The sequence below is a fragment of the Malania oleifera genome, chromosome 3 (genome assembly GCF_029873635.1).
Source record: "Malania oleifera isolate guangnan ecotype guangnan chromosome 3, ASM2987363v1, whole genome shotgun sequence".
Taxonomy (NCBI): Eukaryota; Viridiplantae; Streptophyta; class Magnoliopsida; order Santalales; family Ximeniaceae; genus Malania; species Malania oleifera.
Window position 1 is genome coordinate 10,166,846 of NC_080419.1, and position 72,089 is coordinate 10,238,934.

A 72,089-nucleotide genomic window follows, 5' to 3' on the forward strand; every position below is an offset into this window, starting at 1 on the left:
TAAATTATTCATTATTCTACCTGGGTTCCTGAGAAAATACGAGCTAAAATCCTTAGCCTGTCTGCGATATTCCCACCAAACTCTGCATTTCACAAATTCCTAATTCCTCAGTTCAACTCCAAAATTATATTTATATTCACCTTTCTAAATCTATTCATTTCATAATTAAGATAACCAACCCATAAATACATAGATAACACCCTTACCTCAGTTTTAGGATGGTGCCCCAAAACCCCAAATCAAAATTATGCTCTGCCTATGATCTAGAGAATCTTCCTAGGAACCTTGTGGTGGTTCATGATCGTCGAAATGAGGCTTAATGGAGGCAAAATAGAAGGTGGAATCTTGGAGGGCCGTAAGGTTTGGGAGAGAAGAGAGAGAGTTTTCATCTTTTTATGTTTACAATTGTCTCTCGGCTTCCCTTTATACTCCTAGCTCTGCAACCAAAAATCATTGACGGTTTCCCACGCCTCTCAGAAAACCGTCACCGATTTTCTATTAATTGGCTCAAAAATTACCGCTTTACTTTTATCGTTCGATGAAAACCAAAATCGTCGTCGATTTTCTAACTCCTTTAGAAAACCGTCACCGGTTTTCTCCCCACTTTGCCAAAAATCTATTTTTTTCATTTTCTTTTTATTATTTCATTTCCTAGGTCTCCACATTCTCCCCTCCTTATAAAATTTAGTCCTCGAAATTTATTGTCTGTATTTTTCACCATCCTATAAGGAAAATTTACTACTTATTTTATTAATTACTCTCACTTGTGGCGGAGGAATACCATGGTTACATATACGGTTCTGGGAGATTACAAATATATACATAAAAGAAAATTCTCCCAAAACCAAAAACACGACCTATCCTATAACCTAAAATACCATTTATACATACATCATTCTGTTTTGTATAAAATAAAACCAAACTCTATCTACTTTACCTGAATTATCACTCCTAACTACTACTGATCCCCACCAAACCGCTGTGGGTACTTCTGTTGTATCTCCTCTTCTAACTTCCATGAGGCCTCCTCCACTGCATGAATCCTGCACAGGACTTTTACTAATAGAATTTTCTTGGTGTGCAACTCATGTTCTTTTCTATCTAAGATTTGCACTAGCATCTCCTCATATGCTAGTGTATCTCTAAGCTCTATCTCCTTGTAACTGATTATGTGGGAGGGATCTAAGACGTATTCCTCAACATGGAAACATGAAATACATCGCGTATTCTGGATAGAGCTAATGGTAAAGATAGCCTGTAGGCGATTGGACTCACTCTCTTAAATATTTCAAATGAGCCAATAAACCTAGGGCTCAGCTTCCCCTTCTTTTCAAACCTCATCACTCCTCTCAGTGGTGCTATTTTCAAAAATACCTGATCTCCCACATCAAACTCCAACTTTTGGTATCTGCGTAGCTTTTCTGCCGACTCTGAGCTACACTGATTCTATCTTTAATAAGTCGAACTTTATCATATGCCTGCTGAAATAATTCAGGTCCCAAAACTCGCCTATCACCCATTTCATCCCAGCATAACGGAGAACGAAACTTCCTACCATACAATGCCTCGTAAGGTGTTATCCTAATGCTGGCCTAATAGCTGTTATTATACGAAAACTCAACCAGTAGCATATACTGTGTCCAACTACCCCCGAAATCTAGCACACAAACTCGAAGCAAATCCTCAGATATCTAGATCATCCTCTCTGTCTGCCCATCGGTCTGAGGATGGAACGCCGTGCTGAATGATAATTGAGACCCCAGAGCCTCTTGTAAGCTCCTCCAAAACCGTGATGTGAAACATGGGTCACGGTTTGAAACTATGGATACTGGCACTCCATGGGGTCGAACTATTTCCTGAGTGTATATCTCCACCAGTCTGTTGATAGAGTAGCTGACTTTAATAGGTAAGAAGTGGATAGTCTTCGTTAGCCGATCTATAATCACCCAAATGACATTCTGTCCATGTAGCGCCGGCGGTAACCCTGTAACGAAGTCCATAGATATATGGTCCCACTTCCACTCGGGAATGTGGAGTGACTGTAACTATCCTGCCGATCTCTGGTGCTCAGAATTTACCTGTTGGCATTTCAAATATTGCTCCACAAACTTGCTATTTCCTTCTTCATTCCACTCCACCAAAAAGATTCTCGAAGATCTCGTTACATTTTAGTACTGCTAGGATGAACTATGTATAGGGATTTGTGTCTCCTCTAGGATAGCTCTCCTAATCTCAGCATTTGCAGGTACGCACAGCCTAGTATGAAACCTTAGTGCTCCATCATCTGAAATAGTAAACTCCTCTCCCTGTCCTTCTTGCACTTTATCCATCAACTTTATCATTTATGGGTCATTTCTCTGAGTAGTTTTAATCTTTTCTTACAAAGTAGGCTGTAGTACTAAACTGACAATAAATGTCTGGTGATCATCCTCTACTAACTCTACATTGAGCCTCTCTAAGTCCATTAGAATCGGATGCTGAATTTCCTCTGCTAACAATGCTGCACCCCCTGATTCCTGACTCAAAGCATCAACAATGACGTTTGCTTTCCCTGGGTGGTAGCTGATGGTGCAATAATTATCCTTAATAAGCTCTAGTCACCTTATCTGTCTCATATTCAATTCTTTATGGGTGAAGAAATATTTTAAACTTTTATGATCAGTGAAGATCTCACATCTTCCCTCTTAAAGATAGTGCCTCCATATCTTTAGAGCATACACCACTGTAGCTAACTCTAGATCGTGCACAGGGTAGTTCTTTTCATACTCTTTAAGTTGTCGAGATGCGTAGGCAATGACCCTTCTGTGCTGCATCAACACGCACCCGAGTCCCTTCTAGGATGCGTCACTGTATATCACATAACCATCTCTCCTGATGGAATAGATAACACAAGTGCAGTGACTAGCCATCGCTTCAACTCCTTAAAGCTCTGCTCACAATCATTTGTCCATTCAAACCTCAGATTCTTCCTCGTGAGTCATGTCAGTGGACCTGATAATCTAGAGAATCCGTCTATAAAACGCCGGTATTACCCTGCCAAACCTAGGAAGCTTTTAACCTCCTGAACATTCCCCGGTCTCGCCCAACTCACCACTGCTTCTATCTTGCTCGGATCAACTGATATACCATCCCTAGAGATCACATGCCCGAGGAAAGTGACTTGCCTTAACCAGAATTCACATTTCTTGAATTTAGCGAAAAATTTCTTTTTCCCTCAAGACTTACATTACTAGCCTCAGATGAACCTCTTGCTCCTCAAAACTCCTTGAGTAGACCAGTATATCATCAATAAATACCAAAACAAATTGGTCTAAGTACTGATGCAACACCCAATTCATTAAATCCATGAACACTGCTGGTGCATTAGTTAATCCGAACGGCATTACCAAGAATTCATAGTGCCTATATTTGGTTTGGAAAACTCTCTTCAAAATATCCTCTACTTTAACTTTCATTTGATGATATCCTGACTGAAGGTCAATCTTGGAATAGACTTGGGTCACTTGAAGCTAATAAAAAAATCGTCAATTCTAGGAAGATGATATTTATTATTGACTGTCAGTTTGTTTATCTATCTATAATCAATACACATTCTCATGGTCCCATCTTTCTTTTTCATGAACAAGGTTGGTGCTCCCCAATGCGACACATTAGGTCTGATAAACCCTTTATCCAACAACTCTTGCAACTGGTCTTTCAATTCTTTTTGTTCAACTGGGGCCATTTTATAGGGCGCTTTAGATATTGGTGTTGACCTTGGTAGTAAATTTACTGCAAATTCTATCTCTCGATCTGGTGGTAACCCGAGTAGTTCCTCTGGAAAAACATCTGGAAACTCTAACTACCGGAATATCAGCAAGCTTTAATTCTCCCTGTTAGCTTTGGTGTATTCCCAAGAGGGGGGGTGAATTGGGTATTTAAATATTACTTCTTAGGTTAAACTAGATCAGTAGTATTACATAACCAAGGGTCTGTCTATGCAATAATAAATCCTATCATTCACAAGAAAACATACATGTGCAGTAAATATAAATTGCAAAAATATAAACAGTGCACACACGATATATTATCCAAACCTATCGGGGTTCGGCCAATTCTACCTACGTCCCCGCCTCTAGCTCACAAGACCGAGGATTCCACTAATGCTCACTTAATGGGTGGAGCGGTACCGGTTATAACCAGGTCAATTAATGGGGCTAACCTCAACCAACACGCCTTACTAGGATGGCGCACCTAGCTTTCCTAACCGAGTCTAAGTCAGTCCGGGACTGTTCCGCGTGGTTAGTCTCCCTCTTCAGGCCCACGCATGGAACACAACAAATGTGAAATACGTACACGAAAATGTGCTTCTCAACTAAGCAGGTATGTACTACTATACGCACAAGTAACAATCAATCCACACCAAACATGTAAGAACTGTAAGCTTAGTGGTGTATATGTGCAATCTACATTCAATATAATGATTATACCCAGTCAAGCACAAGAGTGTTCAAACAAGCTAATCTTTGAAAGCAAAGTATATTAAATCTCAATATCAGATTAGTGTTTCAAAGATGCTAGCAATATTATCCAAATGAACTCAAAAATATTTTCTCAAATTGTATCAAACACAAGAGTTGTTTTAAAATATTTTGGCTTGTATATAAATATTTTGCACAACAAAATTAAAGCTATAGGAATCTTGCAATGACAATGCAAAGATCCTTAAGCTTGTTAGTTTATCCCAACACAAGATTTATGATGTTCAAATCTGTGGGATCCTAGCTAAACACTCCAAAATAATATCAAACAATCAATCAAACAAGTGAGAGTATTAGCACTATCTAATAAACACAAGAACAATCAATAAACTCTCACAATATCAAGATGTATCAAGGGAATGAATATTTGAGAGTATTTTGAGCAAAATGAGATTTTGAGATAGAGAAGATTTTTGCTAATGATTTTGGCTAATCTCATATTAATCTTCACAAATGGACCCATATTTATAGACAAAGTAAAAAATATAACTGTTTGGGACCTATTGGGTATTCTTAGAGAAGTCCAAAAACACTTGAGAGTTATTTATCCATTTTAACCCATATTAACCTCGGGTAAAATAAATTTAACCCGAGAAGGTTCAGGTAGCTAAGCCGAGGTTCGGTCGCCTGAACAGACTCATTTTAAAAATTAATTTAAAAAAATTCGGCAGCCCAAAAATTAGCTCGATAGCTCGAACCAAAGTCAGTAGCATTTGTTCGTAGGTTCGGGTGCTCGGTTCCAAGTTCGATTAACCGAACCAGCTAATTCGGTTGCCCGAGCCCATTTTGAATGTGATCGTTTGGGCGCCCGGGTAGTTGAAAAGGAACTTGACACAGGTTCGGGTGCCCGAGGGAGATACACTCAATATAGGTTCGGTCAACTGAGAGTTTGGTCAACTGTTGACTTTTCATTAGATAGGGCACCCAAGGAGTTTTGAACTTCTAGGGTTCGGTCGCCCGACCTTTCTCAATTTTTGTAATTAAGTTCAATATTTAATTCAATTATTTCTCCTAATAATATATGTGATATGGGGACAATTTTGTGCATTTGTGTAAGGACCTAAGGTCTTTTCAAGTATGCCCAAAAATCTGGCGTCGGTTGACCGAAGGGTGCCCTAAGGTCATTTGGTCCCTATGGTCAATCTACGACATGTCTGAGCTTATAAGTTCCTACATGCATGTAATGCAGATTATTACAAACCTTTTTCTCCTAATTACTATTACAGACCCGACTTGAATAATAATGTAATACAATAAAAATGATCTTCAGGGTCTTCATGCTTTACTTCATGTGCAATAAGTGTATTTGCTAATATAAACCTGCACATGAACTAAATAGCCATTAAATACATGAGTATTTGTGTAACGACCTGCTTACTTTACCATTTTTTTTCCATGATAATAAAACCCAATATAATAAATCTAGCAAATCATAATCAACCTGAACCCGTGGGTACTAAGAATACATCAAAATACAACACGGAAACCTAAGCAGCAGGAAGCATAAAATCATGTACATCTCATATTACCATTCAAAACAATACTAGAGTTACTACATCCATTGTAAAGTATATACAACCCAAAAGAGTTCTAAGGTCATCTTCCACAAAATCCATCTGACCCTATCAAAATACATACCCTTCAGAAAGGGTAGATCAACTGTAACTGCCTCTGCAAAGTTTTATCAGCTCTCCTATTTGGGGCTCTTGAAATGTTCATATAATTTGGGGTGAGACACCTCTCAGTGAGGGAAAATAAACTAATACCAGTGTGTGGTAACATGAATATTTCCGTGTTATACATAAACCATACATAAACATATTTAGTGAAACTGTCTGTATCATATTTGGGAAAAACATATATAATCATGATAAAGCATACTAGATTTCCATAAACATAATTCATCTCATATAATAGTAATACCAAAACAACCCTAGAAGTTTAGCTGGTCGGTGTCATGTCTTACACCCACATGACTGGGTTGTGTGGCCTAAAGACGGGACCTAACATTAGCTAGCCGACCACTGCAAAGTTAAAGTAAATGTCTGTAAGTACGATGGGTCTGCCAGACCTGGTCCATACATCAGGGGCGCCAACACTTCAATAAACCACATCGACTATCCATCCTCACACTGCCCTGTACGACAACGATAACACAATATCATGATGATCATGAACATATAACTACGGTACCGTGCACGTGTAGGCCTAAACAAAGCCAACCAGGTTCTAATAACATATAACATATTTCAAACAGTGTTACATGACTATTTCATAATAATAATTGCCAAGTTAATATCATCATATCATTTTGCATATATAACATGAAAATCATCGGCCAGTACGTTGACATTTCATATTTTATCATTCACGGCCCGTTCGCCATATTACATATCAAATAAGAGGCTTGGACCGTACACCGGCATATCATATAAATGTCTCAGCCCATACGTCGGCATATCATGTAAATGGCTCGGCCCGTACGCTGGCCTATCATGTGAGAACATCCTCAGCCCGTACGCCAGTATATCATATAAAACTCTTGGCCTGTATGCCAGTATTTCATATAAAACTTTGTATCATATAACATTTTCCCAGAAAACAGTATTCATGATAAATTCTACTCATGCCACACAAAATAGGTATTACACACATTTAGAACATATCTCATTTACAACAGTTTTTTTCCAAACATAATGCTAATATATATACTTATTTTCCTAAAATTAAATGTTGTAAAATTATACATATATTTTCATAAAACAACTAACTTAGTTTATCTCTTTACCTGATTCTTGAAAAGCCTCTAAAATAATCAGTCTTGCACCCGCAGGGTTCCCTGTTCAACACCTTGAAATCAATATCCCCCAGAACAGAAATTCAGTATTTCTTCGACTACTACATTTTCTACAACTGTAGGGAAGACCAAATACTGAATAAAAGTCTTACCCTGAATTTGGGATGGATTCCAACTTAGCCCTACCAACGATCGACTCCAGCAGAGTTGAAGAGAACTTTCCCAGGAGTGTCATGGTGACCTTGGATCATCGAACCGGCAAAAAATTGGCCCGAAATCCTAGAGAGAAGGAGGGAAAACCAGAGAGAGAGAGAGAGAGAGAGAGAGAGAGAGAGAAGGGTTTCTGTGTGAAAAATCAATTGAAAAATTGCGTTTAGGGCTATTTATACATCGGCCTTCGTCGACGAGCCACGTCACCTCGTCGACAAGGTCAAGAAGGTCGTTCATCAACAAACGTTTGTTCTCATCGACGAAATTCAGAGATGGGAAATTAGCTTATCGATATCTTCTCGTCGACTAGACATGTCCTCGTCGACGAGCCCCTCATATATGATCGTCGACGAATCCCCTGTCTTCGTCGATGTGGCCCTATTTAATTTTCCAATTTTAATTTTTTTCTCTCCTTCTCCCATTATTTAAATACCATAATTCCCCAGGTCACTATAATTTGTCATTATCAAAACAGGGATATGACCCATAGGGTCAACAATCTCCCCTTTTTTTATGATGACAAATACTTGCCTACTTCTCCCCCTTTTGGCAACAACAAAAATGGCCTAAATAAACATTTAAGTTTATAGACAAATAATCATCTAAATACGAGGTATGTTTGGGAAAAAGTTTTTAGAAAATTCGGCAGCATGCCGTTTGAAAACAAAACATTTTTCCCAAAAATACCTATATACAAGTGACCTAACTGAGTAATATATTGATAGTACATCCATAACTACTTACTCAAACAGTCCAGTATTCTCAACACATAAAATAGAGGTATAACTTTCACTCATTCAAGAAATATAATAGTCATACAATACAAAATGAATGACAAAGATAACCTTAGCAATTAAGCACACAAACAATATAACTAGTCATTTAAATGATTTAAATGACCTGAAAACAATGTTAGTCCATAAGCATACACAAACCATTTGCAATTGAAACATATTATAAGACCCGTGCAAGATTTGAGTTAAAGGCACACGACATATGATACCAAAAAGAAGGTTTGAGCATAAAAACAGTCTAACTAGTTCACATGCATTTTCATGTTTAGTTACTGAACCAGTTATGCGACTTTAAAACATATATGTATATATATAAATATATATCCCCCTTATGATGTTTGCTTAAAATACTGGGGGCATATGCTTGCTAAAAAAGAAACTTTAATTCAGAACAAGCAAACATAAATTTTCTGGTTTGTCAATGAAGCACATACTACAATATAATCAGAAAACCACAACTATAATGATCTAAAAAAAAAAAAAAAATTAACAATCACACGCAAGATCATATGGCAAATCAAGTGACTGTGGCAACAACAACATATTTCAAATTTATGATTTTTAATAAAGCATTTCATTCAAACATATGCCACACTTGATTCAATAACAGATCTAAGTTAAACATATATGTGAGCAAAACAAAATAGGAATTTGTGTTTAGATGCTCCCCTTATCAGTTTGAGTACGTGCTTAGATTCTTTAACTACTTATACTAACCAAAAATTAATTTCATTATGCTTAGTAGTATAAGTCATCAATCCAAATCATTAAAATCAACCATACTGAGTATTTGTCAATTGCATTTGTCGCTTGATTAGTATAGTTGTCCCTATAGATCATAGATGCAGCAGAGAGTATATATTGAGGCGTGCAATAATGCTCATGACCCAAGAACATTCCATATCAAATCATAAGCCTTTAAGCACTGGATATAATGCTTAGGATATTCTCAAGACCCTTGATATTCAGAAGACGAAAGTGATGCATATGGATCATTTATGCGCTTCCTATAGAGATGGATCTGAGCTTTTCTAAATGATTGATGATTATGTTAGGATGAAGTTTAATTATCTATTTGGTTTCACTCATCCTTTCAAAAATGTTTTAATATTAATTTTTTCAAAATCATCTTTAGCACAAGATTTTATTTTGAGAAAATTCCAGTCGAAATTTTGGCAGCATGTCGTCTGTAAATCAGACATTTCCCAAATTTTCATGCACCAAAACCTAATAGGTTCAAGCAATGAATTCAAAATAATTCAGTTTGAGCATACGAGAACCTATAATCCACTACCAGCATGCAATTCTCATCAACTGCATCCGCCATGCAGGAGGCTTTCAACACAAGAATGCTATCCAATGCATAGCTGCCGAATTATCACCCGAGGGTCTGAAAATCACTTCTTTATGATGACAATCAATGCTTGCGTAATTAGCTGCCAGCCAGTCCATACCCAAAATCACGTTGAACCCCTGTAGATCTAATACCATAAGATCAGCTGGTAACACTTTCTCCTAAATGCCCACTGGAAAGTTTTTAAGTACCTTCCTACACCTTACTGTAAATCTAGTCGGCGTGGCTACAGATAACTCAACATCTAGCAGCTATTCCTCAACCCCAAACAATTTAGCATATCCATATGACACAAAAGAATGGGTGGCACCTGTATAAAAAAAAACAACAACTTTATATGATAAAACAGTAAGGATACCTGTCATGACATTTGCGGCGGTCTCAGTGTCTCTTGGTGTCAAAGCATAAACCCTTGCCGAGGCTGCATTCCTCTGCTGACCGCCACCCCGGGGTGCTTGATTATGTCTCTGGATTTGCCTAGGGGCTCGTGCTCTGTTTAGTGGCCAATGAAACTCCCGTGCTATGTGTCCGAGTCTACCACAACTGTAACAAACATTACTCCCCAACCGACATGTTTTCGTATGTCTCCTCCTGCAAATAGGAAAAATAGGGTATGCCTGCTCACCCCGGTACCCATGACCTCCTCTCTCTTGTCTCTGAGCCCTGCCATATCTATCTCCTATCTAAGAGCCTCAGCTGGACCCTGTCTGGAAACCCAGAGACGTATGCCTCTTTTTATGACTCGAGGTTCCCGCATCCCTCAGGCTACTCTCCTCTGCAACTGTGGCCCTGTCCACTAACTCAGAAAACTCCCGCACTTTTAAGATTTTCACATGCCTGTAAATATCCTGCCTCAAACCCCTCTTGAACATTCTTGGCTTTTTCACCTCATTTGGGATGATGTAGGGGGTAAAGCGTGACAGCTCAACAAAGTTCGTCGTGTACTGTTGGACCGTGAGATTACCCTGGTTCAAATTCAAAAATTCTGTTACCTTAGCTTCTCTGACGGTGGTGGGAAAGTAATGATCAAAGAAAATTTCTTTAAATCTACACTAGGTCACAACTACTGGTACCCGTCTATGCTCCTCTAATAATCTAGTAGTCGTCCACCATCTTTTGGCTTCACCTATCAATTTATAGGTAGCATAGAGAATCCTCTGCTCGTCCGTATAGTGGAGCACTGTCAGAATTTTCTCGATCTCTTGTGTCCAGTTTTCAGCCACTGCAGGGTCAGCCCCTCTTGAGAACGCCGGAGGATTTATTTTAGTAAACTTCTCAATAGTACAACCTTGGTTTGTCGATGGGCCTCCTTGCTCCCTAGAAGTTCGTGCAATCTCAGTCATAACCTACTGAGCCACACTACGCAAGACTGCGTCTAAATCCCCACCACCTGCACCAGAAGGGCCTACCTCATCATCCCCACTGGCATGAGCGCTACTCCCTCCAGGGTTCATCCTGAAAAGGAAAATAAACATAATTTGAGGACCTAGTCTGTATAACATAACTAAAATATTTATCTTATTTAAATGTCATACTATTAATTAATCTATCGTTCTTATTCTCATTTTAAGATCCAGTTCAGTAATTGAGAAACACAACCCGACTATAATTTACTATGACTTTCCTGAAATCGTCACCACAGGAAAGACACGGAAACCACTACGAAAATCCTGCTTCCCAATCACGGAACAAAATCCTAAATACTCATCTTCATTCCACAACATTGACTCACCAAATTCTTGATCTATTCTTATACTTTGATATTGTTTTCCGCTGCACACTATAGTCTACAGAACCTAGCAACCTAGACTCTAATACCAAATTGTAACGACCCAAAATTTCTATCTATTATATTATTATTATTTTTTATTTATTAATTATCTATCATGCTATAAAACATAATCTCTAATACCCTGTAAATAAACATTTGTCATCATCATTACAGCCCAGAGTAGGCGCCGTGGTAACTTGTGCAATCTCTGTGTTCTACCTATGTAGCAAAAAACATAGCATCCATTGCATAACCCAAAATATACAATACCAGAGTTCTACGGACCCATCTATATATACATACACACATATACATCATCTCCAAAAATCCCAAAATAATGTGGGCTCTACTATCCACTCCAAGACTCACCCCAAAACTATGTCGACTCAGCCGCCTCCTCTACCTTTGAGTTGGCCTTGCCCACTTATGTGAGTTACCTGAAATATTTATAATGTTGGGGTGAGACACCTCTTAGTAATGAGAAATATATCATTACCAGTGTGTGGCATAAGAGTTAAAGCTCATTATAATATCTTTAACTAAACTGTACATGGAATATTATTTAAAAATTACTATATAGTAAATCACATTTATGACATTTTTAAAAGTACATGAGCCTGAGTTTTCTATTCAAAATATTGCTATCTATAATATGTAATCCTTGTTTACTGTGTGTACTATATATATACATAACTCTGAAACTTCCCTGGATGGTTATATGTCATGATTTAACCTCTCATGACAGGATTGTGCGACCCGTAGGCGGGACTAAATACTGGTTGGACCTCAAGTGCTAGCCCAATTGTATACATATCTGGATGCCTATAGCATGAAAGCCCCACTCCACTTGGTCCAGACGCCAGGGAGCTCTCAACTCTATCTGCGGGCACAATCGGCAATACCATATTCTACTAGAGACGTATGGGTGCACTCTGTATAGCAACGGTACCGTGCTCTATATACTGTTCTGTATACTACTCTGTCCTATCAGGGTCTGATACTATATAATAATATCTCTATATAACATCTATCTGTTTAACCATGATTCTATATCAACTGTATTAACCATGATTCTGTAACTTTCTATATAGTCATGACGCTGTAATAACTATATATCTATATATTCTGTAATTCTGTATGTCATGGCTCTATGCTCTGTATATCATGGTTCTATAAAATTCTGTATAATCATGGTTCTGTATAATTCTATATAATCATGATTCTACATAATTATGCATAATCATGATTATAAAAACACTATATAATCATGTTCTGTAACACACTGTGTAATCATGATTATGTAACATACTGTATAAACATGATTCTATAAAATACTATATATCATAATTCTATATAACCGTATAAACTGTAATTCTGTAAAGCACTGTATAGCCGTGGCTCTGTAAATAAAAGTTGTATAAGCTATATATCATAATTATGTAAAAACTATATAACCATTTTTCTGTAAATCCGCATAACGAATTTCTATAAAAACTATATAAACATGATTCTGAAACTCTGTATGAATTTTTTATAATAATTCAGTATTTCTCATGCCACACAACTAAATAAACACTCTATAAACATACTCTGTAAAACTGTATAATTTTCAAGTTCTAATATGTTCAGAAATCATATTCTAATACTCATGATCAAATACTATACTTTACTGTTAAAGTTTCTAATAAAGTTGACATAACATGTATTCCCCTTACTTGGCTATCCGGGTTCTATTTTATTATTTCCCTATCTCATGCCTATGGCATTCGTAATTCCAAACCCTGAAATTACACACATATGAATATATTCCTATCAATCAACTGAATATCCAAAACCACTATCGTATTCACGTTTTTCCAAATATGCATATTCATAATTTTTTAAACTATAAATTATTCATTATTCTACCTAGATTCTTGAGAAAATACCCGCTAAAATCCTTAGCCTGTTTGCGGTATTCCCACCAAACCCTGCATTTCACAAATTCCCAATTCCTCAGTTTAACTCCAAAACTATATTTATATTCACCTTTCTAAGTCTATTCATTACATAATTAAGATAACCAACCCATAAATACTTAGATAACACCCTTACCTCAGTTTTAGGATGGTGCCCCAAAATCTCAAATCGAAATTCCACTCTACTTATGATGTAGAGAATCTTCCCAAGAACCCTATGGTGGTTCATGATCGTCGAAATGAGGCTTAACGGAGCCGAAATCGAAGGTGGAAGCTTGGAGGGTCGTAGGGTATGATAGAGAAGAGAGAGAGTTTAAATTTATTTTATGTTTACAATTGTCTCTCAGCTTCCCTTTATATGCCCAGCTCTGCAACCAAAAACCGTCGATGATTTCCGATGCCTCTCAGAAAATCGTCGCTGACTTTCTATTAATTGGCCCAGAAATTACTGCTTTACCTTTACCGTTTCGCAGTCAAAATCAAAACCGTCGCCAGTTTTCTGACTCCTTTAGAAAACTATCACTGGTTTTCTCCCCACTTTGCCAAAAATTTATTTTTCTCATTTTCTTTTTATTATTTTATTTCTCGGGTACAACTGTCAACAATTTGCTAGTGCATGGCGGCGAGCTTTCTGGCAATAGGATTTTGTAGAGTTTAGTTTCAGAGGGTTCTGTTTTTGGCTATATGGTTGGTTTTATGAAATAATGAAGGGTTGAGGTGGTTCTAAGAAGGACAAAGACAGGAGGGTATTTTTTGATGACGGCTAAGTGTGATAGGGTTCAGGTTGGATCATGCTCTGATACCATGTTGAGATTTAGATTAAATGAATGACCTAACTTGAAGATATGTCTCTCGATCAATTTATAAAGCAAATTAAATATACTCTAATGGCCATAGTACCCTTACTAGCTCTTAATACTAACACACTTGATACTTACACACTTAATACTACTAAAAGACTAAAATAACCTTTAACAGTACAAATAAAATTTTCTTCCTTGAACTTTCTTTTCTTTCTTGGGTTGAACTAATTATGGCATGGGCACGACCATATCTCAACTAATAAAGAGGCTCATTGCAAAGCATAAAAAAAAAAAAAATTTGATGGTGGTTTTTATGGTTGTAGAAGACAACCGTACCCTACAAGGTGAAGGTGTACTATAGTACTCTTTTCTTTCCTTGGACATATGTGGCTTCTGGTCTTTTCTTTGTAACAATTAATCTCCCTTATGACTCTTTCTGGCTTCAAGTACTTCCATATACTTACCCCTTGGAAACTTGGACTGGGAAGTATGGCATTGGGTGATCATAGGGCACATGTTGAACTTAACCAGCACAACACACAGAAAATGGTTGTCTGAAGGAGTTGCAAGTAGCAGAGGAGGCCCAAAAAGCATAGGGATGAAGGTATCAGAATTGGATCGGTAGGGATGGGAGATTCATCTTGAGCCAATAACCAGTATAATGGTTTACTTGCACCAATCTCTCCAATTCTTCTCAGTGAAGGCTGAACCAGTTTGTTCTTTTGATTGAAACATACTTCATGTGCCGCCTGTTCTTAATAACAGTGCAATGGTGCTTGTAGATCACACGCCCGAGGAATGCACCAAATCAGTAATGTGGGAATAAGATAAGGAAAATGCTACAGAACATAAATTTGCTTCAAAGCACGTTATAATGTCGTTTTCCTTAAAACGTTATTTGCACCCAGATTGGTGTGAATTGAGTCAGCAAATACATTCCAAGATACAATGAAACCTAGATTATGATCTGATATAAGTTTGCGTTATACACAAACGAAAATTAATCACAAACACCCTTAGAGTAATTTGAACAAATTTTCTGGAATTCTTTCTCTGCAGATTATAGAATCAAGAATTGAAAAAATATAATTTGAGGAAGGTTTATGTAAGAAAGAGAAGGAGAGAATGATGAATTTTCTTGAATATTTCGTGGAGCTAACTTTGTCTTTATATAAGAAAAATCATGCCTTTTCCGATAGGTTGGGTTGCATCCGTTCAATGTTGTTTAACGCATCAATTCCTTGACCTTGAGGGGTCAGTCGCCGATGGTCTTTTAAAATCAACGTATTCTGAAAGTCAAAATAGGGTCAGTCGAATGTGCTCGATAGGGTCAGTCGCCTGTGTCTATTCTGTTTGAATATTTTCAAACATAGAAACGGGTTAGTCACTTGTTCCTATGTTTCGCACCGTCCTAGGGTGCACTAGAGTACACACTAGCACCTTCTCTTAACCAATTTTAAGAGATTATTCCACCTTTTCATTTATTAATGACCTTTCCTTATACGCTTTTTCCCATGTGGGACAAACCCACATAACTTTAAATGCTTTAGAAAATTCATCAAAGGAAGACTTTGATAACCCACCCATAAAATCGTATGTTTTAGAAAATATTTCAACATTCTCCCACCATTTTCAAAATATAGATGAAAAATAATTTATTCAGATAAGAGATAATTCATGCATAAATAAAGGTGTTTTTAGAACTTGAACCTTCACTTAGTGAATGCACATCAAAATTAATCAGGATTACATAGTAGACGAACTTTGAACTAGCAATCCTCTTTTGATTAACCAGATATATATCACACACAAATTATCATATCTTTGGGTGTTTCCAAAAGCCGACACGTGGATTGGCCTTGCGTCTATATCCTAGTTTGATGAGCGCTCTAAAGATAAATCCATTTCTTATAGGAAGCGGCACCATTTCTAACGCTCATATAGGTAGGTTTATCAAATGTACCCTTGTAATTAAAGTACTTCACATAACCTATTATAAACATATTAAGAGCTTAAGCTCAACCTTCACCTTTTCACATTACAGGTACAAAGCACTATTTTTCTTGGAATGGATTATGTGAAACATATACATTTTAGTGCTTTCAGTCACTACATATGATGTACTTTACTCATTGAACTCAAGAGCTTGAAATTTTCAAGTATTGAGTCGAGTTTCCATCATTGGTGACTATGGGTTATGGATTTAAGTCTCATCCCCTTTGATGTCTTCCAGACCATGTCTCTTGCAAGTCCTTTTGTTAATGGATCAGCCAAATTTTGGTTTGATCTCACAAAATCTATGGTAATTACACCATCAGTATTTAATTGCCTCACATAGCTATGTCTTAGGCCAATATGTTTGGATCTACCATTATATATATTACTACATGCCTGTGACAAAGTTGCATTGCTGTCACAATGCAAAGATATAGGTGGCATAGGCTTTGGCCACAATGGAATTTCTAATAGAAAATTCCAAAGTCATTCTGCCTCTTTGCTACAAGAAGCTAAAACCACAAACTCTGATGCCATAGTAGAAGTTGTTATAAGGCTTTGCTTCTTTGAACCCTAGAAGATAGCTCCTCCACCAAGGGTGAATATCCACCCACTAGTTGATATATGATCATTACGATCAGTGATCCATATGCATCTGTGAATCCTTCTAAAACAATAGGATATCCTTCATAATGTATGCCATAATCCATAGTATTTTTTAAATATTTTAATACTCTATATATAGCATGCCAATGAATAATCTAATATCATGCAATTTTGTAGTATTAATATGTCTTAAACGATTATGCCATAAAGAAAATGAATCAACCATATAAAAGAAACATTCACTTTATTGATATTAAGTTTAAACATACCCTCATACAAATAGCCTTGTCCCACAAAGACTCCACCCTTGGAGAGTACAAATTTGTCATATTCAAACACTAGCTTAAAGCCAAACTTATTAAATAGGCTTCCAGAAACTAGATTCTTCCTAATTTCTGGTACATGGTATACATCACTGAGAGTCAAACTTTTTCCAGAAGTAAATTCTAAAGTGACATCTCCTTTTCCGTTGACTACAACAGTGAACACATTTCCTATGTAGAGAACATTGTCATTTTCCACCTGTTCATACTTTGAGAATGAACTCTTGTCTTTGCAAACATGTCTTGTTGCACCTGAGTCAATCCACCATGCACAATTATCTTCAACAACATTGATTTCACATTCCTTGTCACAAACTTGTTAGAGTTTGTTTCATCTTGCTTTTTCTTGATGACATTCACTTTTGTAGTGTCCAGGTTTTCCACAATGGAAGCATGAACCTTTCTTTTTCCTATTTTGATTCTTGATAGAATTGTACTTCCTTTTCTGATCCCCTTTCTTAGGATGTTGAGACTGTTTAGAACTGCCTCCTTCTTTCATCATATGCACTTTGGAAGTATGCTATTCTGCACCTTTCAGGTTCTGCCTAAACACTTTCTCAACTTGGAAATGTTGGCACAATTGTTCAAGAGACATATCATCCTTCTTGTGCTTCAAAGATTTTATAACATCTTTCCAGGATGGAGGTAACTTATCAATAATAGATGAAACATAAACGCATTTATCCATTTTTATATTATGTTGATTAACTGTTTAAGGATATGCATAATTTCATGAAATTGCTCTACAATAGACCTATTATCAACCATGGTATAATTGAAAATTTTTCTAGCCAGAAATTTCTTACTAGTTGCATCATTTGTGAGATACTTAGCTTCAAGCGCATCCCACAACTCTTTTGTAGTAGCCATATTCTGATAGAGATCGAACAGATTGTCTAACATTGAATTACAAATATAGCCTTTGCAAATATAATCATCTTATTCCCATTTAAGCCTTGCACATCCTTCAGCCAAAGTTTCATTCTCGTTTACAGTAGGTTTGGGAGTGGTAAGAACATACACCACTTTGAGATCCGCAAGTAGAAAGTGCATTTTTTCTGTTAGTTCCAGCAAATTTTCGTAAGGTTGAAGAACCAGCCATAGCAAAATAACGTTTTAAGATTGTAGGAATAAGATAAGGAAAATGCCGCAGAACAGAAATTTGCTTCAAGGCATGTTATAATGTTATTTTCCTTAAAACGTTATTTGCCCCCACCAAATTGGTGTGTATTGAGTCAGCAAATATGTTTCCATGATACAATGAAACCCAGATTATGATTTGATATCAGTTTGTGTTATACACAAACGAAAACTTATCACAAACACCCTTAGAGTAATCTGAACAAATTTTCTGAAATTCTATCTTTGTAGATAATAGAATCCAGAATTGAAAAAGATATAATTTGAGGAAGGTTTATGTAAGAATGAGAATGAGAGAATGATGAATTTTCTTGTATATTTGGTGGAGCTAACTTTGTCTTTATATATACAAAATCATGCCTTTTCTAATAGGTCGCATCAGTTCTGAAAGGTTGCATCCGTTCAGCGTTGTTTAACGCATCAGTAGCCTAACCTCGAGGGGTCAGTTGCCCGTGCTCTTTTAAAATCAGCGTATTCTGAACGTCAGAATGGGGTTAGTCAACTGTGCCTAATAGGGTCAGTCACCTGTGCCTATTCTGTTTGAATATTTTCAAACACAGAAATGGGTAAGTCGACTGTACTCGATAGGGTTAGTCACTTGTTCCTATTCTATTTGAATATTTTCAAACACAAAAGTACCACAATCATTTTCTACAAGAAGTTAAAGTCACAAACTCTGATGCTACAGTAGAATCTATTATAAGGTTTTGCTTCTTTGAATCCTAGGAGATAGCTCCTCAACTAAGTGCTTGTGCGCTAACTAAATGCGCCACTAGCACCCTACAGCCCATGCCACATGCGCATGTGCGGGGTAGGGTACACTAGAGTACACACTAGCATGTGTGCATGTGTGTGCGGACGGTGCGAAAGGGTGCACTAGAGTACACACTAACACTTTCTCTAAACCAATTTTAAGAGATTATTCCACCTTGTCATTTATTAATGACCTTTCCTTTTCCACTTTTCCCAATGTGGGACAAACCCACATAACTTTAAATGCTTTAGAAAATTCATCAAAGGAAGACTTTGAAAACCCACCAATAAAATCGTATATTTTAGAAAATATTTCAACATTAAAGACAAAGTTAGCTCCACGAAATATATAGAAAATTCATCATTCTCTCATTCTTTTGCTTACATAAAACTTCCACAAATTTTATCTTCCTAAAATCTGGATTCTATTATATGCAGAGATAGAATTCCATAAAATTTGTTCAGATTACCTTAAGGGTGTTTGTGATCAGTTTTTGTTTGTATATAACGTAAACTGATATCAGCTCATATTCTGGATTTCATTGTATCCTGAAAACGTATTTGTTGACCCAATACACACCAATTTGGTGGGAACAAATAACGTTTTAAGGAAAATGACTGCCTTGAAGCAAATTTTCAGTATTACAGCATTTTTCTATCCTATTCTTACAAGTAAAAGCATGGTTTTCGTCAGGTTAGACCATAAGGGGTGGGGGGAAGAAGGGAATTTCAAAATTAATGCCCAGTTGGGTCATATTATAAAAAATAAATGCATCGACTCCTGAAATTTGGCAGGATCACACTTAACTCCTCTTATCTTTTGTAAATCACATTTATAAACCCTGGGGTTTAGTAATATTGAAGTAATAGCATGCACATTTATAATAACATCTGTATTACTTTTAGGAATGTATTTCATTTTTACCATTTTCTGTGAGAAATTTGGAAGTCAAGTCAAATTATGGAATCAGCTGAGGACTTCATGTTATCTTACATAGTTATTAGACATTAGTGATATTTTTCACATTTACGATAAGAACTCACTTGAAAACCGACCGTTGGGAAGCATAAACCTCCAAACAAAATTTCACTAAATTATCACCAACTAGTTTATCCAGTCATTTATATTTTTCATACCCTGACATCTCAGTGTTGCCTTCATTTGCAGCCTCTCAATCCTCCTTTAAAATCATACAATAATATGGTTCTGAAAATGACTAAAAGAGGAGTAAGATTGATGCTGTATATTAAACCAGCAATGCATTGCTTTTTCTTTTGTGGTTGCTCTCCATTTCAAGGCCTTCATCTTATGAAAAATTACACGATAAATATATAATTCCATTCTACTCAATTCTTATTTACCAAATAAATTATTAGATAATGTACATAGTTAGCTTTCCAAATGAACTCCTTTAACCTCCTACGTGACAACTAAAATAATTAGCACAAGTTTAATAACGATTAAGCTCCATTTGAAATTTAGAAAATATAGGGAACAAATAGAAAATATGAAAAAAATTCACATTTTTATATTTGGCTAGTGAGAAAGAAAATGAAATAATAACAAATGAAAGAACAAAAAATTGATTTTACATATCATTAACCTTAATTTTTAACCATATTGGAACAAACGTTTAGTTTTGATGGTACTTAATATAGAAAGAAGTGCAAAGAAAATGAATTTCTTTTTAATCTTTTATTTTTTTTCCAAACAAAATTTCTTTTTATTTTTTCAAACAAAACTCCTATCAAAATTAACCTAAGTGTGTATAAATTTGAAATTATTTGGTAGTCTTTTTAGAATGACTTTGGTATTTTTGGTAATAAGATTTTTTATTGTAGTTTTAGAATATTAAATTTATCCAATATTTGGTACACTAGAATGGAATGAAATGTGAATAGAATATAATGAAAAAATGTATGATGAATATGCAAAATTAGAAAAACCAACTCCATTCTATTCCGTTCCATTCTTAAGTACTGAAAAATAGCAACCAAATCAACGTTTATATAAACAACAAATCTACAGCAAACCTACATAAACCAAGATGCTGTAGAATCTACCTTGTTTTTTTCTTGGGGTGAGTAAAAGATGCATTGCTCTAATGACGTTTAGAGGAAAGTGCTTTCATTCCCAAATAAAAATTAATAACAATGGAGAGTTGAAAATGAAGTGTAAGCAGCAGCAGGAAAAACATTGACAGAAGCAATTTTATTGAATAGGAGGCAAGAAAGGTGTTAGCATGTGCCAATATCTTGATCCCTGAAACTTCTGCTGGATGGCCAGCAGTGCAGCATATACACAAGTAGAGATGCAGGCCAAAAATGTAAAAAAAAACTTTGTGCTGCATTGAGTTCCCTAAAGAATATTGACACAGCTGACACAACTAAAAGCTAAAAATGCCAATTCAAGGGCTTATTAGACTAGATTCAGGCCTACCTACAGTTCTGTCTGAAGTAGTAGGGAGACTTGTTTCTTCAAAATAATCCAAGAAACAGTCTCTATAACACAACACAAACAACATTCCAAGAAAATAGACCTAGATAGACAATTAAACTATACCCTTCAGTGACACTGTTCACCGGATGATGGTCTCAAACACCCACAAAAGCAGGCCTTCTTTCGCCTTCCATTGCTTCCTCTGCCATGAACAAATTCCCTGAGGAGAATGCTTGTTCTGCCTTCAGAAAATCTATTTATCACTTTGCTTTTCTTTTCATCCTCTAGTTTAAGCAAAACATACTGGATTTTCTGAACCTCCAACTGCAATCGTCCAATCTTCTCAGACCCTTTCCGTGCCTGTTCAGATATTCTCTTCATGTGGGTGTTCTCAACCTCTTCCAGATCTGCTGATTCCATTTCATTCGTGGGTGAAGGACTCTCTTCCATATTCTTTGTTAATTGACAATTGATATCCCCAAGCTGCACAACAGCCTCCTCGGCTTCTTCCAACTGCTCCTTTATCGTTTCATATTCAACATCCTTAGTCTTTTTTTTGCTCTTCTTGTTTACCTCTATTTTCCTTTTCAAATCTTGCACCATCATTTGAAGACTCTGCAATTTCTGAGCATCAGAAGCAAGTCTATCCAAGATAGTTTGCTTGTTTCCATCTCGATTTGACGATGCAATGCTACTGGATACCTCTATCTTGTCAATGCTAAGCTCCTTCTCAATCTGTAATTCTGAAGAGGCATTCTTGTTCTCCTGTTCCATATGTTCAGACTGATGGCAAACAATATCATTATCCACCATTGTAGACACTGGCTTTTGTGTCTTGTGCACTAATGGATCAAGGATGTAGTCCTGCTCAGCAGTTTCCCATAACTCCAGCATCGGATCATCAGCCCCACCTGTACCTTTCCTGCTTATCCCATGGAAAGAACAATCTGAGACCTGATCAAGCGGAATATCTTTCATCAGAATTCCATTTCTTCCAGGTTCTTTCTTCTGTGAGTCACCACTGAGCTCAACCCCAGGCATGATCCTCTTGTTTTGGCTGCCTTTTTGTTGATGTAGTGTGTTCTTAGAATTCAACTCTCCGGTCTCTTTAAGTGCAGTTTCCAGTTCGATGTCTGTGTTTAAAGTTTCCTGCATTACAAGCCTTCCCATTTCTTCCACAATTGCCTTCTCAATTGCTTTAATCCTAATCTGCATTTTCTGCAAATGTGAAATTCCATCTGATAACGTATGAGTTTGATCTTTGTGAGCTTCACAGCTTCGTTGATGAGAATCAACCACCAGTTCCACATCCTGCATATAAATGGAAGAAGTTCAGTAAAAGACGTTTCAATCATACATAAACTAGCACTATCAAACCACAAACCAGAAAATAAAAGACACACACCAGCATGGTTGAAAACTTGAAAGCTCCACAACAACTTAAACTGTGAAAAAAGTCTTAAGAAAGCTTGGGGCCTGTAAATATTTTCCATTTTCCATTTTTTAGCTTTCCAAGGAACTATAAAAACTATAGCTTATTTTTTTAGCTTGTCAAGATTCGTATTAAAAAGATGCAAATAAAGAGTTTGTTTAAATGTGCAAAACAGTTCTTTTTCATTTTTTATTCCTAGATTTCAAAATAATTATAAAAAAGATAACTTGTTTTTCAACTTTTCAAAAATTATATAAGGTAGTATTTAGGATCATGGATTTTGGGACTTAAATTTGGATTTGTGTGGATTTGGAAGCAATTGAATACATAATCCACACAAATTGAAGTCCAAGATCCGAATTAGATGCTCTCATACACAGAGTTAAAAATTTAGAAAATAATAAATAGATGATTTTCCTACTTTTCTATATAAATTTAGAAAATTGGAAAACAAGGTGGCATTTTTGTAATTATTTGAATAATTAGAAATGGAACATAGAACTATTTCCACTAGCAAATAGTGCCAAAGCTTTTGATTGTTGTTAATTTATTATTTTTATTTCATAAGTGTTCTAAAAATGAAAAATTAGAAAACTAAACTGGAAATGAGAACTGTTTTGCACAACTAAACGGGCCCTAGAGTTTTATATGACATTCTCAAAGGCACTTTAGTAGTGCATTCATAAACCAGGTGGCAATGGAATGATTCTTTTCAGTTTTTCATAGCATTGAGATGCGCAAGCTCATCATGTAAAATGGATGCTTCAAAATGACAATTAGACATTTCAAGCAAGATCATGTATTGAATTGAAAAATGATCTTACCTTCAGCCAGTGAAAGAAAGAGTGGTAATTTAAATGCTACAACTATAGACTCACTCATAGAGCTAGGAAAAAAAATATACAACACTTCCTGATGCAATATGCACTTCAAGGCCTGCAGTGGTAATGCTTGGCAGTTTTAGGATTTTTGGGCAATTTTGTAGTTTATTATTTTAAAGATTTTTTCTATTTTATAATAGGATTTTATAAACTAAAGATTAACTAGGGCTTTACAATTATCTAGGTTTTTTTTTATGATTTTAAAGATATTATATTGATGCTTTGTTTTAATTATTAGGGATTTGGTATTATGTTTCATAAATTAGGATTTGACATTAATTCCTAGAGATTGTTTACTTATCTAGAATTGGTAGAAAGCTTATCCGAAGGCTCAATGTGTAACCACAAGGGACAGATTTGAATATTAAGCATTTCAGCCCTAATCGAGTTTTGTCTTCATTTTTCTCATCTCTTTTTACCTTCTTGTTTATTTTCCTATTATTTAATTCTATTTTCCTGGATTCCTCTTGCCAATCAGTCCTACATCAATTTGGTATCAGACCCTCATCTTGATCCTCCATCGCTACCATCAACAAACCACTAGTCCAATCATCAAACAACCATTCATCACTGCCAGCCAAACCATCGAACAACCATTAGTCAAGTCTGAGCAGCCATAGCTGAATCTCTAGCCATCGTAATCACAGCTGCAGCCATCACCCTAGCAGATTTTTAACAACTCCAAAATCAATCACCAGAATCTCCTTTCACTTCAGTTGTGAGCCACAAGCAGAGCAGCATCATCGTCAAAGCCTCACCACCAATGGCTGCAGCTCTGCTAGTTGTCTGCTGCACATCTCCAACATCACATACTTGTGGCTATTCCATCTTCCATATCTGAGTGCCATTGAATGTGAGAACCTCCCATATCCCTAACTCACAGCCTCAAATTCGTCCTCAATGCTGTTGTCATCACTCCACCACCACTCTTGCATCCCTACTGTCATCATCCATACCCAGTCCTTGCCAACAACCATGGTGACCAAGGACCAATTTTAGTCGACTCAGCGAGTTGTGTTTGAATTGAAGATCTGGAGAGATATCCACGTACTCTTGTTGAATGGAGAACTCTGGATGTACAATATTTCAAGAAAGAAATCATTAACATTAGCATTCAACTGACTGAACTAGAGTCTTGTTTAGATATGAAAATGAAAGAGGCCATAGTTATGACCAAGTGACCCGACCCTAAGCAATAACCCGATATTGTTAAAACTCACAATGTGGTTATACCGAAAAGTGTTTATTGTAAGAAGAAAAGGAGAGGTTGGTGGAGATTGGAGATGCTTATTGATCCTGTACAACCAGTTGTATGAACAACAAAATCTAAGGGCATAAAGCACATGCCAAAATTGACTTATAAACCCAAAGAAATAGAAATAGAGGAACATTTGGAGGTAAAAATTGCAGAAATTAAGCCATCCAAGGGGCATAAGTTCATTGAGCACAAGACCAGAAACATAAATTGTTATTTATGGCTCTTATACTTCTGTTTTTATAAGCAAATAAGGAAGTAGGAAAAACATGAAGGGGGCAGCATAGCAGGACTCGTCGACGAGGGGCCTATACTTGTCGACGAGGGAACAACATAGGTTCATCGACGAAGGTTCTGAAGCTCGTCGACGAACAATTACCAAGAGCAAGAAATTTCAGATTTCTGGCATCGTCGACGAGAGTCTAGTATTCGTCGACGAAGGGTCTTCTTGGTCTTGTCGACGAGGCCCTGTGTTCGTCGACGAGAGGCACCTAGGCTGCGGCAGTTTTTTTGAATTTTGAATTTTTGAACGTTGAGTGGTTAGGCAAATAGGGGGAAACCTCCGAGGAACTTCTATATATGTTATCTGAGCATATTTTGAGGAGAGAGATGATCATTAAAGAAGTGTATTGTGTACATTTTGATTTCCTTAGTGAAATTTGTGTGTCATTGTTTCCATGGATGTAGGCTTTGCCGAACCACATAAATCTTTGTGTTGATCTTATTCTGGTTGTATGTGTGTTATTTACATTTACTTCTTGTTGTTTACTCTGCTATGCATCTTCATTATACGATCCATATCACAACAAATTGGTATCAGAGCTTAGTTGTTATGACATCGGGATTGTCTTCTGCAAGATTTTACGTTGTCAAATTTGATGGAACTGGAAACTTCAGTTTATGGCAGAGGAGAGTGAAAGATATTCTAGTGCAACAAGGAATGGCTAAAGCATTGCTTGATACTCAACCGGAAGGAATAATTGAGACAACATTGGTAGATTTGAAAGCAAAGGTAGCGTCAACAATACACTTGTGTTTGGCCGACGAAGTTCTCTATTGGGTGATGGAGGAAGATTCTCCAACGGCTATCTGGCGAAAGTTAGAAAGTCGGTATATGTCTAAATCCCTCAATAACAAACTTTTTCTTAAGCAGCATTTATATTGACTTAAGATGGTAGAAGGATCTGGTCTAGATCAACACATCAATGTGTTTAATCAGATCATAAGTGATCTTGAGTTGATGTGAAGTTCGATGAGGATGATAAGGCTTTGATGCTGTTAAATTCTTTGCCCTCAACTCATACCTACGAAAATCTTGTGACCACTCTTACGTAGGGAAAAGAAACACTTGATTTGGAAGAAGTAACAAGTGCCTTGTTAAATTTTCATCAAAGATTGAAAATATGTAATGAAGGATAAGGACTTATGATAAAGAGTTGTAATGAGCGAGGCAAAGGAATGCTTAAAAATAGGTATAATCAAAAATCCCGGAATCAATCCAAGAAGAAGAAGGAAATCCGAAGTTATAAATGCGGTAAAAAGGGGCATGTGAAACCGGAGTGTCTAGATTGGAAGAAGGAAAATGCTAATAAGAATGAGAGGATTTCTAAATCTGTGAATATTATTCAAGAAGAGGATTCAACGGATGATGATGTTCTATCAATTTCAGCAGAGTCGGATAATCTAACGGACTCTTGAATACTTAACTAGGCATGTTCTTATCATGACTCCAAACAAGAAGTGGTTTAGCACTTATAGGTTAGTAAATTCTAGATCAGTTCTTATGGGTAATGATGCTTCTTACAAGATCGTTGGCATAGGAAATGTAAAGATAAAGATGTTTGATGGTGCTGTAAGAACATTGTGTAATGTAAGACATATACCTGAGTTAAGAAAAAGTCTGATATCTCTTGGTACTTTGGATTGTAATGACTTTAATTACAAGTCCAGAGGTGGAGTCTTGACGGTATGGAAAGGTAATCTGACTGTGATGAAAGGGCAGAAACTGGATGAAAATATTTACACGTTGCTGGGAACTACCGTTGTAGTAACCCCACCCCGAAAAAAATAATAATAATAATAATAAATAAATAAATAAAAAGATATTTTGGAGAAGATATTTTGAAAAGAGATATTTTGAGAAATTTATATATAAATATCTTGGAGGAGATAATCTAAAGATATTTATATAGATTACTTAAGGGCTAAGTTAGGATTTATTCTATAAATTCTCTTATTCTCTCTCATTCTCTCATTCTCTCTCTCTCTCTCTCTCATTTTCTCTCTCTCTCTCTCGCTAAGATCCTTCGCCGTTCGTCGTCCATTTCCAAAAACGGAGGGTACTGCGTGGATCAGAAGAGGAAACTCTACACTTTTAGTGGATAGGATCGTCGTTTCAGAGAGTTTCGGGTTTTCCCAAGAATCGAGGTAGGAATCTGATCCTAATTTTGATTGGATATTTGGATAGCAGTAGAAAACCAGCAGAAAACATAGTAAGGTTATGTTATGTGGTTTTAGGTTTTCGGGATCTCGGGTTGTCGATTTGGACCGTTTTCATACGAACTTTCATTTCGAGTATAAGGTAAGGGGAACTTGATTACAACAGTTATTTTGGAAAACTAAGCCGCTAAAAAGCTAGTTTACGTTATTATGTATGATTTAACTGCTTATTTGTGAAATTCTACCGAGTAGAAATGCCGGTTTGACGATTTTACGATTTTTGGTAAAAACAAGGATTTCGACGTATGATCTCCAAATTTTACAAACATCGTTATTTGTGTTTATACTATAGTAGGAGAGGCTCGATTCCTTTATTTATTTAGTTAAACTATGTATATTGAATTTCTATCATTTAGCGGGTTTTTGTATTAAACTTGTGTGATATATGTTGAAATGGAAATGAATGTATTTTCTATACTACTGATATAGAATATGGGAATAAAATTCCAATTTGTTATACTGACAATATGATAAACAAAGGCCGGTGATACACCGAGCCACATCAGTAAACTAAGAGGGGTAAACTGAGTGGAAAGATGCCGGTTTGAACCCGCTGGGATTATTTCTATACTATTGATATAGGGTTGAAAAATACTTTCTTTGCAGAGTTGAAATAAACTACTGTTATATGATATGGCGCGATATCGTAGCTAGATGTACACGTGCAACCACACGTATTAAACGATGTGGGTACCAAGATGGTCGGCTAGCAGGGTGAAACCATTAGCTGATATTGGGCCAATGGAGGCAGTCGGATCGTAAGTAGGTACTCGACAGTGCCTGCACGAACAGGGCATTGGACGAGTATTAGTGCACAACCCGGGCCACGGGGTAAAACTGGTTATAGGGATATTTTACTGTTGGTCATCTGATAAATCATAAAATAGTCGAAAGACAGATGTGGGAATTTTATAATATGAATAATGATATAACTGATGCATTACTGTATTGAAAATATTTGATTTATATTCCAGATGTTGAATGAAAATATGCATGTATGCAGTCACACACTGTTGTAACTCCTTCCTTACTGAGAGGTGTCTCACCCTATCTTACAACCTTTGTTTTCAGGTCCGTCCGTGCGTCGGTCCTAGTAGATAAAGGGACTGGGGAAGTTATTTTGGTTTCTAAATTTTGTGCTAAACTTGAAGAAAGTCCTTTTTGGAGGGTTGTAATATGACGATTACTCTAAGTCCGAATGTATGTAAATTATGGATGTATTAGTGAACTCTGGTATAAGGCTAGTAGTAATCCCAATGGATGTTTATGTTTTTCCGCAACATTTACATCATAATTATGTATGATTTACACCCGTATGTCCCTGTTTAGGGCGGGTTGTTTCCATATCTTGAACAGGTATAGGTATTTGATGTATGTGAGTGACACCTGAGTCCATGTAAAGGGTCAAGTCGTTACAACCGTTGTAGGTGGAGTTGCAACCATGGATGCTGAATTAGATGAGACTATCTTGTGGCATATGCGTCTTGGGCATATGGGAGAACATGGCATGAAAGAACTACATAAGAGAAAGTTGTTGAAAAGTTTATAATCATGTCAATTGGAATTCTGCAGATTTTGTGTTCTTGGAAAACAGAACAGGGCAAAATTCATATCAGCTACTCACAAGACGAAAATAATTATTGACTATGTACATTCAGATGTTTGGGACCCAGTTAGAGTTGCATCAAAGGGTGGACATGTATACTATGTGAGTTTTATTGATGATTACTCACGAAAGGTTTGGGTTTACTTCATGCGTCACAAATCTAGTACGTTTGCCAAGTTTAAGATTTGGAAGGCTGAAGTGGAAAACTTGACAGGGAGGAGAATCAAATATTTAAGGTCGGATAACGAGACAGAGTACGCTGATTCTCGGTTTATGGAGTTTTGTGCGGAGCAGGGCATTAAGAGACATTTTACAGTTTGCCGGACACCTCAGCAAAATGGTATGACAGAACGGATGAACCGGACTCTTGCTGATAGGGCTCGGTGTCTCAAATTGAATGCAGGGCTACCAAAGAACTTCTAGGCCAAGGCAATTAGTATGGCTTGTTTTCTGGTTAACCAATCACCAAGGGCATCACTAGCGGGTAAAGTGGTGGAAGAGGTTTGGACCGAAAATGCAGTAGACTACTCCGAGTTGAAGGTATTCGGGTGTCCAGCCTATGTCCACGTGTCTAGTGAGGAGAGGCCTAAACTTGACCTGAAGTCTCGTCGTTACATCTTCTTGGGATATCCAGAGGGTGTGAAGGGGTATAACTATGGGACCCAGTGGCAAACAAGGTGGTGATCAGTAGAGATGTAGTCTTTGATGAGAAGGCTATGGTGAAGCGTACTCAAGAGTTTGATGAACAGAAACAGGAGCCAGAAGGCTGGAGCAGTGATGAACATGCTGTGCAGGTGGAGTTGGAAGCTCAGGGCAACAAAAATAATCATGGTCCTGTGATTGCAGGGAGTTCTAGCTCGGGAAACCAGCAAGTCGACGATGTTCCTATATGAAGATCAGGACGCACTATCAGGCCTCCATCAAGGTATGATTTTGATGAGTTAGTATCTTATGCTGTCCTTACTTATTGCAACGATCCAACTTCTTTTCAAGAGGCAGTGCACGGCCAGGAGAAAGATAGGTGGATGAGAGCAATTATTAAGGAGATGGAATCATTACATAAAGAACCTAACTTGGGATTTGGTGGAGCTTCCATATGGGGAAGAGACCGATAGGCTGCAAATGAGTGTATAGGAAGAAGGGAGCAATTTCAGAAAAAGAAGGAGAGAAATTCAAGGTACAGTTGGTGGCAAAAGGATACTCACAAAAGAAGGGGATAGATTCTGATGAGATCTTTTCTCCAGTGGTCCGACATACTTCTATCGGAGTCGTGTTGGGGTTGGTAGCTTATTACGATCTTCATTTGGAACAAATGGATGTGAAGACAGCGTTTCTTCACGGTGACTTGGAGGAACAAATCTACAAGGTACAGCCAGAGGGATTCATTGAACCAGGAAAAGAAAATTTTATTTGCAGGTTGAAGAAGTCTCTTTATGGGCTGAAATAGTCTCCAAGGCAATGGTATAAACGGTTTGATTCGTACATGATGAAGATTGGCTACAAACGGTGTGAGTATGATTGCTGCTTTTATGTGAATAAACTTCACATAAACTTAAGGATGGTTCTCTTATTTTCTTGTTATTGCACGTCAATGACATGTTGATAGCTGCAAGAGATTTAACTGAGGTTGAATCAGTTAAAGAACTTGTTGCATAAGGAATTTGACATGAAAGATCTTGGTTCAGTCAAGAAAATAATTGGGATGGAGATTCGCCGAGACAGGACTGCAGGGAGATTATGGTTATCTCATGGCGGTTATGTGCAGAAGGTGTTGGAGAGGTTTAGCATGGCTGATGCAAGATCGGTGTGTACACCTCTAGAGAATCATTTCAAGTTGTCTACTGCACATTGCCCAAGTTCGGATGAGGATATTCAGGACATGTCAAAGGTCCCCTATGCTAGTGCTGTGGGGAGTTTAATGTATGTCATGGTATGTATGAGGCCAGATTTGGCACATGCGGTAAGCAAGGTGAGCAAGTTTCTCTCTAATCTAGGAAGGCAGCATTGGGAAGATGTCAAATGGATACTTAGATACTTGCGTGATACATTGGGATATGACATCATGTTTGGCAAGAAACAAGATTGTCCTTCAGTTATGGAGTTTGTTGATGCAGATTATGTTGGAGATATGGATGACAGAAGGTCTACAATAGGATATGTGTTTACCCTTGTAGGAGGACTAGTAGGTTTCCATGGTATAGTCTCTGGTTGCATTGTCCAAGACTGAGGTGGAGTATATGCCAGTTGCCGAAACTGCAAAGGAAGTCTTATGGCTTACTGGTTTAGTCAGAGAGCTGGGGTTACAGCAAGATGGTGTGGCAGCATTGTGATAGTCAGAGTGTCATTTACTTGGCGAAGAATCAAGTATACCATGCTAGGACCAAGCACATTGATCTGAGGTTCCACAGAGTTCGGGAATTGATTGCTTCAGGTGAACTTGTGTTGGAGAAAGTTCACACATCTGATAATGCAACAGATATTTTGACCAAATCAGTAATTTTAGAGAAGTTCAAGCATTGCTTGGACTTACTCCATGTCTCCAAGTGATAGAAGGGAGACATACCCAAGCAAGCGTTTTTAAGTTCAAAGAGAAATAGTTCATGTTTTTGAGATTCTCCTAAGGGGCGTATAATCACAAAGGTGGAAATTGTTATTTATGACTCTTATACTTCTGTTTTTATAAGCAAAAGAAGGAGGGAAAACATGAAGGGGGCATCACAGCAGGACTTGTCGACGAGGGGCCTATGCTCGTTTGCGAGGGATCAGCATAGGTTCGTCGACGAAGGTTCTGAAGCTCGTCGGCAAACAATTACCGAGAGCAGGAAATTTCAAATTTCTGGCATCGTCGACGAGAGTCCTATATTCGTCGACGAAGGGTCTTCTTGGCCTCGTCAATGAGGCCCTGTGTTCGTCGACGAGAGACACCTAGGCTGCAGCAATTTTTCTGAATTTTGAATTTTTGAACGTTGAGTGGTTGGGCAAACAGGGGAAAACCTCCGAGGAACTTCTATATATGTTATCTGAGCATATTTTGAGGAGAGAGATGATCATTAGAGAAGTGTATTGTGTACATTTTGATTTCCTTAGTGAAATTTGTGCGTCACTACTTCCGTGGATGTAGGCTTTGCCAAACCACATAAATTTTTGTGTAAACATGGACTTTTATCGTTCCTGATAAGTTAGTTTTCAATGCCTCCACCCCCTTGCATTCATATTTGTACGTGAAGCATGCGGATTACATAGTTCCAATGCAAGTTTGTTTGGCAATTAAGGTCTTCATTCTTCCTAGTATTCCATATTTGAGGCCAAATTTATATCAACCGGGGGAGAATGATGCAACATGAGCTTCAAGGCCTGAAATGGAAATTTTTGGGCAATTTTGTAGTCTATTATTTTTTAGATTTTCCCTATTTGATAGTAGGTGTTAAAGCTTGACATACATTGTTGGTCCACAACCTAAAAGTTTAAGTTTTTAGGTAAAGTGGTAATTTAACATGGTATCAATGCTGGTTACCAGGAGGTCCTGGGTTCAAGGCTCCTTGCCCACATTTATTTTATGATATTTGAAAATTATTTATTCCCTATAATGGGTGTTATTTATTGTGTGTTCATCTCTCCACGTGTCGTCAAATTGCACATGAGGCGAAGTGTTAAAGTTTGATATACATTGTTGGCCCACAACCTAAAAGCTTACGCTTTTATGTAAAGTGGAAATCTAACAAGTTTTATAAGCGAATAGATTATCTAGGGTTTTATGATTTAAAGATTTTACACTATATGTTGCTTTAATTTTTAGGGATTTAATATGATATTAATTTCTAGAGATTGTTTACTTAGTAGAGAGAAAACCTATGTGAAGGCTTGATCTGTCTAGAGATTATTTACTTCATATTGGAAGAAAGCCTATGTAAAGCTTGATGTACGACCATGAAGGACAGATTGAAAATTGAACATTTCAGCCCTAGTCGAGTCATGTCTTCATTTTTGTTTTCTCTTCTACTTTGTTTATTTTTCCTATCAGTTGCGCTATATTTCCTCCATCCCTCTCTTGTGCCAATTGGTCCTGCATGACTTTCACATTTCAATATAATTCCAAGTGCTCAGTGGCGCAATTCTAATTCTGAGTCAAATTATTAGGTTAACTGAGTTCTCAGAACTTAAAAATATAGAAAAGTTTCTGGAGTCTCAAAGAGCTCATACTAAGTAATATGTTTGAAACTGGACTCGGTTGGCTGGTCCAACTGGTTGTAGTGGGAGCTTCTCATGTTCATTCTGGTTTCATAGGATTTCTTGAGGGATCTAAAAACCAGTAGGAAAAACTGGCGAACCAAAGAGAGAACAATCCTTTTCAGTGGTCAAGGACTCGAGAGAAATGAGAGAACTGAAGAGCACTGTGTTTTTCATGCAAATCCTATGGAAATACCATGATTTCCAAGCAACTTTGCCCGATTTCCTCAGATGCATTGTTTTGTAAGGCCTAAATCTCTTCTCCTCTTTTTAAACCTTCTGTACACGAATCACTATTTTACTTTCCAATCTCCTGTGTGCCTGACATGGTGAAGAATACATTAAAATCTCCAGCCATTATTTCTCCCCAACCCCGCCTTACCCAGAAGTCTGAATTTTCCATTGTCAGCTAATACCATAAAGCATTCAAAGAAAAAAAATAAAAATTTGCTGCTTGGAGGTGATCAGTCAGAAGAGCAAGGAATCTGTAATCACCCATATGCCCTCCTGTGAGAAAGTTAAAAATTGTACATATGATTACCTTGACCAGTTGACCCTATGTGTTTATGCGCATATTCTGAGGATTTGATCCTCAGACATTCAAACCATAAACAAATAAAAAAGTAGACCACATTTTCACTGGGCTGCATGAGTATATATATTTGTGTGTGCGCGCAAACTCACATATAAACTAATTTTTGAATACTAAATATTAAACATAAAATCTGGTTGGAAGGGTAAAGTCAGAAACCAGACAGTCTTCCAGTCTGATTTTAAAAACACTGGCAGTAAGCTCAGGTCAAGAACAGAATATATCAAGCTAAACTCAAAATGCTAATTTATCAATAGCCAAGTTAAAATATTTTGAATGAAAAAAGATTACCTCTGATTCCTGAAGGACAGCTGTATTGGGCTTTGTCTTGGTAAGGACATTGTGTTCGAGGGATGCTATATCATCTCTCAGAGAATAAATGACAGGAACATATGCAGATAACTGGGTTTTCAATCCTCCAATTTCACCTTCCAAGAGGCTAACTCTTTCTTTCATCTGCTCGATCTCCACACTTTTTGAAGCACTTTCATCTTCTAGAGTCTCACAGACACCAGCAAGCTCATGAACCTTATTTTCAAACAGAACTTCACGCACGGTAGAGATTTGAAGATCAAAATAAAATGTTGCAGCCTCAGCCTCCCACAGTTCAAATTCATTGCTTCTTCCTAGCAGCTCTGAACTCAAGTTCTGTTCCCTGATTCTACATTCTTCAATTTCCTTATGTAATATACCTATTTCAGACTCCAAGTTTCTATTCACTTTATGAAGGCTTTCAATTTCATTGTTCTGATTTGAGCTATGTTCAGAGAGTTCAAGAATCTGCTTCTCTAAATTTTCTCTCACCAATTTCAACTCTCCACATTCCCACTTCAGTCCGTCAACAGTTCTAGATAATTCTGCATTCAAGTTGCATGTATCTTGGAGCTTTTTTTCTACCTCTGAAAGCTTTCTTTCCTTATGGCACATGAAGTCCTTTCCAACTGAAATTTGATGATTCAGCTCATTATTTAAATCTCGGAATTCATAGAGTTCCTTATCCAACTTATCAACGGACTCCTTAAGATGTAAATTTTCCATTTCTTTCATCTCCAACTTCTTCCCTAAAATTGCAACCTCATTCCTTAGATCACTGCTAATTCCATGGAGATTGTTGAGATCTTCAGCAAGAGCTTCTAGCTCTACCACTTTCTCAGTCCCATAGCATTTGCAAATCAAAGAAAGGTTACCAAAAGAGAGAGCTTCCTGGAGAAGATTACTGTTTTCCTCTTCGAGCGAGCATTTGTCCTCCTTCAGATCTAAAATGTCCTTCGACAAAGACATCTTGTCTACATTTGCCTTGGAATTCTCATTCTGTAATCTAATGTAATCCCCTTGCAAATCCATCAGCTTCTGACGTAGACCTTCTATTTCACCCTTCAGCCCTTCTTCTCGTTGATCTCGCTGGCTACTTTCCAATCTCCACCGCACAGTCATCTCTTGCAGTGTGTGTTTCTCATTTTGCAGCATTTCAAACTGCTCTTTCATACTCCTGAATTCTTCATCGATGACTTTCATCTCTGACTCAAGTTCTGTGCTCTCAAATCTCAGGTCTCCAATTAGAGTAAATAGAACAGACTTCTCCACCAGCAGCTGCTGTTTCTCATCCTCAATTCTCAAAAGAGAGCTTTTCATGTGCTCAATATTTCTCATAATATGTGGCATAGGTGTTTGTTCTTGTTCAATCTCGCCTTCATGCCCATCTTTTGAATTAGTGTGAAGAGCCCTAAATATTTTATGCATCCCTACCTTCAGCTTTTCAATTTCATCCAACAAGAATTCCAATTCCACCTGTTGTTCAAGATTTTCACGCTCCAACTCTGAAATCAGCTTTTCTGAAAATTTTGATGCCTCAAAGTGTTTCCGACACTCGTTCAACAGAGAGAAGTTCTTTTCTTCCATATCCTGAATAAAGTTCTGCAAGATAAAGATTTCAACCTGAGCATTCACAGCTTTATCTAGTTCTTCTTCAAATTCTTTTCTCCTCCACCTACCTTCTTCTTGCAAAAGATGGATATGGTTTTCCAGTGCTACCAATCGGGCCTCACTTGACAGCATAAAACTGGCACGCTCTTGTTTTTCTACACAAAGGGAAACCTGTAGTTTTTCAACCTCATGAACTGTGAGTTCTTTCTCCTTTTCTAGACCAGCATATCTTTCTTCCAATTCTGTAAACCTTTTTTCGAGGTTTCCTAATCTTTGTTCTACATTTTCCAACTGAGAGATCAGTGTGTCTCTTTCAGTTAGAAGATTGGATTTCTCATTGTAGAGTAACTGGTAGGATTCTTCTAAGCCTTTTGATTTTGTCCTCAAACCTTGAAGTTCAACATTTGCAGCAGAAAGAGAATTTTCCAGCCAAGAATTTTTCTCCAGGAGATTCTGCATATTCTCAGTAATAATATGTAACTGAGAAAAAAGGGCAGCTTTTTCAGCAACAAGAATGGATTTTTCTCCAAGTAGAATCTGGTAAGACTCCTGCAATGAATTGACCTTCCCTCTTGCTTCTTCCAGCTCACCTTTGATATCTGACAGGGAGCCCTCCAGAGCAGCATTCTCCTCCATCAGTTTCCCCATGTTTTCCAATTTCTTGGAAAGAGCTTCTTTCTCATCCTTGTCTTTGTTGCAGATATCTTTTAGCTTTAAGTTCTCATCCTGCAAGGCCTTCACAGATGAAACAAGGTGTTCAGGACTCAAACCAACTGATTCTACTTGATCCAATAAGGCCTGGTATCTCCTGTCAAAGCCCTCAATTTCTTCTTTCAGATGGTGGACGTCTTTATTGAGTGCCCTAATTTGGTCCACTTGTAACACAATCTCTTCTTCAAGTTTCTCTTTCATCTTCCTCAAGTTAGTGGTTTCATCTTGCAGATTCTTTATTAACATGGTGGAAGATAAGTTCATTTCATTCAGGCTCTGGTTTTCTTTGTTAATTTGCTGGATATCTTCCTCCAAGTCCTGTGTGCACGTCTCCAAGTCCTTCAATATTTGAAGCCCATTTTTCACTTCTAGTGCCAATGTTCTGTGCTCTTCTTGAGATTGAGAGTGCAAATTCTGCAAACTTTGGAGTGTAGCTTCAACTTGCAGAAAACATGAGTGCTCATTTTGTACAGAAATATGAAGTTTCTCCAACTCCTCATGCGTCTTTAAAAGTTCTTGATCTTTCACCGCCATCTTCTGCGCTAGATTGTTTGCCTCTAACTGCAGAGAATGATTTGATTTCTCCAATTTAACACGGTGTTCTTCAGCATTCTTTAATTTTGTCATCCCTATTAGAAGCTCAACATTAAGTCGTTTGGCATCCTCCTGCGCATTAGAAATTTCACTCTCCAGCTTAGATATTGTTTCCAAGCACTGCTTGTACTGGACAGCCATGGCTTCTTTCTCTTCTTTTGATGCAACAAGAGCTTGCTTCAATAATTCAACTTCAGTTTCAGCCCTGTTAGTTCGTTCATTAAGCAATCGGGCGGCCTCCTCAGCAAGCAATATCTTATCCTCCAAAGCAGATATCTTCTCCTTACACTGATTGTATTGAAGAAGACTCGCGTCCCTTTCAGCTTCTAACCTAGAAAGTTGAAGCTTCAGATTCTGAACTTCAGCTTCTGCTTTAATAGCTTGCTCATTAAGTCCACTTGCATCCTTCTGAGCAAGAGAGAGTGTGGTCACCAGACTAGAAATTCTTTCCAAGCACTGCCTGTATTGGAGAAGCCCAGCATCTCTCCCATCTTCTAATTTTATTTGGGTTTCCTTCAATGTTTTAACTTCAGTTTCAGCTTTATTTGCTCGTTCATCTAGTCCTCTGGCATCACTTTGTGCACGATTTAGTTCTTTCTCCAGACTAGATAACCTCTCCAAATTCTGCTGGTATTGAAGGAGGACAATTTTCTTTTCAGCTTTTATCTCTGCAAGGGCTTCCTTTAAGGTTTGAACAACAGCTTCAGCTTTAGCTGCACGCTCAGACTCAGAAAGGACTTGAGTCTTGAGATTCTGGTTCTCATTTGATAACTGGGAGAATCCATCTTGCAAGCTCTGCTCTTTCTCTTCCACTTCATGAACACTCAGAACTTCCTTTATCCTTTCTTCTGCGGACTTCAAATTTGGTGGCACCACTTCTCCTGACCCAAACATCTCATTGAGCTGCTTCAAACCCTTTTTGCTTATTCCATGATCAGATTCTTCTGCAAAAGTCTCATTCCCTTTGACAGCAAGTAAATTTGATGATGAAAGCCCCAATGCATCCTTATGCAAGTCCTCCGGGTCAAACAATGCCCGCATAGGATGTGGCATTTCAGGAGTGTGAGGTTCAACTCCAGGGGCTGAAGAACCAGATGGTGAATATTCAGCCATTACATAAGGTACTTGGTTGGGAAATGCTTCTGCCATGGTTTTATGGGCATGGCGAAGCTCCACAGTTGCATGATCATACCTCTCAGCTAATGCACGATAAGCTCGATAGAACTCCTCAACCAGTTTCATGAGCTCTGGTCGTTTTTTGTAGTACATTTCTGCTCTTCTTGCAAAAGAATCAGCATCTTCTTCAATTAGCTTGATCATTGCTTTGACTTTGATATCCATATCTGTTCAAACAGATAATGCAACTATAGTTAACAACATGAGGCAAATGAAGCAGTTTCTGTTTATCTTTAAAAAAAAAAAAGGAAGAGAGAGGGAAAAAAAAAAAAGAAAAAGGAAATTGATCAGTTGACTTGACAAATTATTTCATGGACAAGCATTATGACCTTGCTTTCTTTCACAAACAAACACTAGTGGATGAGAAAGATCTGTGCACTAGACAAGCAATAATTGCATGAACAAAAAGCAATGGTTCTCTTGGGATTCGAGATATCTGTGGTGGTAAAAAAATAAGAACAGCAGAGATAGCGGTCTCTCTCAAACATCAATCTTGGACTACTATGACCAACGTACAAGAGAGATACATGAAAACAAAAGTGTAGTCATTCAATCGTGATCTCAACAAGAAAAGACTAACCAGGAAGCAAAAAGGAAAGGAAAATCTTTGAAGGCAGCACTTTTGAGAGGAATTATTCGATAAAGATTTCTTATTAATTTATATTTTTTTATTCCAAGCAATTTTCTCTTGATGCAAGTAAATGCAATGAAACAATGGAAATAATCAATTACTAAACAATGCAATAAAAGATCGAGAGATTCAATTAGAGTCCTTTCACTCTAGAGTAGCTGTCAATCAGCTTTACTCAAAGTAGATAGAAAAACAACTTCCATTCATTTATGCACCCTGACAACATTATCTCTCTCATTATGTCAACTATTCAGACAAATCTAACAATCCTTTGTACATATAGAAGAGTAGAATGATTTCAACTTCCTCAAAAGGATTGAATTTAATATGCATTGCCCAGAGAGAAGATAGACAAAAGGAGAAACAACATTAACAAGCATTAAAACATAAGTTAAAAATAATTCATACTTCATTGTGACATCTAACATGTAGAGGCAGAATGATCAAGTGGAAATTAGACAAATACAACAGATAAAATCCTACAGCAGTAAATTGAACATAATTTCAGGACCATTTGCAAACAACTTTGAATGTGAATACAGGAGAATATTGGAGCCGACAATAGTAGCTTGACCAGGCCCACGACAGGGCATGCTTATGCTTGGATATTATATAGAGTCACGTGAGTTTTTCATTATCATTATTAATCAGATATTATTGATAATAAATATTGCTTCTCAAAAAAATGGGGAGCAATGCTGCTTATGTTATTTTCAGTGCCGGCCTGACCATAAGGCCATTTGAGTAGTTTGCTAATTTTGAGGCCCTCAATTTTTTTTTTAATATTAACATTATTTATGATGTCATCTCTTCCTATACATTGATTTTCCCACTATCTCAAAAGTTGGGGTCCCCAATTTTTTTTTTTAATGTTAACATTATTTATGATGTCATCTCTTCCCATACATTGACTTTCCACTATCTCAAAAGTAAATGAAATTGTATTTTGAAAAGTAAAGTAAATGTAATTTAATTCTTTCTTTTTCAAGTCTCAATGTAATCTTGAATATAAAACTTTAATTAGTGATTTTGCATCTCAAAAAGCTAAAAAAATTAATTTTAAATAAAAATAAAAATTAAACAAAATATTAAGGGTCCCTAATTAAATCATTCGCCTAGAATCCCATATTGTGAAGAGCCGGCCCTGGTTATTTTGATAAATTAGTGCATTTTAGGAACCTCGGTCCGTTGTTAGTCATCAATATGGTTTTCTAATATAATTCCAATCCATTGGTGAACACACAAGAAAAAATTGCTTCAAAATTGAAATAGATAAATTAATAAATAACAACAACACCCTCTGCACAAAACAAGTATTGGGGCTCTGGAGATTACATGATCCTACCTCCACATTTGAAGAAAAACTAGAAACAAGAAAAGCACAAAAGAACAGTTCCCAAAAGGGACTAATGCCGAGCAACATATAAGCAAGATCATTTAGTGTTAAAAAAATTAGAATGATATTATGATGAATATCAAAATATATGATCACACCATATAGAATTATTTCTCACTAAGAACACTTACCATTGCTGCATCTAGGGAAATTATTATTTTCTAGTCAAATAGCACATAAGATTGCATGCAACAGCACATGCCCCTAGGATATAGCATCAAAACATACAACGGCTTTCAGATATTTATTATTTATTAATCTTTTAGGGACTATCTTTTATCTAATACAGCTCTTAACATCTTTTTATCTCATCCAATTCTCTCCACAATTTATTTTTTTTTGTTTTTTGTTTTGTGTGCGTGTGTTTTTTTTTTTTTCCCATTAAGACAGAAATCTCTTTTCAATGTGCTCAAAAAAATTCAATGTGCCATACTAAACAGCTCAGATTGTGCATTGCTTCAAGTCACTCTCCCAACGAAGCTTGCTATGAATCTCTTATAACTGATTTGTATATCACACTCTTCTTAAAATTCGAGAAAGGACTAAAATTTCTTCAACATATTTCTTATTTACTTCATTTTTACATTCATCACAAAATTTGAATCCTAAATTTTTCATTTGTAGTAATATTTATATGTGCAAATAATTCAGATTAAGGCTTTGTTGAGTTGAGTTATGTATTAAAAAAATTTTCTTTTCCTCAAGACACCTTTTTCTATTCTTTCCCTTTGCTCTCTGGCAATGGGCAGCAATGGAAATTCTCAAGGTGTTGTGTGATCCAACAAGTAATGGAATTCTTGAAGGAGCAACTTGCTACCATAATGGCCCCCTAAAAGGCAATATGAATGTCTTTTTTTCTTTTTTCTTTTTTCACGACCATGAGTCTTACATGAGCAAGGAAAAAGACTCATGACCAGCCACAGAGCACCCATTGCAACAAATGAAGAAACCACCATAAATGCGTACTACACTGTAAGGAAGACACCACCCATAAGAATCCAAATTCATAATTAGAAAACTACATTTGAGGTGCTTCAGCAAAAGGAAATTATGGGAAATAAACCAGCAAAGGGACAATTTGAAAAACAAGAGGGGAATGGGTCAGTTTACTGTCTTTTGAGTTTTTTCAAAACCAGTATATTATCTGTTGAATTTTTTGAGTTTACCTTCAGCCTTAAGCATAGTTAACTTTCCAAACATTCCTATGAACTAATTTCACTGCAAGTTAGTCAAAGGTCCACCCAATGTTGCTTAAAACATTGTCCATTTGTGCACAACTTTTCCATTCTGAACTTATTTTAAACTCTCATGAATGTTCATGCATTGATTTCTACCTCCATAAATGGATCATGTTCAACCAAAGCTGATTAATTAATTACCTAGAATCAAAGGGTGACAGATCAAAACACTCACAGTTACAAATCACTGTTAAGAAACTTCTGGTTGATATGATGTCCTCATACTACCTTACTCTTTCTTTTACAGTAAGTTTGCACAAACCCTTTTAACAAAAGAGAGAAAATAAAGACACATATAAGAGAGTTAAGCAATAAATGTAAACTCATTAAACATTATGGAACACAACCAAAATTGGGGAACAAAATCAGCACCTGTAAGATTTTCCTGAAGCCATTTTGAATTCTTTGGGCTAATGTGGCTGTCCCACCACCAAGAGTACAAACGCCTTGACTCTGGCTGTAATAAGGCTGCCATGACTCCAGCAATGAACAAAAATAGAGCTGGTTTAGACCTTGCAAAAGCCTGGTCCTTGTACCAGTGATAAAAACTCAGGTAATGGATCCAGGCCAGAATAAAATTTTGATGGATTCCCACGCCAATCAAATTCTGTAAAAGGCTTTGCAACACCTACACACCAAGATCATAAAAGAAACAAATTAATAGATAGATGAACAATTAAATAAATAAAGTAAAAATATGATTGATCTTCTTCAGAACTGCAGATACCTTGAATCAGCTATTTCAAAAGTGCCACCAATGACCAAACCACTCGAAACACCTCCACTAAAATGCAGGCTACCTGCTCTCAGTTTAACAACAGTCCACTAACTGCGGGGCATTTGCAAATCCTTGCTTGAAAAGTTTCCAAATCACTAATCAGGGACGCTGATTCGGGAACAAATAAAAAAAAAACAAGGAAACAAAATAAAAACCAGATCTTCAAGTTTTAAAGAAGAAGACATCAAAAAGGCTAACTAAAACGCGGAAGGAATTTTGTCTTCTCTGTATAGAACAGATCATAATAGGTAAAAGCACTGCGATGCAAAGCACAAACACCCCACTTACGTTACCTCGATCTCCCAAAGCCCACAAAAGATTATGCATCAAAACCACCTGATCAACAAGACCCATATCAATAATCAACACAAATGGCATAACAAGAAGGAACCTGAAATGAAAAGCAAAAATCAACCACACCCAGAAGCTGAAATACCAAAAGAAAATCCATGAACACGTCCAGCAACCGTTCAAATGAACACAAAGCATAATCCATACGCAGATGGGTCTCAGCAAAAACTGACAAAAATGGTTCTGCAAATCCGAATGTTCAATGGTATCAACAACTTACAGATTAAAAGAAGACAAACAGAGAACTGGTGACGGGGTTGTGACCAGCAGCTACAACTGTAATCCCCAGCTGCCTACTCTTCTTCGTCTTCACCCCATTTTATCCGCAGTGCTCGCACGCCCTCACGAACACTCGGCCCTTTCTCTCTCTCCCTCTCCCTCTCTCCCTCTATGTTTTTCTGTCACTTCTTTTGTCTCGTGTTCTCTGCATTATAGCCTCGGATTGGCTACCGTCATAGTGGGACTATGGAACGAACTGTAAAGTAAAAGGTGGGCGGGGAACGATCAACCAAGGAAATTTTCATTATAATTTTCAAGGAATTTACGGTATTACTGTGTGATTGCACAGAAGTAGGTAGATACATGGATGAATCGAAATGTACTAAAATCAAGAATTAGCATCTCATTTTGATAGCATGTGTTATATAATAATATATATAATCCTCAGCTTTCGCTGTCTTAACCTTCTCTATCACGTGGTGGGTGACCCTGTAGATGGAAAGTTCCTATAAGAGCATTTAAATGACTTACTCACCCTTAGCTTAGCTTAGCTTAGGATTTCAAAAATGTTTCCTTCTTGTGATTCTGGTCGGCTACCTCATAAATTTTTTATAATCAGGCAAAACCTTTCTCTTCTTTGTTTTTGGCAGCCATTTGGGCATGGTGATAGGGCCAGACACGCCTTGTGATCGATGGATTATAAATTCAACTTGAAAAAAATAGTCCCTTTCAAATATTTTTATTATTCTTTATTGAAAATTAATACAAAAAGGTCCAACATGCATTTATTTTTATTTACCATGCAATTAATTTCTCTTTTATAGGAAAGTTTTTTATTTTGTAAAGTAAAATTTGAGCTTAAGGTATTCAAATTTGTTCTTGCGCTTTAATTTTTTTGAAAACTTTTTAAAAGTTGAGGTTTTTAAAACAAAAGGTCTGAAAAAGATTTAAGACGGAAGTTTATAGAATTCATAAAAATGATTTAAATGATGAACGTATGGCAAACGGGTCCTACTCTTCATATGTTTAATAATAATGAATGTAGGACTCATTGTGACAAAATAGTGGGACCTGTCTTTATATAATTTTTTGTTTGTATAGATTCAAATCTTAATATATGACATTTTATAATTAATAATTTTCAAATTTCACATTTCAGAAGAGTTCTTTAATATTTTTGAATTTTCGTATCTCGCATGTAGACTTAGTTTTTGCTTATTTAAATAATTTGACAAAATATTGGGACTACTTATTTAAACAATTAAAAACATTTTAACAAGGTTTAATTTTTTTTTTTTGTAACAAAAATTCAGAAATAATTTTTCCTATTTCATTTTTAATAGCTTCTCTCTCCATTACTTCTCCTATTTCTTTTTTTAAAAAAACTTGGATAAATTTTAAAAAATCTTGAATTAAACTTATATATGCACGCGCACGCGCGCTCACACAATGAAGGTCCTATGTAATTGTAGTCATGTTAGGGCTTGATCTATCCCACTATGGGCCAAGATATTAATCTCATGCATATATAAAATCACTACGAATTAAAAATTGTATCATGCTATTGTCCCTATAATTCAAGTTGATGACTATCTGTCTACTTATGTAATTACTATTTTATGCACTCTACAATTAAAGAAAAATATATTCTTTATTAATTAAACTCAAAAAAAAAAAAACATTCTGTAACCAACTTTATCCATCATGTGAGAAAAAAAAACTTTCCATTAATTTTAATAAAAAAATAAAACAAAATCATGGCATGATATTATCATCACTATCATTTCAATATCAATGTACAACTTAAAATTTTAGTCTTAATCTTTTATTTATGCGACCGCTAAATTTTCATTCAAAGAAAAATAATTTAATTTTTTCACATCTTATTTGAATTTTCCTACTACTTTATAAATTAAAAAGAAAGCACCTTTACCTTTTTAATTAAATAAAAGATTAGTTAAATCATTACTGAAAGCCCAAAATTACTAATTTTGGATTTGAAATACGTATTTTTGTAACCATTTGATCCATCCAACAATATTTATTTGATTTTATCATTGTAATTTTGTTTTCTCTTTCAATTTTCAGATCCAAAAGCAATGAACCACAAAGTGGAAATCCTCCTCCATAGACCCAAAACCCCATAATTTTTTTTTAGTGAAAGCAGGACTATCATATGAAATATTTACTTTGTACAGGCTTTACCAACTCCTACTGTCCAACACTTTTCAAAGTGCAAGGATGACTAACGAATGGGTGGGAAAAAATGTTATGTATGTAGTCTTGTTGACATTCTTGTTGAGGTTATCATCAATATTCTCATGAAAAATAAAAAATAAATAAATAAATGATTAGGGTTGAGTTTTTTGGGGGGGTTACGACTGTTCATTTGAGATAATGCATTGCTATTTAAGTGGAGAAGGGTAAAGGAGCGACCTCATTATCCCGATGTCTCAAACAGCATCACTTCACAAAATAAAATAAAACACATTTTAATAAAATGGTATAAAATAATCTCAGCGAGGCCTATGTTATTTGCATACTTAGTCCATATTTAGTAAACATCTCAACAACAACAACAACAGTAAAACCAAACCTTCAGTCCTAGTAGGTGGGATCAGTTATACGAATTATTTTCCGTCAATTTACGTGATCATGGACCATTTCTTTTGATAAATGTAGGATTATTAAATCTTTATTCACTATCTTATTTCAAGTTATTTTAAGTCTATCCGTATCCTTTCTACTGAATATCTCAAATTAATGTTAAAAAAATAAAAAAATAAAAACATGGGCATGCCCTACACACATTTTATATGATTAATGTTGTGTTGTTATATTGTGGAGTTAATTAATAGTTAATTAATGAGGACAGGTATAACAACTCGTATTGAATTACATTTGTTTTTCATTATGCACTATGATTGGTCAACTCACACATGAATGGTGATAGGTGGGGTTACAACTTAACACATTCAAATGATCAAAAAATTTAAGTATTTTCTGAATTTAGGGCTCCAGCCAGGCCTTATATTCATACATTACAAAAAGTTTGACCCCATTGGACCACATGTTCAAACCTACCTAAAGGGATAACTTAATTTAGTAGGTGCCCATCACAAATATGTATAGTAACAATTTATTAGTAATCACATTTTATTAAGGAGGATGGAGAGATGGTTAGTGGTGTCGCCTTTTTCATCACACGATAACAAATTTCGAAGCAAAAATTATCCTGCATTGATGTAAAATATTTTCTTTTACATAGCTTGGGCTGTGTGATGGATTTTACAATAAATTTAAAAAGTACCGAGAAATAAAAATGAAATTTAGACAAACTTTTCCCTTAGCTTCTGCCTTTATTTAGCAAGATCAAAGTAAAAGAAAAAAAATGAACAAGAAAAATTGAGGCTTAGAGGACATGCAAGAAAATAGAGGTGCATGTGGGAGTAGACTACAAAAATGTATGGATAATGATAAGGCCTCTAGACTAACTTTCATATAGATAGAAAATATATGTATAAAAAGGACATAAGAGTAAGCAAGAAATTGAAAAATCATCTAAAATAATGTAGGCGAAGAGAGTATTGTAAAAAAGAATTACTGAGAATCATCTAATTACTAATTAATATGTATTAATTATGCTAAAAGAATATAGAGTTTGACAAGAATTAAGTACTTTTTTATTATGGTAAAAAGTAAGTACTAAATAGCGATCAATGTCCTACAAATACAAATACTAAAATTTTAAACGAATTTACACCCATTTCATCAACCAAATTAATTTGTAAACTTAAAGTTAATATTATTTTTCATCATCCTATCAATTCTCCTACAACTTCATTATATAGTTTATATCTTACACAATTTTTCTTGGACCTATTTTAAAAAGGAAAAAAAACTTTGAATTTTAATTGTACCAACATAGCTTACGGGGACACTATAAGGTAAAGAAATAAATAAAAAAATTATGGTTCGTCGTGGTATACCTAGATTACATTGTTGTCTACGGTTCCACTTTATAGAAACATGAAAAACATTTGTCAAGGGTTTTCAACCAACTGAAGGAGAGTAGAATCCATGTGAAGAAAGAGAACTGTCCTTTCACCCAGAGTAGCATCAAATTCCTTGGTTGTGGGGTTGCAGAAGTTTAGTGTTGTTCAAAATTGGAAGATCCCAACAACAATCAAACAGTTGCATTCTTTTCTCAGACTTACCGATTACTATTGCAAGTTTGTGGAGGCTACTCTAGTTAGGAGGAAGAATTGTTGAAGAAAGCAACTGGAGAGAGGAGTGTCAAGGAACCTTTGATAACTTGAAGGAAGTCGTGATATGAGATCATTAGTTTCTCTTTCGGACATAACAAAACCCTTTGAGGAACACACGAATGCATTAGACTATGTTATTTTTGCATACAAGAATCGCAAGCTTAGTAAAATTGAGCAAGAATACAGAATTCAAGTGAAAGATTTTATAACAATGCTTCATTTTCATTGCGTATGGCGACATTACCTCCTTGAGTCTAAGTTCCTAGTGAAAATAGATAACTAGATGTCAATCATTTCTTCCACACAATCTAAGTTATCATCCAACTAGGCCGGTTGACAAGAACTACTAGCAAATTTTGATTTCTCTTTCGAGCACAACGTAGTGCCAATGAATTAAGTTGTACATGCATTGAGTAGGAAGGTCAAGCTTGCGGCCTTAAAACTAGTAATGCACTTGATGGTAAATAAGATTACCATGACAATAGGTGAGTGCATTAAAAAAGATCTTGTCAAATATCTAGTGATCCAAAACCTTATGAAGATGATGGAAGAGGGAAGACATGCAAGTTTTAGTAAAAAGACAGATTGCTATTGACACATGGTAACTAGCTCTTTTGTCTCAAGATATTGACTTGACGAAGACACTATTATAAGTGTCATGACACCTTGTAGGCAAATCACCTAGGATAGTGTTGAAATTTAACATTGGTGAAGGAGAGGTATTACTAGTCATACATACGTGATAAGGTGGTTGAGTATACCTATACTTGTCTCACTGTCGAGAGTACAAGGTCAAGTGAAAGACTATTACAATATTGTTGGAGCTTCTTCAAATACTAACGAGATCGTAGAGGCGTGTCTCATTTGACTTCATCACCAACTTGTCTAAAGTTAAAGATGCAGAGTCTATACTTGTGATTATAGATATGTTTCCAAAATAGATACTTTCATACCCATACAAAGTATTGTTCCATAGAGAAGACAATGCTCTTGTTTTCCATACATGTTTTTGAAGTATTTAGATGTTCTCCATGATATTGTTAGCGACCAAGACACAAAATTCATTGGAAACTTCTAAATAGAACTTTTTAGAATCATCAGTTCACAGCTTGACATCTTTTCAAACTACCACCTGTAGACAAATGAAGAGATTCAATTAGGTGCAATTACTAGAGAAGTGCTTGCGCCATTTCATCTTAGCCAACTCAAAGAATTAGGTGCAAATACTTGAGTTGGCTCAGTTCTATTTCAACATCCAAAAGAGGTTAACAACCAACATAAATCCTTTTAGCCTTGTAACAAGCTAGTAGCCAATGTCATCTTACATAGTGGATGAGTTGTACAAAGGAAAGAATCTGATAACATACAACTTCACCAAATTAAGGATGGAGACAAAATGCGAAGATCGCCTAAGCCTACTTGGAGAAAGTTTTGAAGCAAATGAAGTAGGAAGATCAAGGGAGATTAATGTTGTAGTTCAATATAGGTGACTTGGTGAATTTCAAGCTCCATCCATAAAAAATTAAGTCACTATAAGGTCAAGGTAGAAGACTACTTCACATAGAACACTAGTTCCCAATCTTGGCCAAAGTCAGTAAGGTCTCTCCCAAGGTTGACCCTCTAGCTTGGATGAAGATGCATGTAGTGTTTCACGTTAGCTACCTCAAGTCATTCATCGCCAACACTAAAAATCCAACCCAAAGTTAGTCAATTAGAGCACTATTGAAGATATCGAGAAGTTGAAGATATCCTTAATCACAGATAGAGAGTTCACATTATCAAGGAAGAAGAGATATGAATTTTTAGTAAAGTGGAAAGGCCTCAAAACAAAAGAAATTGGTTGGGTATAAATTATTGGAAGGCATAGAGCTATTCATAGAATAATTTACAAAGCATTTAGCATCAAAGTCTTGGAGGGGGGGGGGGGGGGAAGATTATTACGAGCCAAACTAGTTTAAGGCATTATGCTTGTTTGTAACTCCTGTCTTGTGCATAAACAATGGGTAACCATCATGTGATATTAGTATTGTAGGTTCTATTCATTGAGTAAGATAGTGCCTTAGGTTTAAGTAGCTAGCTCTTAGGCCCCTTGTGGCCTAATTGAGCCTCTTAAGACTATAAGGAGTCCTTTTTAGATTTAAAAGAGGCCCTTGAGGCCCCAAAGAAGCCTTGTGAGCCCCAAATTAGACTCGTTAAAACTGCAAAAGGCCCTTAAGACGCTCCCAATAATTGAAAATAGAGCCTCTTAGGCTTTCTCTAAGCTCAATGATCCTAAGTAATAACCCATGGGTCAAAATGGCACCAACAAAAGGAGAGGTTAAGAAAGTAAGGTTTTGAAAAAAAAATCAAATGAAAAATTAAATGGCTTATGTGGCATGGGAATACGTTATCAATATTACATTAGATTGGCCTATTTTTGACGTAGTAGACTCAGTATACCTAATATTTTCACTTGCAGGAGGCTAGAATGTAGAGACCTGGAAAATTTATTTATGAAAAACAAAATAGTAATAATAATAATAATAATAATAATAATAATAATAATAATAATAATAATAATAATAAAGGAAAGATAAAGCAAAAGAATAAGAAAGGGGGAAAGAAATTTAAAAGGGGCATCAGCAGGGGTTCGTCGACGAACCTAGAGACATTGTTGACGAATGTCCTTCTAGGTCTCGTCGACGAGAAGATACCGAGAGTCAAGGTGTAACAACCTGTCTATTTTCCCATATTTTTTCCCACATAATAACATTTATAATAATTCTAATAATCTACTAAACCACCGTAGGTATGATCAACCTAGACCCATGGGTACCAAGGATATACCTGTCATAAAACTCTAATACCTAAACCGTGGAAAACATAAAATCACATACATGCCACAAAACACCAGAAACCATACCAGAGTTTTACTAAATCTATCATATACATATACATACATCCCAAAAATACCAAAAAGTATCCTAGGGTCATAACCCAAAAATCCATCTGACCCTAGCTCACCCACTTACACTACAGACAGGGTAGCTCAGTCCACTTCTACTGATGCGGGGCTCTATTCGCCCTCCTACCTGGATTTCCTAAAATGTTTGTAATGCTGGGATAAGACACCTCTCAGTAAAGGAGACAAATTAATATCAATGTGTGACAACATGAGTATTTTTCAGGATATACATATAAACAGTACATAATTCATATGAGGTATAAACTGTTGTATCATATTTGAATAAAATATGATTTGACATAACATAGTTTAACATACTAAATTCCTATACTGAAAAATTATCTTATATAAACATATCATACTTGAATTATTGCCCAGGATAGATAGATAGTTAGCTATCATCATGTCTTACCCCCCACATGATAGGGTTGTGCAGCCCAAAGGCGGGACCTAGCAATGGTTGGCCGACCATGCTAAGTCAAATATCGGTTACAGTGTAAGTACGATGAGTTTGCTCCACCTGTGCCGGACTACCAGGGGAACTACGACACTCCCATGAAGTCACATCGACTGCCATCTCCCACATTCTACATAATAGGTGTGGTAGCACTAACATAAACGTAAGCGTAAGCGTAAGCGTAAACATAAACGTGAACATACAACTACGGTACCGTGCTTCGTGAAACTAAACTAAACTATTCGGGTTGTGATAACATATAACACATTTCATGATATTAAACATAGTAGTTTCATATTTTAAAGTAAAACATGACATGATAATATTTTCTTGAAACTTGACATAACATGCATAATTATGACATTTAATGTCATCATATCATAACGTAAAAATCATGACACCGGCGTCGGCATAACATGACATACTTGTACATGAAAATCTTGCACTTGTTAATATAATATTCTAGGTACTGAAAGAGTGTCCGGCTCTATATTTGTAGGCATATGAAATCGCTAGACCATGTTTGGCAAAAGTGTCAGGCTCTATATCCGAGAGTGTGAGCCTATACCGGCTGATCGTCAAAAGGTGTAACCGGCTACGGGCCGAGGGGTGTGACGACATCGTGTAGATCATAGGCGTGCATATGTGTGTGTGTGTGTGCGTGTATGCACTGTACTAGAACTATATTGTGAAAATATTGGAATTGCATTTAACTGTGTATATTTTCTGTCATGATAACACTTGAATGCCACACACCAATATAACCTGTGTTTGCCTTACTAAGATGTGTCTCACCCCTACTATACGTACATTTTTACAAGTCCTTCGAGTAACTGGAATTAGCATCTTAGTGTAGGGAGCGTAGTGGTCGGTGTATTGCGGGTAGCGCTTGGGTAAGTGCTAGGACTTTTGCTTCGCGGGTCGCCGTTTTGGGATATGTTTTGCACCCAGTTGTACGTTTTGTATGTATGGAGTCTGGACTCCATTTTTGTATAGACTCTAGTATGGTACTATATGTGAATAGAAAGACCTTTTCTACTATGTATGTGATTGTATATGGATGTGTATAGGGTGCCTGGAAACCCCACGGGGTCGGACCCTCATCCATTATGCTGTATCATTTGTTATTTGTATGATACAGGAACAAGTTAGGTTACTAAAATCACCCCTGGGTCCCTTTTCCGGGTTTGGGGCGTGACAGAACTTCCACTGTTAGGTATGTTTTTATATGATGGATTGATTACCCGGTATCCCACTTCAGGTCGAGTTGTGTTGATATGGCATCAGAGTTATGACGTGGTAGGTGTTGGAGTATGCGTTTTTGCAAAGTGATCTTAGAGTCGTATTCTTAAGAAGTGATTTTGCTTATTCACAAAAAGGATAACAAGCACCATTCTTATTCAATGTTAACAATCAATATTCATTCTCTCACATAGTGGAATTGGATTTGTCTTATTTGTCATGTGTATCAAGTAGGTAGCAATAACTCTGATTTCTTAGCCAAATTAAGGGACAAGCAAGAAGCTTCCTTAATCACGTAAAACTTTTTTCCTAGACTCCAAACTATTGGAATTAGTGCATTCCCAAGAAGGGGGCAGGGGGTGCACTAAGTTTTAAAAACTTTTCGGCTAATTAAGCATTTCTCCAATTCACCACAAATCATATCTCATTCATAATGCAAACGTGTATGTAAAATAATTGAACTGTGAGTGCAGACATACATAAGTGCAACATATCTCATTTAAGATATAGGTGTGCATGCAAAAAATATAACAGTAAATAAATAGACATACACACACTGAATTTAAAGTGCAGTAAGTTAAATGAGATAGGGAGAGAGCGACATAAGATATTTGTTAATGAGGTTCGGTCAAATCAGCCTACGTCCCCACCTTGGGCATACCCCCCAAGGATTACACTAACACTACTCACTTAAATGGGCGGAGTAGAAGTTATTTACATCCTCTTCCTACGAGGCCAGAAAAACCCTAGTTCAATTTTCAGACTGAACCGAACTGGTCTCACTTATGGGGCTGAGACTCCCCATTTCAATTTCGGGTTGAACCCAACCGATACATAAAAAAGATTTTTGTACATATAAACATGCTTCTTAAAACAAGCAGAGATGTACATGATAAAACTCAAAAAATATGTACTCTTTAAAGATATGAAATAATGCTCAGGAAGTAAGGGTGCTTTCAAAATAATTTTTGTAATCTTTGAATATGATATGTATGATGAGGATCTCAAAGATTTAAACCTTAAATCAATTTTTTCTCTGAAAATATTTGCAATAAGAAATAGAAGAGTCTAGGGTTTTACTTTCAAAAGCTTTGCACACACAAAACAAAATACAAGCCTTTAAAACTATATGTGCAAATCAAAATGAATGTCCAAATGAAAATATACTCTTTTGTAAAGATGGTTTTCAAAGAATAATGAAAATAGTTGGAAAATGCAAAAGATTTGCCTCTATGAAAGAGATTTTGCATTAAAAACGGTTTGGGGGAACTTTGATTAACAAAATAATTTGTGAGGATTTGAGAGTTAATCAAAGTTGCTAATTAAACAAATGAAAGGGGAATTTATAGAGTTTCTAAAAAAATATGACCGTTGGGACACAGAGGGTAGTATTAAAAAAGTTTAATTAATTTTTTACACTAATTACTATAGTTAAATCTCGGCAACCCAAGAGTTTCGGTCGCCCAAACAGACACAAATGAAAAAAGGCATTTTTGAAGTTGGGGTGCCCATGGACAGGTTCGAGTGGCTAAATTAGGCGATTTTCTATCCTGCTTGAGGTTCGGTCGCCTGATCAGAAGTTCGGTTTGCCGAACTTCAATATTCGGTCGCCCGAACTCAAAATGAACTTGAACTTCGGGCACCCGAGGGCGCTGGGAAAAGTCAAGACTCGGGTTCGGTCGACTGTGGACGTCTAATTCAAATAAGTTTGGTCACCCGAAGTCAGGTCAGCACTTTGACTTTCCCTATGTTCGATCGACCGAGGCGTTTTCAACACACACGTTCGATCACCCAAAGACCTTACAATTTTCAATTTTGGTCCTGATTTTGAGGCAAATTTATGTGTAGGGACCTAGGGTCAATCTAAGGTTTAGGGTTTTTAATTTACCTAAAAATTTGGCGTCGATCGACCAAAATAGCCCTAAGGTCTGATTACGATTCTATCTGAGCACTAATGTAACACCCCGACCCCGAGGGGCCTGGGATATTAACTTTTTACTACTGATTTACAGCGGAAGCAAAAGAAACTCAATTTTTATTAAACCAGAGCGCTAATATTTCATATTACAATCACTTATTTCAAAAGAAGAAAATTACACAAACGTAAATATCTGAAATCATACTATATTTCTAATTAAATCTTTATTTTTCTAATCCCCACCCGCATGCTTGCTAAGCCTGATTTCCGACATGTCCTTCAGAGTTATCTGAAATAAAATATAATTGGGGTGAGACGACGCTCAGTAAGTAAATAAGATTATTATTAGTGTGTGGCCAAAATGAGCTTTTAAAGAATTTCGTAAAACAATATTTAATACTATAACTTCAAGACTGCTTTTAGAATAAATATAAATTTAAAAATTCTTGCATAAAACTTTTGTCATCAATTTCAACAGTAAATTTTTATAATCATATACTATAACTGTTAAATTAAACTTTTAACTTTAAAACTGTAAAAATATTTAATGATAAACATACATATACTTTTCCTTATACGTTTTCCTTAGATCGTCATTTAAGCACCAAAATGATCATTTTCACGTAAACTTACACTTTTCTTTCAAATCATCAGTAACTTTGTACACGTAATTAAATATGTATAAACATATATTATAAAAACCACCCTTAGGCCTGTTTGCCGTAAGTCATGTTTACCCCCATTACTGGGTTGTGCGGTCCGAAGACTGGACTTAGCTGGCTGGCCGACCAAACTAAATCAACGTACGTAAACTTTAAGTGAGATTTTCCTTATTAAGTCCTGGTCCGGAACCAGGTGTGCACTTAGGAGAAATCCACTAACATAAATAACCACTCTGTAAACAGTGTGGGTGCACTCTGATCCGTATAAACTTTAAGCTGCGGTACCGAGCATCTGTAACTTTGAACTTTCGTTGCCATAAGGGGTTTGAAAATCATCTTATTATCATTTATGCAATTTAAAATAATATTGTGAAAATCTCATCTTTACTCATATTTACATAAAAAATGTAACGTAGAAATAAACTCATGCCACACAATTTTTGTGTTAAAAATATATATAATTTTATTTTTAAATAGAAAGAAATGCTGAAAATTTACCCGAGGAGATTGGAACATTTCTTAACCCAAAAATAGATGCAAGTATATTAAAGATAGAACTGGTATAATTAAATATGCGTGAAAATAAACTCATGAAAATTTTTTGGAACTAATTGACATAATTAAAATTTACGTACAAAATAAACTCGGGTATGAATTTAAAATAAAAAGAAACTAACATAATCAAAATTTACTTACCTTCTTCTTTTACCATGTGCTACGAACACAATAACTATCTTTAAGATATGAGATCGGAAAGAGTGGGTGAGTGAGAACTTACTCAAAATTCTCACTCCACCACAAATTCTTTCACTCACTAATCCTTCTCTTCCTTAGAAAATTGTTGTGAAAAATGAAGGTTGAGAGCTCACTATTTATAGGAAAATTTTGGGGAAGAAATGGAATTTATAAAAGTGTGGGGAGATGGGTGAAATTATAATTTTTAAAAATTAAAGAATGGGTAAGGGATGGGCAAGGTATGGGTTGAGTATGGGATGGGGATGGAGGCCATGTGGGAGTGCTTGCCACCATTCCCATTAAACTAATTTTTAATTAATCACTTACCTAATTAATTAATCAATTAGTTAATTAATTATTATTATTTTTTTTTTCTAATCATTATTATCATTGTTATTAATTTTAAACTACTTTTAGTATTTATTTATTTTATTATTTATTTTTGAATAAGAATTAAATTTGAATTTTGAAAACTCATGTGGGCCCCACATGGTCTTGTGGGCCCCACACAACTTCGAGACCCGAATGGATCCTACGTAACTTGAATAACTCTTATATGATTTTATGCATCCTACATAGCTTTGAGACTTGTGTAAACCTCCATACGGCTTCGGGACTCATGTGGGCCCCACACAGTCTTGTGGGCCCCGCATAGGATACCTATATTATTATTATTTTATCATATATTTCTTCAAATTATATCAGTTAAAACATTATTTTATGTACTTATTTACGTATATAAACAGTGTCTTGTGGCTCCGGGACTCATGTGGACCCCACATAGTCTTGTGGGCCCCACATATGATACCTATATTATTATCATCTTATTATGTATTTCTACAAATTATGTCTGTCAAAACACTATTTTATGTATATATACTTATTTACGTGTACAAACAGTGTTTATCCTGTTTATCCTATGAAATTCCATTTTGACCAGGCCGACCTCCAGGGAGCGACTGAGCCGCAATGGTCTCTGAGCACTCGCTAAGACAAGGTCTTTCTTAGGCATCAAACATGGAATCAAGGATCCTACAGAAAAACACTTCTGTATTGATATTAACTTAATGACTATTTTTATTATTTTATTATTATTGTACTTTAATCATATATATATATTTTTGGGTCATCACAACTAAGACATATCATGCAGGACGTATGCAGTTATTACAGACCAAAATAGAAAAATTAAATGCATATACAACTAAAAACATGTCTTTTTCTTCTTCTTCTTTTACTCTTTCGTCTTCATGGAATATCCCAAATAATGTGTTCTTTGAGCTCCAGCTGGTTTCCATCTCAGACCTCTTATGTGTGTGTTAAATTATAACATGTTCAACCACTAGAAACACATATAAGTAACTTGCGGCTTGTCATTATCAAAACCAGGGATCGGACTCAAAAAGCCAACACATACTTTCCATGTAAGGATGCATATGGTGTTATTTTCATGAGAACTTTGTTTTCCCTTCTTTCTTGTTCCTATACTCCCTATACCAAAAACCCCCCAAAAAAAAAATCATAAATGTTAGTGTGGGTGAAAGGCCATATGACCAAATGTATTAGACATAGTAAACAATTCGCCAATTCCTTCTAACTGACCTCAAGGATTTAAAATTAATTGAAGTCCTTACCAAAAATCCACATCTACTATATATATAAAATTTGAATTGTCGACGTGGTTAGTGTTTGACACCCATCTTTGATAATTTTGGAGGAAAATGAGGGCACTCTAGAAAAGGGAGGATTTTTTGTTCCATTTCTCGTTTTTTTCCCACTGGGTCTCATGCATTTGTGCATTACCGGCTCCACTTCAGTAGGATCCACTAGTAACCCCTCTGCATATGTTCTTCTCTCTTTCTATGTGTCAGTGTGTCGGCACGCTCGTGAGTGGGCCCATTGACAGTCCCTCTTTTAGTCTCGTTTTCTTCTAGTTGTCACCCCCTCTCTCCCCCTCCTTGTAAGCATATTATTATTATTATTATTATTATTATTATTATTATTATTATTATTATTATTGATAAAGTATGTTAACTATTATGTGATAGCTATATATTAGAATTTTGAAACAAAATTTATGAATATTAAATATTAAATTGTCCATATTATATAAGTTTATTCATATATATATATATATATATATATATATATATTGCAAAAAACATCAAATAAAAATAGAAGTAGTATTTACTGGCATGGAAATTTATCACATTTAAATTAATTTCACATTTAAGCTATCCCGCATTGAAGTGTAGGCTTATTTACTCATATAAGTTAAACATCTTCACAACTTTCACACTATTAATTCTTCTTGATTGCAAATTTATCAAAAATTTCTTATGATCAATTACCATGGATGTCAAATAGGATGAAGATAGTGACAATATTGAACATTAATCCATAAATAAACAAGAATTAATTATATTATAAAAGTAATATTATATATGTTTGGAACATGAACTTGCTAATGTAAATTTTAAATTGTACAAATTGGAACAAATTTTCATATAACTTATATTAAAATTTTACCAAATTCACATGATCTTTAATTCTCACTCCGAATTTATAATTCTAAACATCACATGCAAGTCCTTCTATCGCCACTAACTAATGATTAGGCAAAATTAGTAATCAAATCTATTGTAATCGTCTTCGCACATAACCAAAACGAAAGTCATGCTAAATAAAAAGGAGAAAACATGATTGCATGAGAAAGTAATTTAATAGTAGATAGTTAACCTGAAGAATCATTAGTTCTAGTTTAATACTTTCTATTTGTCCAAAATGATTAATATATAATGAATGAAGATTTGGGCAGAGCACGAAGATTAGGGTTTCTCTCGATTAATTCTCTCTAGAAGATGGTGTTAAATATTCTAAGCGTGATACTGATGTAAGTCTCTTAACCACATCAGCACTGTTGACTTAATAATCTGCACATGGGGGTGAGATGAAATGAAACATGAACTGTGCATTCACATGGTTATGGCTTTTGTGTACACACTGACAGTACCACCAACTTGGGTGGCAGACTGCCAAGTCGCCCATTAGGGTCCACAAAGAATTAAGTCTTGTAGGACTCTAAACATGAGTTTTGTGTGGATTTTATTTTTATTTATTTATTGTTTTTTATGACGTCGGAGCTTTAGCCACTGATAAGTCCTTTGGACCCCTCCCGGTGCAGCAACAAACCCTCGGAACAGCATCCGTTTCCCCCAAGTCTTGCTGTTCGGATAAAGTTCCGAATACGGTCACGATTTCCGTTCGCCGATTGGATGTTCGTCAAATCCGAGACTCAGGACCCATCTTAGTTTACCATCCACAGGGCACGATAGGCTCCATACAATCTAATAATTTATGGTAGTTTTATTATATGATAAGACTTGATCGAAAGACCACGCCAATTCTTTGAAAGTATTTAATTTTTTCTTCTTAAGATGTGATTTATTAGTAAAAGTAATAAGAAGACTACAAAAGATTTTAAATTTTATTTTATTTTTTATGAAAACCCCAACTTTTATTGATACCCCTCACTTTTAACGGAGGAATATTACGGTTACAAGCAAAATACATGAGATTTATAATTAAACTATCGAAATCATTCTAGACATTAAAATCAATACTAAAAAACCAGTATCATTATCCAACTAAAGCAATCTAAACATGTTTACATGTAATCAAAACAAAACAAAACAAACATAAACAAAATACCTATAAAATGATGTCAATTACCTGCAAACATAAATCAAGGAAAAACAAGGAAAATCAAAAGATGACAATTAAAGACGAAAACTTGAAATACTCATCTTATCCATACGAATGAGAGCTTTCATTTTACTCGACAACACTTTACCTACAAAATATCTCCATGTTACCTCCCTCGCCTTGACGAGCCAAGAAATTCGCCACCTAATTACTTTCTCTAAATTAAAGTTTTGTTGTTTATGAGATACTCTTACCCTATATTCAGAGACTTCAAATTCGAATTTGCATTGAGTTAGAATAAGATATACATAAAATTGTATTAAAATTTGTTCAAATCTATCCAATCCATATTTCAAAATGTAATAAGTTATATTCTCATGTTCGGAGAGACATTACATAGGAACTTATATTGGATTTAGATTAAATATAATATATTAAGTTATATTGAAATTTATTGGAACCCAACCAAACCCAAATCTAAAATTTGAAATTCATACTTTCAAATGCAATGTACATTTTACAAGGAGATAAGGGTCCAAGATATCCCTATGTAGATGTATGGGTGACAGGATAATGTGAGTGAACACTTGTACAAACATAGAGCAGCTAGCTAGGCATGGACCACCATGCTCCAGCCTTCCAATATAAGACAAGGCTGTGTTTGTTGTATGGGCTGAATTTGACAGGGCATTCCTCACATTTGCTAGAATTACTCCTTAAATAAGTATTTATTTTTAAGTATTTTTATAATAAATATTTATTTATTTTTGATAATTTTATACTGGCCTCAATCCTTTTTTACTACCCCACTTATATTAAGGAAATTAAAAACACAAATATCAGAAAGTAAAAAAGAGGAAAATTTTCACTTTGTTTCTATTTTTTTCGGGTCCCTTCGCGCCATCATAAGATAGTTAAAAGGTATTAAAAATTAAATTTTACGACTTCCCTTGTAGATGTCGAAGCAAATATGAAAAAAGATAGTTATTCTAGTTAATTTAATCCAACATGATTCAATATGGTTTTACTGTGTCTTTAAACTAATTTAGGCAGTAATAATTATATTTTATACATATGCTGAAATCATATTGGATCTAATGGATACACTCAGTGTACCTAATAATTTTTCACCAAGTATTAACTGCCAAATTGATCATCTTAATTAGGTAGAATTCTGACTATTCATCTTAGTATGCCCCCACTCCTGTGAGTGGTTGAGATACTGTCAGAGAAAACCAAATTCAAAAAAAATTCAACCTAAAAATTATGAATCGCAGCTCAACACCTACTGTACTTTTAAGTAACCATGTCTTCATGTATTTATCAGGCATGATTTGTTAAAGGTGCTTTTCAATCTCTTGCAAACAAAATTTGGTTTTTATATTTTTTAGGAAAATCAAAAGCTCATCACTCATGACCTCCCCCCCTTTGTATATTGTAAACACTTAAATTTCAACAGCTGTAACTTGAGATTTATAGAGTATGCTAACATCGAAAGTCTAAAATTCATACTTCGAATGGAATCGAAGATCAGGTGATAACAAAAAATATCGAATAGAAGATGAGTTATTTTCGATTATATAAGTCAAGCCTAATACAAATCATAAGTTGAGTCCGAATTTAACTGTAATCATAATTGTTCTAGTCCTTTCCTTTTCATGGTTGGATGCCTATCATGATGTATGGGCCAATGCAACAGTTCATGTTAGGTAAAACTTAAATTAAACATAACACCCTTTAATCAATTTTGAAGTAGGAATTTGATTAATAGAAGGAGACACCACACATGCCAATACATGCATCAACATATATGACCTAATCTTTTCTTTTTTTTTTAAAAGGACGACACCTCTATTTATTTATTGATATACCCTCACTTTTAACGGAGAAATACTGTAGTTACAAGACAAGCAATGGGAGCTTACATATAGAAAAAAAAAAAAAAATTTAAAGGCCTCTCAAAAATAACATCAACATCCAACTAAAACAGGATTATAAGTCCAAACAAATCTAAACAAGCACCTACTAACCAATAAAATACCTCACACATCAAATCAAATAAAAGAAAAATAAATAAATATATATCAATAGCAAAAGGAAATCAGTTAAACATATCTCATATAAGTCGTATCCATCTTATTTCTTGCATACATGTTGCTATGTGTGTTTTCCCAAATGAAAGCAGAACGAAAACAAGGTTAAGCTCTAATGCATGATGTATTAAGGTAAGATGTCGGAGTCATAGTATGTGCAGGATGGCATTAAGCTGAAAGTCTTCTGTCATTTTGTTGTGGAGAGCAAGCAAAAAGGGATGAGAGGGTGAGGATGGGGAGGTGTTGATTTGACGTCAGTTTGGGCGTGGTGTTGGTGGGTCAGCTTATGCTTGCAAAAGTAGCATATGACAAAAATGGAATTACAACACTATGCTGCAAGTAATTTTTTTCTCACACAGTAATTTTACTATATATGATTTGATTAAAGTAGTATAATCTGCATTGATAATCCCGGTGTTTTTACCTTTTATGTAATTAAGGTTGCCATCATTTGTCGCCCTTTTAAGTTGTTTTCTTTCTTTCCCATTTCTTTTTTCTTTCTTCTTTTCATTAGATAAGATTGATGCACTCCGTTGGATTTAGTTGTTGGCTACAAATAACAAATGGAAGATGCGATGATGCGCTGTTTATCATGTGCATCCCCATTGTATATCGTTAAATTTTGAAATCAATAAAATTTAAGTATCATTTTGAGATGATTTGATATAGAAAAATTGATTTGATTTATAGGCGATTCACAACTTTATGTTGATTTTGATTCATCAACTTAAAATCATCTTTTATATATATATCATTAAAGATGCAGTAATTTTTTAAAATGGTAATTGATGTCATCTTTGTTTCCCAATTATACAATGATAATGAAGGAAATATTTGTGTAACTTTTGAGTAGAATATGTTGTCAAATATTTTGAATAAATTTTGAATTACCTCAAGCATCCAAAATTTTTTTAGGGCAGATAAGATCGAAGTAATTGAGTATTATTTTGATCATAGATGGATGCTATAAACTCTTGTTTTCGTCTTGAGCCTTTATAAGTCACTAGCTTTATTAAAGAAGATTGGAAAGAAATTAAAATGAAAACCTTTCTACCTACGTACATCTTATGAATATGAGATTGAGATCTTGGATTTGGCATAGTTTGCCAAAAGTGAGCACAAGTTGATCCATGCATGGTGTTAGTTTTATGTTTCTAAATGAAACAATAGAGGTAATAAAATTCATTCATTTCATGTCCACTAATTAAAATTTGCATTAATAGTTTGGCACTTTATGAAAAATGATCCACTTCCTAAAAGTATAATGGCATTTGCCTTGCTACAAGCCTGAATTGCATAAATTCCAAAAAGATGCGAGCTCAAAATTGAGGAAAAAAGCTCAAAAATTCCTCAATTGCATAAAATTTAGGATGAAAAATCTCAAAGTATACTGTATGTACCAAATGAAAGTAGGGCACAAAGCTGTGAAAAAGTCCCAATTGTATAAAATCAAGGATGAAAATTCCTAAGGGCTACAAGCTTGGAATGTGGAAAAAGGGCGTGGAGCATATAAAAGGATTTAATTGCATAAAAATTTGGTCAAAAATTCTCAAGGGCTATGAGGCATAGAATGAAAGAAATAGGTGTAGAACCTATAGAAAAGAATCATTTGCATAAAAGTTTGGAAAAAAATCCCAAGAATTATGAGCTTGAAATGACAAAAGGGCATAAAGCCTAGGAAAAGCCCCAATTTCATAAAATCTTGGCAAAAACTCCCAAGGGCTACCAATCTAGAATGAAGGAAAAGGATATAAAGCCTAAGAAAGCCTTAATTGTATAAAAACCTAGATTAAAATATCGAAAGGCTATGAGTTCAGAATGGGAAAAGGGACATGGAGCTCAAAAAAAGGCCCAATTGCACAAAAGATTAGGCAAATTTTCTTAAGAGCATAGAGTTTGAAAGATGGGAATAGGGCTATATGTAACGACCTGCTTAATTTTCTATATAATTAGTCACTCTAATACCACTAATGAGTTATATAATGAAATCAACCTGAACTCGTGGGTAATAGGAATACACCTGTCATACACAGCGAAAACTTAAGCAACAGCAAAAATAAAATTACATTACAATCTCCAAACCATAAAGTGCATAATACCAGAGTTATCTACAACCCACCATAAAACTGTACGTATACACATATACAATCCCCAAAATCATTAATATATATATATATATATATATATATATATATATATATATATATATATATATAGGATCTAATATAAAAAACCTACTGATCCTAACTCAAAAACTTACCCTCCTAGTAGGGTAGTACAATTGTCTCAACGACGACCTCGGTTCGCCGGTCTTTCTGGGTTCCCTGAAATAATTTCAGGTAGGGTGAAACACCTCTTAGTAAGGAAAATAAACTAAATATAGTTGTGTAGCAACATATATGTTTAGTGCTATAATAGATATATAGTACATGTCATATACTTAAAAACACTGTAAAAAGCATAATTAAGTAAACATATAGTTTCATAATTTTACTAGATCATACTGTTCATAAATCATCTGATATAACTAGTAGTTCTGAAATTTTACCCATGATGAATAGCTAACTGATGTCATGTATTACCCCCCATGATGGGTTGTGCAGCCCGAAGGTGAGACCTGACAATGGTTGGCCGACGACTGCCGAATAAAAAATGTCTGTAAGTACGATGGGCCTGCCATACCCTGGTTCGGATTTCCAGGTGGACGTCTACAACTCTACAATGAAAGTTGCATCGACCATCCATCTCCCAGCCCCTCTACTAGCAGGAGCAGTTAGCACAAGTCTGAACTAAACTGAACTGTATAGTTATGGTACCGTGCTCCTGTAACTGATCTAAACTATTATCTGGGTTCTGATAACATATAATACATGATAATATATTGGTTAACGTAAATAAATTGATAGCATGTTCTGATTTCTGTAATAACGTAGATAAATGCGGCTTTACGCCGATTACATTCATAACTGCGACCTTGCACCGAAAACATTCATAATTACGGCCTTGCGCCAAAAACATACATAATCCATGGCCTTGCGCCGGCTATCAATCATAGCCTTGCGCCGAACATATCATACATATTAATCTGAATAAATATATTATTTATCATGTATTCTTGAAATCATAAGGTATTGTATTACACTGTTATTCCTAAAATAACTGCAAATATGCTTTTCTTGTAAACTTGACTTAACATAATACAATTTGAGTAAAATAATATTCATGCCACACAATGCTGATTAAAATCATAATTTCCATTCTAAAATCATATTTCCTGTATAACAGTAGTATTTTCCCAAATATGCATTTTTACCAACATACTCATATATATATATATATATATATATATATATATATATATATAATACAGGCTTCCTGAAAATTATTTTGCTAATAAGTAACAATGATTTTCATGGAAAATAACTACTTTAGTTTACTCCCTAACGTGACAACTGAAAACCCCCTATTAAAATTTATTCTTACACCCATAAGCTTCCCCGTTCAACACCCTGAAAACAACATTTCTCAGAACAAAAGTTCAGTATATCTCTGTGTACTACATTTCGTATAACTATGGGAAAGCCGAATATTAAATAAAGAGTCTTACCTTGAATTTGGGATGAAATCCAAAGCAGCCCCACCAACGATCCACTCCAGCAGACTTGAAGAGAACTTTCCCAGGAGTGTCGTGGTGGCCTCGGATCATCGAAGCGGTAAGAATCTGGCCCGAAAATTTAGAGAGAATGAGGAAGGGACGAACAGGATAGAGTGAGAGAGAGAAGGGTTTGTGCATGAGAATTTGGCTTAAAAATCAAGTCTAGGCTATTTATACACTAGCTTTCGTCGACGAGACATGTCACTTCGTCGACGAGGTCAAGAAAGAAATTCGTTGGTGAATGCTCACTCCTCGTCGACGAAATTTAGAACTGAAATATAGTATTTCGGTATCTTCTAGTTGACGAGACACGTGTCCCCGTCGATTAGACCCTCATGTGTGCTCGTCGACAAACTCCCTGTGTTCGTCGACAAGACCCTGTTTAAAATCCTTCTTTTCTCTCCTCCTCCTATTATTAAATTACAAAAATTATTCGGGTCTCTACACTATAGGCTTGACTTAATTTATTTTAGAAGCCAAAAAATTCCAAGAATACAAAGCTCGGAAAAAGGGATCGTGCTATGTGCTTGGTTTGCTTTATTTTGGAGCCTAGAAAATGGAGAAACGTCATTAATGTGCTTTTAGGGCTGCAGACAACAAGATCAGACACCTATGTTCTCAAGTGGGATAATGTCCTTTTATTCCAGGGTTTCCATAGGATCATCCTCCAATTCAGTGAATAAAAAGTCCAAACAACTGAGAAGCCTATAGTTAGTTGATCCTTGACAAGATCCTTGAACTTCTTCTTACACAACTCAAACTCATCAACCTAAGGAACTACAATTGTTGATCTTATTTTAAACTCTTCTAATTCCACAATTCAAAAATATAAGAATATTTCCCCATTTAGAATGCCTTGCCATGCTTGAGCTTGGGCGCAATGAAATGACTAAAGCCTCAATAATTAAAGCTCAAGCAATGACTTCAAGGCACTTCTTATTGATCTCTACCTTTGACTATACTGCAAGTTCAATAATTTTTTAAACCTCAAGTAATTTCAATCCTCATTTCCTTAACTAGATGATCGATGTCAACAACCTTATTTTCAAAAAAAATTATACAATCTAAAGCAACTCAAAAGTTGTGGCATCGTCCAAGTATTCGCACAAACAAATCCTTCTCTTAAGAATAAATACACACTTATGTGATTGTATGATAAAATTGTAAGTACAATCATGATAAAGTAAAAAAAAAGGGGGGTGCAAGTAGAGTTGAGAAAAAATTTGGTAAACATTCAAATATTTGAATGAATTAGCTAATTTCAATTAATCGATTTAGTCAATTTTTTTTAATTCAATCAATAAGATATGAATTTTCAATTATTCACTTTTCAGTTCAATTGAAGCTAGGGTGGATTCACTTAACTAAGTAAACCAAACTAAGCCATTTCCCAATTTTGACTTCCAAAATCCATCATCCTCAAAGCCCAAGATGGAAACACTTTCAAATCCTCTAGCAACCTATTCACTAGAGTTCACTTTCAAATCAAAGGTGCTTGTACTACAAATTCATGATTTCTTCTACTAATTGAACTAATATATAGATGGAGTGAACTTCATGGTGATCCATCAATATAGGGAAGGGAATAGTGTGGCTAATTTTCTCCCTAGATAAGGAGAAATGGGAAACAATGTCATCTACGAAGAACAACATCTTTTGTCACGTTATCTGAAAGGTATCATTTGGATGGATAGATTGGGTCTCATTTCCTTTCATCATTAGTTCATTCTTTCGATTTTTGTTTGGTTGGTTCAAATTTTTTTATGTTAGTTTATTTTATTATTTTTGTTTTTGATAGGCTTGTTTAGATTTGTAGTCCGATTTTGGTTGGTTGTTGGTGTTGTTTTTTGGGAGGCCTTTAATCTTTTTTTATATGTAATCTCCCCATGCTTATCTTGTAACCACGGTATTCCTCCACCAAAAGTGAGGGTATATCAATAAATAATTAGAGATGCCGCCCTCCTTTAGTTAAACACACACACACACACACACACACAACATTCATGATTCAATGTCAAACTCTTATAAAGAATTAAACCACGACAAATTGTAAATTCCCACCTTCTTGTGCTGCTAACTTCTATCCTCCTCCCACTATAGTCTTTGATGTCCATAAGCCTCCTTATAGTTGCATGCGTGCTAGTTCTCCAGTTGAATTGGCTTAGGTGACTTAGCGCTTAAGGTTATCCTTGTTATTCAACTTCACACCAACTGCCTAGAAGCTTCTCCAACACATACTACATACTATGGGTCTGCAATATAAATTTTAGATTTAGTTCAATTAACTTTCATTAGTTAGTTTAACTAAATTACACCTCATCTGATTCATTATTCAATTTTAAACTCAATTTGGTTATGTTTAGTAGAGTAATTACCATAATAAAATTTTTTTGGTTTATTCAATTATTAATTGAATTAATTGTACCAACTGCATGTTCAATCTTAGGCGTGAGAAAGAGTAGGCAATGGAAACATCTTAAGATAAACAAGATAAAAGTAGAGGCAAAGGCTACTAAGGCAACAACCATCAAAAGCTTTCTTCTCTAAAAGGAGGACCAGCCCTCCAAGAAGGGTAGTCTCGAGCTTTAAAGAAAAGGAAGACACCAGAACTTGAACTCAAAGATCTTAAGGACCTTTGAAATCCTATCTTTGGAATTGTCATCCACAACGTTCCTGCAATATTTGAAATTCATTCTTCTTGAATTTCAAATCTAGCCATTTAGGAAGGTTCTTGTTGACTCTATGAGTCCAATCTGGTTTTGATAATGAAAAATCACTTGGTATTTGATACGTGCATTAAGATTGTGAACAGGAACAATACATAGCATGCACAGAAGGATGACAAGTCATAAAAGCCATAAAGATTAAAGCATACATATCTTGGCACAATCCATGGATCTAAAAGAGTAAGAGAATGAAAATGCAAGCAACAAGTTAAAGAACATCATGGGAATGGGTACTTACAACTAATGTATTTACATTTTCATATGATTTAATTTGAGGCTCAAATCAAAATCTTAGAATGACCTTAGGACCCATGCATTTCATGAACATCATTAGGGGAAATTCATGGACTTAGAAATATTTTTAAAACCCCAAAAAATATTTTTATAAAAGAGTCAAGAAAGAAAGCAAAGCAAAATTTTAAACTAGAAAGAAAAATTCAAGAAATGGGAACTTTAGAAGATCGAACTCAACGATCAGTCACCTAAAGTTACAACTTCAGAAGACTGAAGTTGACCTCAGTCGTCTGAAGAATTTCTTTAGAAGATCGAAGATTAAGTTTAGTCACCTGAAGAATTTATGGTGAAACACAGAACCTGGTAGAAGGACCTCAGAAGACTGAACTCAAACTTCAGTCGTTTGAACCCGACACTTCAGTCGTCTGGGCCTTTAACCTCAATCGTCTGACCCTGTGTCCAGGTTATTTTTTTGAAGCTCTAAGGAACTTTAGTCGTCTGGGACTTTGACCTCAATTGTCTGAACTTGCGGGAAAGTTTAAAAATCTGATTTTTAATGAGAGAACACGCGAGCTATTTCTAGATCCAACGGTCGAGATCTATTCTAAGGGCAAGATACCTATATATTGAACTTCTAAATCCTAGTGCCCAAGCTAAGATCAAAGAGAATAGAAGAGAACATTGCTTTTGAAATAAATTTGAGAGACTTGAACATATTGCTATACGATTGCCTGCACACCAACTTATACTCATCAAGCTTGGGCAAATCAACTTAGAAAATCAAAGGGAATTCATTCACACATCTTGATTTCAACTGTGTATTGAGGTTTGGTAAATCGAATAATTATTTTCAAGAGTTTCTCATCTCATCACTTGTTATTGAATATCATTAAAGAGATTGATCTTGAGTGTTCATATGCATATAGAGATTGTTTTTGACAAGTTCATTACTTGAGAAAGTTCTTCTTTGGCCATTGATTAAATAGTTATCATTCAAGTGTGTCCTTAGTTAAAGACTTGATATTTTGGATACTTTAAAATCATTTGATTAAATATCTTTAGAAGTTTTATATATATATATATATATATATATATATATATATATATATATATTAAGTTGCATATTACAAAGATCATATTGTGGTTGAAAACTTGAGAGAAAGATTGTTGTGACAAAGTGTGTTTCAAATCTTTGCAATCTTCAAAGATTTTTTTGTTTTTTTTTTTTTTGTATTCAAAGATTTAACCTAAGTTCTCCAAAGTATTGATTTATATAAATATTTTTGGGAGATTTTGTCACGACCTGCTCATTTTCCACATTTTTTTATTTATAATAATATCAATAGCACATTTCCCATATTCCAGTTCAGCAGGTCACAATCCACCTAGACTCGTGGGTATCAGGGATATATCAGAACACACAGCAGAAGCCCTAGCAGCAGAAAACATACAATAATGTACATCTCAATATCATCTATTACAATATATCAGAGTTGCTATAGTCCACAGTATTTCCATATATACATCCCAAAATAAATCTAGGGATATTTTCCACAAAATCTAACTATCCCTACAAAAAGAAACTTATCCTTTAAAAAGGCAGATACCCTGCACTAGGTCAGCGGGCTTTTCTCGCTCTCCTATTAGGGGCTCCTAAAAATTTTATAAGATTAAGGGGTGAGACACCTCTCAATAAAGGAAATTAACTAATACCAGTGTGTGGCAACATGAGTATTCTGTGTTCTACATATATAGTATATATTACATATTTAGTACTGTTTATCAAATCTGGGAAAACATATGTATATTAAAACATGGCAGAACATACTACATTTCATAAGCATATCTCATCTCATATAATAATAATAATAATAACATAAAAACATTCCTGGTAGGTTATCTGGCTGTTGTCATGTATTACCCCCACATGACTAGGTTGTGTGGCCTGAAGGCGGGACCTAACAATGGTTGGCCGACCACTGTCAAGTCAAACAGTAATCTGTAGGTCCGATGGGTCTGCCAGACCTGGTCTTTACACTAGGGGCGATCACAGCACACTTCTTTAATAACCACATCGACCTTCCAATCTCACACAACTCCTACAGCGGCATTAACACAAAAATCATGATCACGAAGACCATGGATACATAGCAACGGTACCGTGCAAGTGCTAGCCTAGACCAAGCCAACCAGGTTCTGATATCATATAACATATTCTAAAAAGGTGATACATGGATATCTCATATCATTAATTTTCATATCATTCATATCATTTTGTATATATATATATATATATATATATATATATATATATATGTGTCATAAAAATCATTGGCCCATACGCCAGTATTACACATTTTATCAAAGCTCGGCCCGTACGCCGGCAACACATAGTACAGCCTGTACGTTGGCAAATCACATCATAGTACGGCCCATACGCCGGCAAACATATCAGAGCATAGCCCGTACGCTGGCAAATCACATCCACATAGCACGGCCCATACGCCGGCAAATCACAGTCACATAGCACGGCCTATACGCCAGCAAATCATATAAAATCTCGGCCCGTACGCCAATTTTCCATCATAAAAATCCTTATCATCCACATTCCCAGAAAACAGTATTTCACAACATTTTTACTCATGCCACAAAAATGGATTTTCACATATTCAATATACCATCATTTAGCAGTATTTTTCCAAATATAAATTTTATATATATATATATATATATACATGCATTTTCTCAAAACGAAACGAGCTTAGTTTATCCCCTTACCTGACTACAAAGAAAGCCCCCAAAACAATCAAATCTAACTCCCATAGGATTTCCTAACCAATACCCTGAAAATGAAAACTCCCATTATTAAACCTCAGTATTTTCATACATACATCATTTTCTATAACTATCGCAAAACCAAATACGGCTTAAAAAGTCTTACCTCAACTCAGGGATGATTTCCAACTTCGTTTTCCCAACGATCTGCTCCGGAAAATTCATAGAAAACTTCGCTAGGAGCATCGTGGTAGCTTCAAATTTTCGATCCAACAAGAAACGAGCCCAAAATCGAAGAGAGAGAGAGAGAGAGAGAGAGAGAGAGAGAGAAAACCGAAGAGGAGAGAGAGAGAGAGGGAAAACTTAGCTTCTTTAGGAAGTCAAAATCCGGATTTTCATATTTATAGAACAGGGGATTTCGTCGACAAGACACGTCACCTCATCGACGAGTCCTTCATTAAATTCATCGACGAGACCCTGTATTCATTGACGAAATTCAGGCTGTCCCAGAACCTCTCTTGGTATTTTCTTGTCGACGAAGCCCTGTGTTCATCGATGAATTTTCTTATGCACTCGTCGACGAGGCCCTGTATTCATCGACGAGTCCTGGAAATTTCCTTGAAATTATGGTTATCCCCCAAAATGCAATGTCGTCGACGAACGCGAAGCATTCATCGACGAAGTCGACTGTCTCCTTCTATTTTTGTTCCTATTTTCTCTCCCTCTTAATTATTCAAATTTCATTTTTATTCGGGTTGTCACATTCTCCCCTCCTTATAAAATTTCGTCCTCGAAATTTACTATTCATATATTTCATCATCCCTTATTAGACAAAATGGTCTACTTATTTTATTACTTACCCTCACTTGTGGCGGAGGAACACCGTGGCTACATTCCGAGTCCTGGGAGATTACATATATAAAAGAAAACTTCTCCCAAAACTAAAGTGCTACCCTAATCAACCATTACATGTACCTGCAAAAAAAACTACCTAACTACTTACATTTCATCCAATCAACCTTCTTGGAATAGATGCGGGTACCTCTACTTCATTTGCTCCTCGGATTCCCAAGAAGCCTCCTCTATCGCATGATTCCTCCACAAAACTTTTACCTGAGGAATCTTCTTGTTACGTAGCTCCTATACTTTCCTATCCAGAATCTGTATTGGTACCTCCTCGTACCCCAGTGAATCACTAAGCTCCAACTCATCATAACTGATGATATAAGAAGGATTGGGGACATATTTCCTCAACACAGCCACATGGAATACATCGTGGATCCTGGACAACACCGGAGGTAAAGCTAGCCTATAAGCTACCAGTCCCACTTTATCTAGAATTTCAAATGGACTGACAAACATAGGACTAAGTTTACCCTTCTTCCCAAATCGCATAAGCCCTTTCATCGGAGCTATCTTCAAAAACACATGATTGCCCACATCAAATTCCAAATTCGTGCGGCGATTATCAACGTAACTTTTCTATTGGCTTTGAGCTACACTAATCCTGTCCCTGATAAGCCAAACTTTATCACTCACTTGATGCACAAGCTTTGGGCTCACTACTCGCCGCTCACCCACTTTATCCCAAAACAAAGGAGAACGACATCTCCTACCGTATAGAGCCTCAAATGGTGTCATGCCAATGCTGGACTGATAACTGTTATTATACGCAAACTCTACCAGTGGCATGAACTGAGTT

The 72,089-nt window shown here is 35.8% G+C and overlaps 1 protein-coding gene across 3 annotated transcripts; it reads right to left on the reverse strand.

Annotated features, from left to right (window-relative positions):
• Window positions 1–21,212: 21,212 nt before the first annotated feature.
• LOC131152434 (protein NETWORKED 1D) lies at window positions 21,213–43,523 on the reverse strand. 3 transcript variants are annotated; one of them, XM_058104312.1, is made up of 7 exons: window positions 43,509–43,523; window positions 42,975–43,229; window positions 42,697–42,739; window positions 42,353–42,511; window positions 41,998–42,253; window positions 34,248–38,527; window positions 21,213–22,775 (listed from the first exon to the last, which is right to left on the reverse strand). In XM_058104312.1, exons 5-7 carry the CDS (start codon window positions 42,098–42,100, stop codon window positions 21,591–21,593), a joined length of 5,568 nt encoding a protein of 1,855 aa, XP_057960295.1. In that variant the 5' UTR covers window positions 42,101–42,253; window positions 42,353–42,511; window positions 42,697–42,739; window positions 42,975–43,229; window positions 43,509–43,523; the 3' UTR covers window positions 21,213–21,590. The 3 variants fall into 3 exon arrangements, with proteins under 3 accessions (XP_057960295.1, XP_057960293.1, XP_057960296.1); XM_058104310.1 differs by having other exon boundaries at window positions 43,438–43,509; XM_058104313.1 differs by lacking the exon at window positions 43,509–43,523 and having other exon boundaries at window positions 42,692–42,739; window positions 42,975–43,378.
• Between the last annotated feature and the right edge of the window lie 28,566 nt (window positions 43,524–72,089).

What these genes read in the sequence shown, in the direction of transcription:
- LOC131152434 (XM_058104312.1), bottom strand. Translation starts at nt 42,100, where the DNA reads ATGGCAGCCTTATTACAGCCAGAGTCAAGGCGTTTGTACTCTTGGTGG. An exon ending in GCTTCAGGAAAATCTTACAG is followed by an intron (nt 38,528 to 41,997) that starts GTGCTGATTTTG and finishes CTGTTTGAACAG; the next exon opens with ATATGGATATCAAAGTCAAA. An exon ending in CTGTCCTTCAGGAATCAGAG is followed by an intron (nt 22,776 to 34,247) that starts GTAATCTTTTTT and finishes ATTTATATGCAG; the next exon opens with GATGTGGAACTGGTGGTTGA.